This window comes from Bos taurus, chromosome 2, assembly GCF_002263795.3.
Source record: "Bos taurus isolate L1 Dominette 01449 registration number 42190680 breed Hereford chromosome 2, ARS-UCD2.0, whole genome shotgun sequence".
Classification (NCBI taxonomy): Eukaryota; Metazoa; Chordata; class Mammalia; order Artiodactyla; family Bovidae; genus Bos; species Bos taurus.
This window is the reverse complement of record NC_037329.1, coordinates 25602174-25659176: the sequence shown is the minus strand read 5'-3', so window position 1 is coordinate 25659176 and position 57003 is coordinate 25602174. Positions and strand designations below refer to the sequence as shown.

Below are 57003 nucleotides of genomic sequence, written 5' to 3'. Positions count from 1 at the left end.
AGTTTGAACTTTATCGTTAAAGTAGTGGGAGGCCATTGAGGGATTTTAAAGAAAATAATGACTGTATTTTGGAAAGAGCATTCTAGTAGCCAGATAGAAAAACATGTTCTCAAACTACAGGTGATGATTCATCGGTCAGTTATGAAATCACTATAATGAGTAAAAAATAGCTGGGTTTCTTAAATACATAAAATAGCACACATTGCAAAAGAGTATATGGGAATTACAGTTTTGTGAGATTTTTCATTCAGAGTTTTTGTGTATATGTCCTCAATCTTGATGTGAAATGTGTTTCTTCTTCCTAAGGATCTCCATTTTAAAAAAAGAAAAGAATTATGAAGCATAGAGAACAGACTGGAGTGGGTTGGAAAGGAAGGGCATCAAGTATTCCAAATCCCGACCATTTTACTCTAATGCCCTACCCTCCACTGTACTTTGCTCCCTAAGATTCCAGTAGAGAGGGACAGATTGAAGAAAGGGGAATAACTAATGAAGTAAAGACCATCTAATGCTGTGGAGAATGCATATGACATAACGTTAGTGTGTGGCAGTAGCTTCCATCTGGACAACTGCCCCAGCATCCAAATGTGGAGTCAGAATGGCCTCTCCTTTCTTCATATAGCCTTCAATTCTTCTGCATCTCCTTATACAACTGACCCTCGAACAACATGGATTGGGACTGTGTGGGGTCTACTATATGTGAACTTTTTCAGTAATAAATACTACAGTACTACACGATCTGCAGTTGGTTGAATTTGTGGATGCCAAACCACAGATCCAGAGGGCCAATTATTAGTTATACTCGGATTTTTGACTGCATAGTCAGTCAGCACCCTATTCCCCCATGATGTTCAAGGATCAACCATATATTATACAAGGTGATAACCTACATTCCCTTTAACTGAAGTGTGTTTTTTCCCTTGGTTAATGTAAGGTATATGTGATTTTGATTATTTGCCTGGAATATTGATCTTGGACAGGTGGGGGTGGGCAGTGGGGAGCATGTGACCAGGGCTCATGGTGCCAGATGTGAAGGAAAGCCTGGATCCACTTGAAATGTTTTGGGGTTCTGGGCAAATGTCCTATATTGGGAGGTATTGAGAACTCATAAGAGGCAGGTGAGATGTAGCCTCCAAGACCAGTCTGAGGAGGACAGAGGTCTCTCTGATTGGGTTTCCTAATAAACTACCCAGCTAACATGGGATGTAAGTTATAATGCTGGGCTGGGGTGGGGTGGGTGTGCCAAAGTTGGAGAGGCTTGTGAAGTGAAACACTGGGACATGAGATGGGCTTGGGTAGCTGTTGTGCCAAAAGTTTTCACTTTCATCTCAGGTTCAAAGGATTTGTTAAAAGAATAAGCCACTTGTTCTATACAAATGAATAATGCCAATATTTATTAGAGAATTATCTAGCTTACTTTCAATATACTAACATTAAAAGAAAAGAGAACTAGAAACAGCAGAGGATATATCACCAAACTGGGTTTTGACCAACATCCAGACTCAAACAGCGCTGGGAAGTCCCGTGTCACAGCACATCCAGAGTCCCAGTTGGCAGAAGTTCCCAGGCAGTGCATCTGCTCTGTGGGTAAGACTTCAAAGATTGCAGTTCAGGGTTCCCACTTATAATTTCAGGAGGCAAACTGATACCATCATCAGTCTGTGAAGCAAATTTCAGCTCTTTTCATATTAATGCCGTTTGTCTTATAAAACTTGGAATGTTAAGCCTGGGGCTTGGTTGGCCAGAGCTCCTGCAAGGGCTCAAGATTGTCCCCTATCTTATATATGGTGCTGTAAATCTTATACTCACAGCAGGCAGGCAGGTCACTCAGGGCAGTGTCCAGGCAGGTTAGAAGCACGGTCAGAGGCCTGTCCTACTTTGTCTCTGAAGCCTAAACAAGACTATTTAATTTCCCTAACAGTAGCCTTGTTCAAATGTACCCTTTTGCACCAGGAGACAGCCTAGAGCAGGCACTGGTTGATTTCCCCTCCATCCTTTTCAACCTAGGTGATACATCTAAGCTAATTATGGTACTTCCATCCCACTTGCTACTAGTTTGTTTGCAACAGCTTTGAAAGGTCACATAAAAATTATATGTATTTAACAGGTACAACTTGATATACATTGTGAAATGACCACCACAATCAAGTGAATTAACATATCTATCACCTCTACGTAGTTACTTTGTGTGTGTGTGTGTGTGTGTGTTGAGGAGATTCAAGATCTATCCTCTTAGCAAATTTCGAGTATGGGCATACCTCAGAGATATTTTGAGTTCAGTTCCAGACAACCGCAATAAAGCTAATATCACATTAATGTGATTGAGGCATGTGAAGTTTTTTATTCCCAGTGCGTATAAAAGTTATATTTACCACTATACTGTAGTCTATCAAGTGTGCAGTAACACTATGTATAAAAAATAATATGCATACCTTAATTTAAAATATTGCTAAAAAATGCTAACCATCATCTGAGCCTTCAGCAAGTCATAATCCTTCTTGCTGGTGGAGTTTGAAATATTGCAAAAATTATCAAACTGTGACACAGAGACACAAAGTGAGTAAATGCTGTTGGAAAGATGGCCCTGAAAGACTTACTTGCTACAGGATTGCCACAAAGCTTCAGTTTGTAAAAATGCAATATCTGTGAAGCACAATAAAATAAGGTAGGCCTGTGTATAATAAGTAATGTTAACTATTGTCACCATGATGTACTTTAGATGTCTAGAACTTATTCATCTTGCATAATTGAAACTTTGTACCCTTTGACCAATATCCCTTTACTGCTGGTTATTACTAGACATGGACAGAACTCAGCCAGTCTCAGCTAATAAAACATGAGACCAGAAAGCATAGAGCCTTCACAGATACTTGCAGCAACTTAGAACCATGGGAGGCTTTATGCTGAAGCCAATGCTAAGGATAGTGGAGGAGAGAAAAGAAGAAACTAGTCCTTGATGACATTTTTAGTGACAGTCAACTCTGGTTTAGTCCTTTCCCTACCTCTGAATATCCTGTGTAAAACAATAAATTGTCTTACTGTAGTTTGTTTCTTACTTTCTATTACTTTGCAGCCAAGAGCACCCTACTGTATGTATCTGCGACGCATAGCAAGTATAATGACAACAATGACATCCTCTAGGATTGTAAGCCTAACTGGACTCTCTAGGTTACCATCAGGTCCCCAGTGGGTCATGGCCACCCAAAGCAGGAAGAGGAACTGGCAGATCCTTGTTCCAGTTACAGGTGCAGGTAAGTGAAAAGCAGAAATACGAAAGCAGCTAGAATTGTTATCTCTGCGTTGTGTAAGTGAGGAGGGGAGGTAAGTAAGAAGAATTTTACTTTTCAATGTATGCATTTTAATTTTTTTTCATGGGCATGTGTCACTTATAACTGAAGTCTTTCTTATTGGTAAGATATACAATTTACCAGTTTAACCATTTTAAAGTATATAATTCAGTAACATTAGTATTTTGATACTGTAAAATCATTACCAGCATCCATCTCAAGGATTTTTACATCTTCTCAGAATGAAACTTTGTACCCACTAGACAGTAACTCTCCATCCCCCTCTACCCTCAGCCCCTGGCAACCACTGTTCTCCTTTCTATTAATTTGACTACTCTACTTAGCAGCAGGTACCACAAGTAAGTGGAATCCTACAGTATCTGTCCCTTTGTGACTGACTTGTCTCACTGAGCATAATGTCTTCAAGGTTCTTCCATGCCCTAGCATCTTTCAATACCTGATCCCTCCTTATGGCTAAATACTATTCCATTGTGTGTACATATCACATTTCATTTATTCACTCATCCATTGATGGACAGTTAGATTGCTTCCACCTTTTGGCTATTGTGAATAATGCTGCTGTGAACGTGTATGTACAAATAAATATTCTATACTAAAAGTTTTTTTATATGTGCAGAATCTAAAAAGATGATGCAAATGGACTTATTCGTAAAACAAACAGACTCACAGACTTAGAGAACAAACTTTTGGTTGCCAGGGGAAAGGAAGAGAGGAAGGGATAGCTAGGAAGTTTGGGACCTACATTACACACTGTTGTATTTAAAATGGATAGCCACCAAGGTCCTACTGTATAGCATAGGGAACTCGGCTCAATGTCATGTGGCAGCCCGGATGGAAGGGGAGTTTGGGGGAGAATGGATACATATATATGTATGGCTGAGTTCCTTTGCTGTCCACCTGAAACTATCACAACATTGTTAATTGGCTATACTCCATTATAAAATTAGGACTTCCCTGTAGCTCAAATGGTAAATAACCTGCCTGTGATTCAGGACACCAGGGTTTAATCCCTGGGTTGCGAAGTTCCTCTGGAGAAGGGAATGGCAATCCACTCCAGTGTTCTTGCCTGGAGAATTCCATGGACAGAGAAGCCTGGTGGGCTACAGTCCGTGGGGTCGCAAAGAGTTGGACACGACTGAGCGACTAACACACACACACACACCCCAATATAAAATTAAAAGTTTAAAAAAAACTTTTAAATTAAGCCTATACATGAGGTAGGACAAAACCTGGGGGGAAAAAGTTAATGAAAATGTTAACCATGATTGCATTTGTGTCATGAGATTTTTTTCATTTTTGTCTGCTATAAAGTCATATACTTTTTTTAAACAAGCATATATTACTTTAAGGGAAAAAATATAGCTTATTTACAATGTTTTGCTTTTCTTTAAAAAGAAACTTAAAAAGGAAGTTAGAATAAACAACAAGTTGCCACTATATAGCATACCAAACTATATCCAATCTCTTGGGATAAACCATAATGGAGAGGAATATTAAGGAAAGAATGAATATATATGTATAACAGTCACTGCGCTATACAGCAGAGACTAGCAAAACATTGTAAATGAACTATACTTCAAACAAATAAAAAAGACCAAGAAAAAGTAAAACTGACCTTAGGAACAGAAAAGTTTACACAAGGAAGAGAAGAAACAAAGCAATATTCATGAATTGCCTATTGTATGTGAGGCATTTTAGCAGGCCTTAGTACACGTCTTGGTGTGCTAGAAGCTTCCCATTAGGATCAGTGTGTGTGTGTGTGTGTGTGTGCTCAGTCGCTCAGTCATGTCTGACTCTATGCGACCCCATGGACTGTTGCCTGCCAGAGTCCTCTTTCCATGGAGTTTTCCAGGCAAGAATACTGGAGCCGGTTGCCATTTTATACTCCAGGGGATCTCCCTGACCCAGGGGTCAAACCCACATCTCCATTGATAGGTGGATTCTTTATCACCGCATCACCTGGGAAGCCCAATAAGGATCAACACTAACAAGTAAATCAGTAGGTCTTTAAGTTCAGAAAAGATGTCAACTGAGACAGAAATGCTGATCTTCATAGAACATTAACCACTTAGAACACTCACAAACTGGCTTATTCTTATGCTGTTGGATAATTTAAAGAGATCATTGCAAATAATCATCAGTAGATATGCAGATGACATCACCCTTATGGCAGAAAGTGAAGGAGAACTAAAGAGCCTCTTGATGAAAGTGAAAGAAGAGAGTGAAAAAGTTGGCTTAAAGCTCAACATTCAGAAAACTAAGATCATGGCATCCGGTCCCATCACTTCATGGCAAATAGATGGGGAAACCGTGGCAGACTTTATTTTTCTGGGCTCCAAGATTGCTGCAGATGGTGACTGCAGCCATGAAATTAAAAGATGCTTACTCCTTAGAAGGAAAGTTATGACCAGCCTAGACAGTATATTTAAAAGCAGAGACATTACTTTGCCAACAAAGGTCCATCTAGTCAAGGCTATGGTTTTTCCAGTGGTCATGTATGGATGTGAGAGTTGGACTATAAAGAAAGCTGAGCGCTGAAGAATTGATGCTTTTGAACTGTGGTGTTGGAGAAGACTCCTGAGAGTCCCTTGGACTGCAAGGAGATCCAACCAGTCCATCCTAAAGGAGATCAGTCCTGGGTGTTCATTGGAAGAACTGATGTTGAAGCTGAAACTCCAATATTTTGGCCACCTGATGCAAAGAGCTGACTCATTGGAAAAGACTGTGATGCTGGGAAAGATTGAGGGCAGGAGGAGAAGGGGACGACAGAGGATGAGATGGTTGGATGGCATCACCGACTCGATGGACATGGGTTTGGGTAGACTCTGGGAGTTGGTGATGGACAGGGAGGCCTGGCGTGCTATGGTTTATGGGGTCACAAGGAGTCGGACACAACTGAGTGACTGAACTTAACTGAGCCTCCAACATCCATTAGATCATCGAAATGATCCGTGGGATCATTGAAAAAGCGAGAGTGTTTCAGAAAAACATCTGCTTTATTGACTATGCCAAAGCCTTTGACTGTGTGGACCACAACAAACTCTGGAAAATTCTTCAAGACATGGGAATACCAGACCACCTGACCTGCCTCCTGAGAAATCTGTATGCAGGTCAGGAAGCAACAGTTAGAACTGGACATGGAACTACAGACTGGTTCCAAATTGGGAAAGGAGTACGTCAAGGCTGTATATTGTCACCCTGATTATTTAACTTATGTGCAGAGTACATCATGAGAAATGCCAGGCTGGATGAAGCATAGGCTGGAATCAAAACTGCCAGGAGAAATATCAATAACCTCAGATATGCAGATGATACCACTCTTATGGCAGAAAATGAAGAAGAACTAAAGAGCCTCTTGATGAAAGTGGAGAGTGAAAAAGTTGGCTTAAAGCTCAACATTCAGAAAACTAAGATCATGGCATCCAGTCCCATCACTTCATTGCAAATAGATGGGGAAACAGTGAGAGACTTTATTTTGGGGGGGCTCCAAAATCACCAAAAGATGGTGACTGCAGCCATGAAATTAAAAGACGCTTGCTCCTTGGAAGAAAAGCTATGACCAACCTAGACAGCATATTAAAATGCAGACACATCACTTTGCCAACAAAGGTCCATCTAGTCAAGGCTGTGGTTTTTCCAGTGGTCATGTATGGATGTGAGAGTTGGACTATAAAGAAAGCTGAGCGCTGAAGAATTGATGCTTTTGAACTGTGGTATGGGAGAAGACTCCTGAGAGTCCCTTGGACTGCAAGGAGATCCAACCAGTCCATCCTAAAGGAAAACAGACCTGAATATTCATTGGAAGGACTGATGTTGAAGCTGAAACTCCAATACTTTGGCCACCTGATGTGAAGAGCTGACTCATTTGAAAAGACCCTGATGCTGGGAAAGATTGAGGGCAGGAGGAGAAGGGGACGACAGAGGATGAGATGGTTGGATGGCATCACTGACTCAATGGACATGAGTTTGGGTGGACTCCAGGAGTTGGTGATGGACAGGGAGGCTTGGCATGCTGCAGTCCACGGGGTCACAAAGAGTCAGACACAACTGAGCGACTGAACTGAACTGAGCCTAAAAAAGCCCTTGTTTTCTTTGAATTGATTGTGTAGTTCCTATTGTTGTGTAACTACAAAAAAAAAGTTTTAATAGTTGGTTAACTTTCCTGAGCCCTTTCCTGCCTTTTTTGAACACTTGGCTTGCCTTCTACTCTGTAACAAGGCTTTTGGTATTTCATGCCCCTTGGTCCCTAAATGTATCTTCCCCTCAAAGAAAAATTATTCTGAATGTCTTGCCATGAAAAGGATTACTTGAAAACAATCATTCTGTAAAGAAGGTAAATTTCACAGTTCCTGTCTACCACTGGACAGTGTGATAGGAGAAAAGATTCTTCCCCATCATAACAGGCACCAAATTCAGTTTATTCCTGATGGCAATTGAAGAACTGAGCCAAACGTAGAGCAGAATACTTAAATCAGCAGACAACATCATCAGCCTATAGCCACCTTCCCTTAGCTCACATCCCACCAGTGCAAGAAAATAAAAGGAAAAATGTTAAAAATCCTATGTACTAAATGAACTTACAATTATACTTTTGAGAAACTTGACTCAAAACTGAAACTTGCTAAATTGAGTCATCTTTTGTCACCTGTTAAAACAGTGGTTCGTATACTGGCTGCTCCTTCATAGGCTAGATGAAGTCTCCTAAGTGGTTCTGACTTTGAGGGACTTATTTTCATCCTTGTCTACTTTTTCTTCTCACCTCCTTATGTAAATCCAGATGAAGAAAATGATGCAAAACAACTGCCTATATTCATTCTGTAGGCGCTAGCTGCCTTCCAGATGGCCACCTGAAGATCGTAGGAATATATTGTCTATTCAGCTGCACAAAATATAAAAACCAGCCAAATATGCATGGGGTGGTTATAGTGTCCAGGAACCATTCTGTTCTGGGGATACATTGGTGTAAAAAGAAGTCCCTGCTCTCACAAAGCTTTTGTTTTAGTGAGAAGAAAGAAGCAATACATAAGTAAAATATACACTATGTGAAGTAGTTTAAAAAAAAAAAGTGCTATAGGAAAAAAATAAGAATAGGGAGTGCCAAGACTAGGGGAGATCTGTAATTTTAAAATAGAAGGATAAAGGAAGGGCATCAAGAAAATTTTTGAACATTTGAGCAAAGACCAGAATGAGAAGGAAAATCCTATGGAACATGGGGAAAGAGTTTTCCAAGCAGAGGAATATTCATTGCAAAGTCCCTGAGGCGGGAACATGCCGGAAGTGTTCAAGAAATAACAAGAAAGCCAGAATCCCCAGGGCAGAGTGAAGACTTCAGCACAAAACTGGCTCCCTTTCACCCCTTCTCTGCTGAGTCTGAATGTTCCATCAGAAAGTTTTCTCCTCTAAGAATCAAAACTGTGTAGATTATCTAAACTACTAAAGAGGAAGGCCTCAAGTCCATGTTAAGGGATGGTGAAGCTCTACTGAACTGGGCAACGAAATAAAACACATATTAGGCTTAGCCTCCAAGGAGAAAATATTTAAATGGATCAAAATCACTGCTGAACTAAGGGGAAGGAATAGGAGCAAGAATTGACATACACTGAAAGCCATAAACTTGGGCACCACTGAACTTGTGAACATGGGTTTTATGGACATCAAACAGGACAGCCCAAAAGCTAAGATTAGCTCCCATTTTACTGATGAGAAAATTTAGACTGAGAGCATTTAAATAATAGCTAATAGAATTCAGATTTGAATTCAAGTCTGAATATCTTTAAAGTTTTTGCTTTTCTTCCTGTAACACTGCCTTGGCTCAAAAGTTCCTCGAGTTCATAGCATTCACAACAGAAAATTCCCCCATGAGAGGAATCATGAAACAAACACTACTAATTAATTATTTCAGATGAATGAAGTCTTATCTGGTCTCATCTGATACCCCACCCATCCCATTATGGGAATCCAAAGAGATTAAGTGATTTTCCAAGGTCAAACAGTTGTTAGGTGGGAGAGCCAGAAGGTCTTGCTGAGCCGTGTGCAGGGAACTGAGACTGAAGAAAGAACAGTTTCCAGTCTGGTTCTCAGTTAAGTGTGTGCTCTGGGAAACCCTGAAACTTATCTGGACTTCAGTTTCCTCGTCTACAAAGTAGAGGATCTTGGGTGATGATTAAATGAGAGTTCAGACAATGAACATATCACATAATTGCCATGAGATAGATTTTTCATCTCTAACTATTTCTATAGTCATGATTCTAAAGTGAGAGAAAGACACTGAGAGGGAGACAGATAGAGGTCTCTAACATGCCCCTACCCTCTTCCACCACCACCACTAGAAGTAGGTCAGACTGGGACCCCACCCCCTTCCAGCACCACCACTAAGTAGGCCACACTGGACCCAGCCTGGGCTTTCCACTAGTAAAGAATTCATCAGTGCAGGAGATGTAAGAGTTGTAGGTTCGATCCCTGGGTCAGGGAGATCCCCTGGAATAGGAATTGGCAATCCACTCTGGTATTCTTGCCTGGAAAATTCCATGGACAGAGAAGCCTGTCGGGTTACAGTCCATAGAGTCTCAAAGAGTTCAACACGACCGAACATGCACATGCACAGGGCCCACACACAATAAGTAAGCCTAGGCAGCCAATACCAAGGCCATTCTCTGTGTCCAACCTTGGTTCTCCCTGGTCAATGCTGTATTTGTCAGTTACTTCCACAGAAATGATGCATCACACATTAACTCATGGATCTGCAGTTCAGCTCCATTCCTGTGTCCAAAGCAACTTACATGGCCAAGTCCTTATCAAAGTTGGTGGGGATGGGCAGGAAGGAGTGGGGGTGAAGAGTATACAGTTCAAATTTAGAGAAGAAGAAACGTTTTACCAGTTAAAGTCTTCCCATGCTCCAATGCATGTATGTGGTTTATCCCTAGCTATGTAGTTGAGACAATGTGCTTATAGCCCCAGTGAAAAGATACTGATTATCATTTAATCTGCATATTTAGGGGCTTCTTGAGATTTTACCTTCTTGTAGATCTAAAGGATCCCTGACTTACCCAGAGGCAGAGAAAACAAGACATCAGCTGTGCACCCAAGAGAAAGATAGAAAGAAGGAGTTCCCAAGGCATTGATTTGCAGCTGACACAGCTGAGAACCTTAGGTGTGAGCTCTTGTTAACAAGAAAGAAACTGAGCTAGAACAGCAATGATGAACCCCATCTGTTAAGGTTCTGTTTTCTTCCCTGAGTAACTGACTCAGGATTAGGCCAGATAGGGAAGGAATCTGATCAAGAATAGAGCTTTAAGTTATCAGATTCTCCACAAGTAAGTCAGAACCTTCCGGAAAGAACCTCTCATAAGCAGTGGTCCTAGGCACCTAATTCTGAAAACAAGGGCTAAATACCTGTTATTCTAAATAGTTTAAGAGGTTTTACGTTGAAAAATATATATATATATGGTTGACCTGGTCGTATGACACAGATTTGAACTGTGAGTGTCCACTTAGATGAGAATCTTTTCAATAATAAATACTATGCTGCTGCTAAGTCGCTTCAGTCGTGTCCGACTCTGTGCGACCCCAGAGACGGCAGCCCACCAGGCTCCCCTGTCCCTGGGATTCTCCAGGCAAGAACACTGGAGTGGGTTGCCATTTCCTTCTCCAATGCATGAAAGTGAAAAGTGAAAGTCAAGTCGCTCAGTCATGTCTGACTCTTCGCAACCCCATGGACTGCAGCCTACCAGGCTCCTCCGCCCATGGGCTTTTCCAGGCAAGAGTAGTGGAGTGGGGTGCCATTGCCTTCTCCTAATAAATACTATAGTACTACACAATTCCAGGTTGGTTGAAAGTGTGAATGCAATCTAGGATACAAAGGAACCATGGATGTTGAGAAATTCTGTATATGGGGACTGTAAGTTACATGTGGATTTCCACTGTGAGGAGGGCCACCCCAGCCCCCAGTGGTCCTTCAAGCCTCAGCTGTATTGCTATTACATACTGTTTCACTAAAAAAAACATACAGGAAATCATCTTCCTTGCATCCCATTCATTTGCTGCTGCTGCTGCTAAGTCACTTCAGTCGTGTCAGACTCTGCGACCCCATAGACGGCAGCCCACTAGGCTCCTCCATCCATGGGATTTTCCAAGCAAGAGTACTGGAGTGGGTTGCCATTGCCTTCTCCAAGTTTCTGTTAAGAGAATTGAAAACAGATACATTTTCCAAGCTCTGTCAGAATTGCAGTTGAGGACTGTTACTTCCTTGGTGTCCTGTTTCACAGTGAAACACCTTGCCTAATACCAGAGTTTCTGTCCTGAGGCTACCTTTACAGAGCAGTTTTGTGGGAAAGAATCAGATACTTTACATCCCCTTCTCTTTCACCAAAGGGACTCTCTTTCACCAAAGGGACAAAGATTTTGAATGTTTCTGGCCACTTCCGGCAGCCTCTCTAAGCATTAAAAAGAAAAAGAAAAAAAAGACCCTGCTTTGTGAAATATGGCAGAGTGTGAGTGTGAACTGGAAAAGGCCTGCCAGCAGCAGTTTTCCCTCAAGTACTGCTCTCTTGTGGAATCCGTTTTCCCCTGTCAGAAATAGTAGTCTGTCGCCATCTGGTGGTCCCTCCGTCGTCGTCGTGTTGGAAATAGCGAGAATAGGGCGTCTTAAAATGTGCACAAGATTTGCCCAAATACAAATTACTCTATCCTCTTTGATTAATTTCTTTATTATTAGAATATTTTCACCTTCAGAAAGGGACCATGTGATCGAAAGGGAAGGGACCATGTGACCATTATTTGAGGAACTCACCACTGTTCTTCAGAAGAAAAGGTTGTAATTTCCGGAGTCCTCTTGGCTGCGTTCAATTCCGGCTGGAATTCTCTCTCGCTTGCCACAATTTTTAACCCCTTCCTGTCTTTCAGGGGTGAGTGTGAGTGTCTTCCAGGGGTGCCTGTTGTGGGTAGGGGTGTCGATTTAGCTATGGTTCCCAAGGAAAGTCCAGAATGAACTATCTTTAAAGAACACAATCACAATTCGCTCCCACTTAAGAAAAGCTGAGTGTACGGTTAACAACGCCTTCCACAGCCCTCGTCTCGGGAGACAGACGTTTAAACGGTGAGCACTGCTATTTTCCCCCCTCTTTTTTGGTCATAAATTAGATGCTTAAAATAGACCTTAACGAGCAAAAATGAATTCACAATGGGGCTCCAAAATTACCTTTTCTGAAGGCTAAAAAAGCTAAATGCGTCAAAAAGAGAGATTGACGTTTCATATTTACTCACCTTGACGTGGACCGTATTTTACGCATAAAAATCTCCCCCGCAGCCCATTCGGGTGCCCCTTCCACTCCTTACTTCACCCACTCCTTTTTTTCCTTTGCCCAAAGGTTTGGCTCCAAATCCACTTGGAGTATCTTTAAACCTCCCAGAGAAGGGGCACTGTGGGCGGAGGGTCATGTTCCCAAGCCCCAGGCATCCTTGACCCAAAGGAAAGTTGACTTCTGAAGACACAATTGAGTAGCCGGAGCTGCAGCCCGGCTACTCCTCCACGCCCGGAAGAGAGAGAACAGAGGGGTCGCACTCGCCGCCTCTTTTTTTCTGCCTCTGGGCATCTTGTTCCCTTTTCTTCAAAGTGCTAAACCTTAGATCAAAAGCAAACGAAACAGCTGGGCGGATACCACTCCCTTCCCGGCCACCCCTCACCACCGGTTCGAGTCCCTAGAGAGGATATCTTTTTACCACCCCCATCATCCAAAGCATCTTCCCCCGGGAGTAATAAAAGATAAAAAGAAGAGTGGAAAAATATAAACAAAAATATAGATCCCAAATATTCTGAAGAGCCAAAAGACAACCACAATCACCCTCCTTGCATATTCTTACTGGGGAGGCAAGTAGGGGGCGAGGTACTCCACCACCACCACCACCACCCCGCCCCAAAAGGGGAAAACAAACCCTGCATTTACTGCCTGGAGGCGGATGGTGCGAGGGAGGCGGGTTTGCTAGATACTGGCGACCTAAGCCGACGAACTGGAGGCTTCAGCTTCCAAACCGTGGGCTCTGTCCTTGGTGCTGAAAGAGCCGTGCCCTACGTCCGAACTCGCTGTGCTGAAACTGTGGGATTCTGGACCCTCAGTTCTTTACCATCTCCGCTGAGCCCAAGAGCCTGGGTTGGAATGGAAGATAATTGGAAACCAAACTAAACCCATGAAGTCCCCAAGACTGTTTCTCTCCCCATCCTAACTGGAATGTTCATGAATGCAGGGATAATATAAGTTGCCAAGACAGTGTAAGTTCCCTGAAAACAGAGCCTGACACCAAGCATGTGATTAATAAACATTTAACATATTACTAATATCATATTAAACATTTTAAAATTAAGGACAAGCAGGACCCTTCATTCCTCCCTTCCCTCTATATAAAGGAGAAAGGGAGGGATATCCGTGCAGCTGGACGGACTCAGCTTTAATTTGCTATACACAGTCCTGTAGATTTCTTTCTCTGGCGAGAATATTTTATTGGCTAAAAACCTTAGAGGTGAGAGTTTTGAACACAGAAATCAGAAGAGGGAGTGGTTGGAAGTGTCTGATGCCACAGGTGAAGGTAAACAAATCTTCCTTTCTGGGGAATCTCGGGTCTTGGGAGAAGGTGGAAGGGACAGAAGGTGAGCAGGCGTCTTCCTGGTACAGCACACCCTGAGAAGAGCCTCCTCCTGCTGGCCTCCTAGCCCCAGCCCATCTCGAATGATTTATCACTAGCACCTGGGTCCTTGATTGGCACAACCATTTCTCTTAGGGAGAGCTGAGGAGCGGGCATGGGTGGAATTCCGAGCCTTTTTTCTTAGTAAACTGCGTTTTTCAAGCGTGGCAGAGATGCTGCGCGGTGCACGGTTTGGAGGGTTTTTTTCTGCGCGGAGTGGGCACGCCCACCTGCCCAGTCCTGAGCTCTGGGACCCAGAGTTGCAGTGACCTACGCCTGCCTTTCTGCATGCTCTTCCGTTTTTAAAAAGTGCCCGAGGTCTTACTGTAAGATTGAGAGAGGGCGACAGTATTTTCTTTAGTATCAAGGGCAACGCGGTTATTTCAAACCTCACAACGAGAACCCTCTTACTAAATCGGACTGTATCTTCCCAGGCGGAAGGGCAGAATCTTCCGTCTCCCTTATGGAATTTTCAGTGCTTTGTAAGATTTTCAGCATTCCCACTGTGTAATGGTGAAAGGCAATAAGACATTCAGAGAAGAATCAGGATTCCGGTGGACTAGCAAGGTCGAAGAAGTGTCCATAAATAACCCCTGCCTGCAGCATCGCAACAACAAAATCACTGTGAAAACGAGGAAAGAAATCACTGGTTACACTGTGTCACCCAGACACAATGATCAACTCAGTTTTGCCCTAAAGAAAAAGAAACTGGGGTGGAGGAAAGAGGACACCATAAATTAGAGAGGAGGGTGCCTGAGGGTTGGCTTGAAAAGGCGGAAGAAAAACAGCCACGCCAGCCCCTCCAGGTGTTGACCCTGGGGCGCAAGGAAAGACCCGGCCAGCACAGGGCCTCTCGGTCTCTGGCCGCCTGGCGCCATCTGGTGGAAATTTTTCCGTGAACGCCTTATACCGCGAGGGGCTTTCGGAACGCGGCAGTTTGTTCAATCCGTCTAAATACTGCAAAAAGAGAATCCTTAAACAGCGTGAGACGAAGGGAGAGTGGAGGGGTGCGGGCCTGGGCAGAGATGGCCGGTCCGCTTCCCCCAGCCCAGCCCCGGGCCACCTCTATGCTCGGGTTCCCCTTGTGTGTGGAGCGGCGCTCGTGCGTGTTATTAACCTTCAGATGTGATCAATCAGGAGGACTCCTTTCCCCATCACCAAGGGAACAGAAGCTAGGGGGGGGGAGCGTATAGTGGGTTGGAAATCGGACCCTTTTCTCTACGGAGGCACTCGGTAGTGTGCGCCGGTGGAGTACTTGGGGAAGCTCCGAGCAGGATGAGAAAACTGAAGTGAAAAAGAGATGGAGTCCTCTACGGGTCTGCGAGTTCTCTTCTCATCTCTGCGTCCTTTGCTTTTACAACGAACCTGGCTCAGTAGAGAGCCAGCAAGGACATGACCCAGGGAGAGGTTTCCGCTCTCGGAGGCATCAGAAAGCTGGGGGAGCCGCGGGGCAAGTAACAGACGCAAAGCTACAGCTCCTGTCTTCTCGAGGATATGGTAATGGGGGAGAGGAAAGGGAGGGAGAAGCACTCAGCGAGGCAGAATTCTTCACAGAATTTCTCTTTTCCTTCTCCTTACCCGACCCTCTGCCTAGCTCAAAAAACAGAGCGTGTTGAGTACGTTCTGGATTACTCATAGGGCTTTTTCTTTTCTTTTTTTCCGGGTGCAAACCCGTGATCTGGGTTTATAATCGCCCTATAAAGCTCCAGAGGCAGTCAGGCACCTGCAAGGAGCCCCGCCGCTCTGCCCACGAGCTGCCCCCGCGAGCAGCGGCCTCGTGATTCCCCTGCTGAGCCGGTCCCCGCCTCCCCACTCCGCCTCCGCCTCCCCCAAAGCCAAGCAGCCGTCTCTTCGGATCGCTCTCCTCTCTTCCAGGAGCTCGCGTGCGGGACGGTGCTAGCAAAAGAGAGGCTGCATCTGGAGGTGACGCCGGGCAGATTACGCCTGAGGCAGAGCCGGGCCGAGCCGGGCAGATCGCTGGGCGCTACGCAGAAGAGCGGCAGGAGCGCGCGGCTTGCTGTCTCCCAGCCTAGGTGGGTAAGCGCGCAACCGCCGGGACCTTCCCAGTGCCCAGTTGTGATTGTTCAGCTGGGTCCTGTTCAGCCGCGGTTTCATGGCCAACCCCCACCCCCAGAGTCTGTCGTCTATACCCTCCTGAACCGAGAGCTTCCCGCCCGCCCCAGTCTTAGCTCCCGGTTCCTGCGCGATGCAGAGACCTCAGCCTTCACAATCATCCTATCCCCATCAGCGAGATTCATGCCCCGAGGACGCACAGAGGCTGAGGCTCACGCAGGAGTGGAGAGAGAGCGATTTTCTCCTCCGCTTCCCGGCTGCGAGCACCGGTCTCACCAACGGGCTCCTGGCCAGCAGCAGCCGAAGGCGCGACTCAGAGCGGTAACCTGTTACTTCCCCAGAAACCGCTGTCTCCCAGCTGCCTACGTTGCTGTGCGAGTGCGCGCGCGGGGCTAGGTATGGTGGTCCTATGGAGAGTGTGGAGGCGGTGGCCTGCGGGCGCTACTCTGCAGGCTCTTGTATCTACCCAGCTTTGCCCGCACTCTCTCTGTTCCCTGGCCTTCGGAAGCCATCGCACCAATGCTGAGCGCGGAGAAGGGACGCCGCGCACCTATCCTTATCTGCCGCCTCCCACCCGCTGGGCACAAGTTGGTTTCCCCGGTGATATTCCCCTTTCTTGCCTCCCTCACCCTCCCCAGGTCTGTACAGCGAGAAATCCGGGGTGGAGGGGAAATACAGAAACAAGAATGGAGCCCGGTTCTTGGCTTCGAAATGGCTTAAAGCGGGTGGGGCAAGAGGGAGACGAGCGAGGTTCCGACTCGCTGCTTTCTGGCTGTCTGGAGTACAAGGTGACTGTATATCTTCCCCAGCCAAATCCGAGGGAGACCGTGAAAAGACAAACCCCTTTTTCTCCTCTCACCTTGTCTCACCAAAGTCCCCGTTCCCTGGAGCAGTTAGCCTCCTTCTTTTTAGGGAATTAGCCAGACACAACAACGGGAACCAGACACCGAACCAGACGTGCCCGCCCTGTGCGCCCTCCTCCTGCTCACCAGCCCCCCCACCCGCCCCGCGCCCCTCCCGCCTGCCCGCCAGCCGGCTGCTGAGACCCAATAGGGCTTGTCACGGCTGGGCTGGAAAATCGCGCACTGAGTCTCCCTAGCCCTCCTAGCCCAGCCGCCCGAACCCGCGCGACCTGCACTGGCCTTGGGTTCCCCTAGTCTCAGCGCTGCGCTCCAGGTCGCGCCACCGCGCCGCCAGACTGGAGAGGAGCCCGGGGCTACGTTGCGAGCGCCCGAATCCCAGAGCTCGCGTGCACGTCTCCTCCTCCCCCAGTCCCCAACCTGGCGCTCCCCCAACCCAGCCCGCCAGCTGCCCTTCCTTTCGCCTCTCCCTAGCCCAGACTTAAGCGGGAGCGTCCGCGCCCCCGCCCGCTCAATCGCCTCTCGCGCTCCTGGACCCCGGAAGCCCTCCCCATACAGCTCTCGAATCTCTTTGCAGCCTTTTCTAGTGCCCGACCGGCCGAGGACCCCGGACAGCAGAGGCCTCGGGACGACCGAGCTGATGGCGTCTTCGACCCCTTCTTCGTCCGCAACCTCCTCGAACGCGGGAGCGGACCCCAATACTACCAACCTGCGCCCCACAAGTAGGTCCTGCTCTAGTTTCCTATCAAATGATGGGGGCGCTGGACCTGAGGAGTCTGCGCTGGCGTAAAGGGAAGGGGGAGCGCGGAGATGATGGAGGCTAGAAAGAAATGGGGCCCTGACCCAGGTCTCAACCAGAGGTCGTTCGACTGCCAGGGATGCTAGGTGATTCCAGGGCGCTAAGAGAGTGGGAACCACACAGGGTCGGAGCGGCGGCGATCTTTCGCTACGGGTGAAGGACGCGCGGTGAGTGTTGTGTTGTGTTGTGTTGTGTGTGGTTTCTTTGCTAGGTGAGACGACCGGGGTCGGTGCACGGGGAGATGTGAGGAGCTGGGAGACTCAGCGGGAATAGAGTTTTCTATCTCCAGATTTCGTTGAGCCGAGATCTGACCCCTCCCCCTCCGTCTTTCCCCCTGGAAGTCTATAATCAGCGGAAATTTCGACGTTAATTGCAGCTTTTAGAAAACTCGGGGTCCCTAATTGCTCCAAATTTGCGTCGAGCTATTGACGAGTGAGGGAGAAGCCAGTGGCGAAAAAGGAGCATAAAACGTTCTGAGATTAAGCCTCTACATTTTAGACAATTAATTACATTTCAAAGACCAAAAAAAAAAAAAAAAGTGGGCCACATTCTGAGTGGCAAGAAGTGGGGAACAAGGAGGAGCCCAGAAGGTTTGCCAGGGAAGAAGGACAGAGCAGCCCTCTCTTTTTTCCGGGCCAGGAGACCTGTCAGCAGTGGACACCTCCCAAAGAGTGAAAGGGGGAACGAGATAAAAGGTGGTGGGAAGATTTATGTTTCCCCATCCCTAGCTCGGCGTGGCTCTTCAACCCATTTGTAGAATCTGGGCATAATTCGGATTGATTTCCTACCTCTTTGTAGAGGTGGGAAGATGGAGAAATTGTTTTCCGTTTTCCACTTTAGATTGAAATGGTCTCCCTCCAAATCTATCAGCTCCAGAGAGTAAGGGCCCCAAAATTTTTGTATAAAAAGGGGGCTTAAGGGTAGTACTGTGATTGGAAAGAGGGCTCATTGCTTCGCTTTTATGGCACTTTCTATAAGCTTGAGAAAACATCAATTGTTCTCAACAAGGAAGGTTGGCAGGGGGCGGAGGAGGGAGTGGTCAGGTAAGCCCTTTATCCTACCCATAGGTGCTGCCCTTGGCTTCTTGGCAGAAGACCTCCTCTTAAATTTTTAGACTGCTTTCCAGTTCCCTTTGCAGCTCCGATGCCCCACCCCTAGGGAAGCTACAATTACCCACACAATAAAGAGAGACTCAAGAGAGCCGCCAGCCTTGGTGGCTCATGAGCTGCACACTGGCCACCAGAGCTGCTCGGAGGCCTGAGTGCCTTTGTCTGTTGCTGAGGCACAGATGGATTTCTTTTCCAGTTCTCTCCACATTTCCCGCCCCTTTTCTGCTGCCTTGGCAAGGGTGGGTATCCATAGTGTTCATCCACCCTCGAGTCCTGCACCCCCATCACGCCCCTACTTCCCAGAGGCAGCCCCCAGTGGAGCCCATGTGCCCAAACCTAGGTCCAGACCCAGTAGAGGCACTGACCTGAATTCATTTGTGGCCTGGAGGTCGCGCCCGGAATTCGCCAAGGCAGAGGGAAGATCCTGAAACACAGGTTCTGAGAAGCACCTGTCTTGTTTCCCGCCCCAACAGCCCAGCTGCGGTGAGCATCCCAGGCTGCACTCACTCACCTGGCTCTCTACCCACTCTTGCCTGCCCAGCTGGCTCCGCTTCTCTGCCCCTCCAAGGTCTCCTGGGAAGTGGCTTTGCTTAATTCACACAATTTTACACAACCTCTTACTGCAGCGACCCCGCCTCTTTGCCCTAGACCACTCAGTCTTCCCTACATCAAAGGGGCTCTCTCACTTCCTCTTCCCATCTCACTCCCTTTCTTTCACTGTAATCCCCAACTCTAAAAGGCAGTGCAATGGGTCTGAACTCCAAGCCATAGCTGAGTGACCTTGGAAAACTCTCCTCACCTCTCTGAGCCTCACTGTTATTATTTGTGAAAATGAGTCTTAGATTAACACTCCTCTTGCTTTATAAGATTATGAGGATTAGGTGGGATGAAGCAGTTTACAGTGAAAGCACTGCACCGGGTGGAAATAGCACTTTACCTTAAAGGTGCTGTTACTGGGGTTTAGCTTTCGCACTGATTTACTGTCTGTTGCAGGAACTCCATCTGTGACACGCTGTCTCTCTGACACGCTGTCTCTCTGACGTTGGGCTAGTTCCTCTCCCCGCTGAGGCTCTGTTGTGCCTCGGGTTTAATGGATGTCATTCTCCTTATCGCAGCCAACATTCGTGCGGGGCTGAAGGCACCGGCCAGGATGGGGTGGGGGATGGGAGGGACTAGAGACGCCTTGCTATGAGGAATCTGAGAATTTCTCGCTAGGCCCACCACACCAGGTCGCACGCGGGCTCCTCAGGCACCCCTGTACTCCTAGATGGAAGTTGAATCCTGAAGGCAGGCTAGACACTGAGGAGTCTGAGAATACGGCAGCTCCTGAGTCCCCGATTTAGACCTCGAGAAAAAGTGTCTGATTCCCTTTACTTCTAGAGATGCCGGAGGGAAGGGTTAATGAGGGGCAGGTTAGGAAGAGGGGGCAGGGATGAAGACCCCAGGCGCACTATTGTCTTACTGACTCCCCAGTCCCACTGAAGAGCAGCCAAGCGAGCCCGATCATCTAGTCAAATACTATTTTTCACCCAATTAATTCCTGAACTCTTCCGCGACCCCATTTCATGCCAGTTTATTTTAAGCTGCCACTCGGCTGGAGACCCGCCAAGAAATTATGAGACGCGTTGGTCCCAGATGTCTCTTGTGTTCCCTTTCCTGGCTGCTGTGGTCGCCCTTCGGGCAGAGACCAAGGGACAGGGCCTGCGGGTGGGTGCTGGCCAACTGAGGAGCCAGCCCTGTCCCACTCCGCGACCCCTCGGCGGCCACCCGACTTGAATGGCTGGGGTCGCTTGGAGGCGCAGCAGAGCGCGGGGCGCGCGGCCTCTCAGAGACACTGTTCCCTATCTGAAGTAGAATCGGAAAGGGACTGTGGTGGGTTCTCTGAGGGCACGAGTCTCCCTGTCAGCCCAAAGGTCAGACTCAGCTCGTTGGGGAAAGAGCTATTTAATGAGGCGCACTGGCAAAGACTTGCCCCCACCCTCCCCAGAACACCTTTGCCTTCGACCGGGTCCCAGACTGTCCGAGCCTCACTGAACGCACGTCTCTTGCTTTCTAGCGTATGACACCTGGTGCGGCGTGGCCCATGGATGCACCAGAAAACTGGGGCTGAAGATCTGCGGTGAGTGAAAGGGCCCGCTGGGCCCCAAAGGGCTTCGAGGCGAGCTGGCTTGGCGGGTTTGGGAGAGTGGGATGTAAGCGGAAGGGAATCCTGGCTTCTGAATGTTTTCGTAAGTGTCTACAGCCCCGACGCCAGGCGGAGACGCTCCTCTGCGGCTCTTGACCTTCATCTGCCCTCTTCTGACCTGTTCCCAAGGGATCTTTTCCGATAGGGTCCAGGGGTCGGGGCTCCCCTGGCTGGGGACGAGCACAGCGCCCCAGCACTACAGCCTCGCTCGCTCTTCGTGCCCCGCGCTGGGGCAGTTCTGACCGGAGCGCTCGGCCTGTGTGTCGCGAAGGTGGAGTAAAAAGGTCTGGCTTTCCTGGAGAGCAGGCCTAAGACGAGATACACGGCTAAGACGGTGGCTAACGCGTCGTACCTGTTCCGCCTCCACCATTGCGGGTTGAAAGTGGGCTTCTCGGCTCGACATTTTTGCCCCGAGATGTCAAAACGGATTCAGATTGCGTTCTTTGAGGCCTTGGAGACCAAAAGAAAGGATTGCCAGCAGCCCTAGGTGGCCTGCCTGGAGGAAGTGCGGGCAGTGCAAGCTAGAGGTTTTGCGGAGCTTGCCGTTGAAGGGAGAGGGAAGGGAAAGGGGGCCAAGGGGGCGTGGGGCCGCAAGAGGGAAAGAGGGGGTGTCGGGCACGATTCGTCAGAAAGGAAGGAACAATAGATCTGGGAGCTGGAGGGGAGGAAAGAACAGCTCTCCAGAGACGTGAGGATCCGAAATGAAAACGCCCAATGGGGTGTGATTTTTTTTTTTTTTTTAAGGAAAAAAAGATTTGTTCGAAGGGACACAGCTGAGTGGCTCCGGCTGAACAATGAGGACTTGCTTTCCTTGCTACATTTCACCGTCTAAAATCTCTAGGCTTATCGGGCCCAGAAAATACGGACGTCCCCGGGCAGGGGCTGGAGAGGCGGGGGAAGATTAACGAGGGGCTTATTCAAAGGCAGTCGCTCAGCTGCTGCGCTCGGGAGATAGCAGCGGCGCAGGCGTGGGCGCGTGCGCCCACCCAGCCCCGCGAGCAAGCCGGCGAGCCCGTGGCCTCTGGGACAGATCTTCCTGGGGCCCTGCATCCTGGGGCCCCAGGGCGGCGGCAGTTGGTGGCCTGAGCAAGAAGACTTATTTAGCAGTTTCTGGGAGAAACCCACTTTCCCCTGCCTGACTGCGCGGCGCCCTCCCTGCGATTCTGGGGCTTCGTCCCCTTGATCCTAGGAGCAGCAATTACGGCGAGGAAGGGTTGCTCAACTCCAGGACCTAGGCGTTCTGCGGGAAAGCCCAGCCTTGGCTTTGGCCCTCTCCCCTGCACGCGAGTCCTGGGGCCGCGTCCCCGCGCGGGGGCACCAGGCGGCGGCCGAGCTTTGTTCTATAAATAACCCCCTCCCCCCGCCGCCATTCCCGACTTAATAGCCCGTTTCGCGCCAGATCCCTTCGGCGGCCGCGGCGCTTGGCTTCGTCAGCCGTCATTGTCATGCAGCTGGGCAAGCAGAACTGAGCGGGCCCTGGGCGCCCGCCACGGTCGAGGGCGGGGTGCGGGCGGCTGGGGCCGAGAGCTGCTTTCCCCGCGATGCAAGCTTTGCCTGGAGGGCGGCCCTCGTCCATCCTGGTCCTAGCTTCCTGGCCTCGGTCCCGGGCGGTGCCCCCTGTTGCCCCGACTACAGCCCTTCGGAGTCTGGGAGAAAAAAAAAATCTAAACGCCGCTTCGGGAGACACACCCGAAGTGCCCCGAAAGGGTAGAGGGGCAGGAGCATCCCTGGATCCGGGATTAGGTGTCCCGGAACTGGGGTCCGCGAACTGGGAAGTAGAGGCTTGCATTAACTTCCTCGGAAGAGGAGCTCTGGCGGAATTTGGGGGCTAGCATCCTCTGGGAGTTTCTTCTGTTTTTACCCTCCTCCCCAACACTAATTTCAAGAAAGTTGCAACCCCTGTAACAGGAGAGGGCTGGCAGTTTGCCCACGGGAAACTGGCTTCTGCTAGTATGCAAGCTTTGGGGGCCACAGGCTAGAAGGCTTTACAATAAGTTGGATTCTGAAAGGCAACACCGAGAGGATTTGTTTTTCCGTACTTTGAGCCAGCTTGGGCTTTCCATTTTAGTCTAGCTCCCGGAGGCAAAGTGCAGTCTTTGGTTTTGACCTGAATCCACAGCCGGTCCCCTCCTCCTCACACAGATACCCACCCCGCTTTCATCCCAGGCCTTTGTGGGCTTGTAAGGTGCCCTCTTGGCCTGACACTATCCAGGTTGGTTTGACCTTTCACCTTAAGATGGTTGAGGGGACTAATGGTCATTTTCTCATTTCCAAATCCATTGCCCTGGGTAACCCCTATTAAACGTTTCAGTGCCTTGCCAAGATTCAACCTCTTTCACTCTCCTATCCCCATCCCCAACCAGAAAAACAAAGCTGCTAGGAAGGCCCTTGGTCTCACTGGTGGGACCCTTAGTTCTGGAGGCAGAATCACCTGGGAGAGCAGTCAGCCAGGAGAAACCCCAGGACTTGCCAAGAGGTGGAAAGCAGGGTGGTTGTAGGTACGATGGTGTGACCTAAATAGAAGGAGATACAGGGAGCCCTGAGTTCTGTTACTGTGCTCTGCTGACTTACTGGTGAGTCCTTGGGGCTCAACCACTTCTTTATGCAGAGCTCCCAAACTGGCTCCCAGTTACAGCCCCTGAGCTGTTTCATTTAGCCCCGTGCAGTGTGTTTACGTGTGTGTCTTATTTTGTGTCAGTCACCAGCTTTTAAACATAGATTTCGAATTCTCTATGCTTACGTTTCTTGAAACTAAAAAAAAAGTGTTTGAGGTGGGGGAGAGATCTGGCAGGGTACTCATATCCCAGAAAAGTCAGGAAAAGAACCCCGTTCTCTGATTTACTGCTGCTAAGTCACTTCAGTCGTGTCCGACTCTGTGTGACCCCATAGACGGCAGCCCACCAGGCTCCCCCGTCCCTGGGATTCTCCAGGCAAGAACACTGGAGTGGGTTGCCATTCCCTTCTCCAATGCATGGAAGTGAAAAGTGAAAGTGAAGTCGCTCAGTCATGTCCTACTCTTAGCGACCCCATGGACTGCAGCCTACCAGGCTCCTCCATCCATGGGATTTTCCAGGCAGGAGTACTGGAGTGGGGTGCCATTGCCTTCTCTGACCCCTTCCTCTAGGGAGATGCAATTCCATGCTATAGCTTGATGGGTGACAGCATGGGCTTGGGCTTCAGGCCTCACTTGCTCCCTTGGCCAGGTAAGCCTTATGCCAGGCTCAGTTCAAAGCCCCACTTGGAAACAACCAGCTTGAACCCAGTGCTTTCTAATTCCTCACACTTCCCCCAACTCATGGGGCTGATTAGGCCTTTGAGTGTGGGGTCGGCTGTGAGGAACCAGCAGCAGAGCCCAGAGAGGCCCCACTGAGGCAAGTGGAAGAGAGCCGAAGCTGCGGTCAGCTTTGATCAGGTTGTAGCACCTCTTTGCCTCCTAAGACTGTTAAGTGACCAGTTGTTCACAGGCTTAAAGTGAGTGAAAATCGTTCAGTTGTGTCTGACTCTTTGTAACCCTGTAGACTATACAGTCCATGGAATTCTCCAGGCCACAATACTGGAGTGGGTATTCCCTTCTCCAGGGATCTTCCCAACCCAGGGATCAAACCCAGGTCTCCTGCATTGCAGGCAGATTCTTTACCTACAGTCTGAGCCACCAGGGAAACCAGGTCCTTATAGCTGAGATATAGAGCAAAAGGGAGTACAGTCTGCATCAGTCTCAGGGGCCTCTGCTTCTAAGACCACTTGCTAGCCAGGGAGGTTGTCAAAGCACTAACCTCAGTGTCCTTGAGGACATTGTCCACCACCTCATCATCCTTGGAGAAGCATACAGTTCCTTCCAGAACCTCTCAGAGCCCAGAGAGGCTGGGGCTATTGACCTTTTTTTGAGGCTCCCAATACTTTAGAAAACATATACCTTCCCAAAGAAGTGTTATTGTGCAAATCATATCCATTAAATGTTTACATTAGCAAATTAATGGCTTTTATCATGGATTATAATGTAGTATTGGCTCAGATGGTAAAGAATCCGCCTGCAATGCAGGAGACCTGGGTTCAGTCCGTGAGTTGGGAGGATCCCCTGGAGAAGGGAATGTCTACCCACTTCAGTATTCTGGCCTGGAGCATTGCATGGACAGAGGAGCCTGGCAGGCTACAATCCATGGGGTCACAAAGAGCCGGACACGACTGAGTGACTTTCACCTTCATAATGTAGTATAAGTTGTGCTATGCATGAGATAATTACAAGATGTATAGAACACACTAGTTCCTAGTGCACTCCAGGAAGTGTGGTTCAGGAATGGGATGCAGGTTTAAAGTTGCGTTGTAATTGTCATCTTCCATTCCTATTAAGACACCTCTGGGAATGCCTGTGTCAAGAAATCCTTGGGAGATAATCCCCAAAGCCCAAATGCAGGTCCTGGTCCTTTCCCAGAGGAAAGGAGATGCTCAGGGGTTTCAAGGCAGAGACTTTTCCAGGGAGTGAGTCAGAGCCAACCAGAAGTTAGAGACCTGGAGAGCGGGAGTTCAGCAAGGCGGGACCTCATCTCCATTAGGGCACCTGGACATGGTCTTTTCAGCCTGAGAGATTCCACAGCTGCCAGTTCTGGGCATAGGGGAGCAGTCTTACCCAGGAGCCAGGTGATCCTGCACCCCTCTGGTAAGTGAATGAGGGCTTCTGGTTTAGGACTCTAAGGGTTCGAAGGAGGAACTCAAAGTAGGAGAAGAGGTGAAGGAGAAGATGCAACCCCCATCTTCATATCTAAGTGTGGAGCTCTATTATAGGGTATCCCCAGCCTTCTGATGTCCTATGGAGCTTTAGTGATACTTTTAAAAAGTGCTGGGAACAGTTGAAGTCCTGGTACCTCTGCCTTTCTAGTCTTCCCTCCAAAAATAGACCCTGCTCCTGCATGTGGGAGGATTCTAATCACCCGGCCTTCCCCCTGCATTCCTCCTTCCTCCACCCCTCACCACTGAATTGCAGTCCTGGGGAAGTAAAGCTGAATTTCCCAGAATAACTTGCCTCTCTTCCAACCTCTTGGGACTTTCCTCCAAGCCTGCCTTGTGACATTTGTGACTCCCCAAGGATCTTGGAATCTACAAATACAGCTTTGGGGTCACCAAGAAACTTAGAACTTTCTTCCTCTTTTCAGGGTGTTGTATTTCTGACTAAGATTGAGACTGAGTTGAAGGAGATGAGGGAAGGAACAGAAGCAGGGATGGGTGGAGGTACTGAGGGAGGAAATAGTGCTCTTGGCTGGCAGAGTCTCCAGCCCTTTCAGTTCAGCCTGCTTCTGGGTTTGCCGCTGCTAATGTTTGCACTGCTCTCCTCAAACAGGAGAGACTTCCATCCCTTCTGAGAGGCAGAGGGGAGGGCTTTGACTCCCCCCTGGACTCAGAGTTTATCTCCATGGAGTTCTTCTCAATGTATTACATTGTTGGTCACCAGCTGCCAAACTGTAAGCTCCTGGAGAAGAGGGGATCTCTCTCATTTATCTTTATTTGTCCACCATCCTAAATGCTTAGCTTAAGTCCTTTTCCACAATAGGTGCTCAATATGTATTTATAGAATTAAATGTCACCAGACATAAAATTTTAGGCTTTCTTGTCTCTTTATCCAATACCTTTATTTAAGAGGGGAGGGAACAGGGAAAGCTGTACTTCAGGTTTGGGTCAAAAAATTAAACTTATATTCAACCCTGGTAGCATTTACCTGGTGTACCCAAGGAAAGCACCTTCCCCAGTGCTCAGTGCTGGTCCTCACCTCCTCCTCCCTCTGGCTGCACAGCCCGTAAACCCAGTACTGGCAGCATCCTCTCTGTTTGCATCCCTTCCCTTAAAACCCCATCCTGGGGCTGGTTACTGGAGTGGAAGCTGTCCAATTGACTTAATTCTGCATTCACTGTCATGTTCAGAGAGGAGAATGGGCTTCACTTACTGTTTTTCTCTCTTGCATGACTGGGTCTGTACCACTGATGACACTTGACACTGCCCCCTCCCCGCCTGAAGGCGAGCAGTGCCAGGGCCCTTACACTGAAAACACAGACACGTGGCTTCTTCTCAGGGGATGCGAGGATCCTGCTTGGAGAGTCAACCTGGGCCGGCAGCTAATCCTGTGAGGCTGGGAGTTCGCTGCCCTTCCTCTGACCCAGCTTCTTGTGCTACAGGCTTTTTGCAGAGGACCAACAGCCTGGAAGAGAAGAGCAGGCTTGTGAGTGCCTTCAAGGAGAGGCAGTCCTCCAAGAACCTGCTTTCCTGTGAAAACAGTGACAAGGATGGCCGCTTCCGCCGCACAGAGACAGACTTCTCCAACCTGTTCGCCCGAGGTACTCCCCACCCCCACCCCAGCCCCAGCGCTAGCCAGTAGGCTCCTTATTGGAGTTTCTTTACTTTCTCCTGAAATTTTGCTGATCTTACCAAAAGAAGTTGTTATTCCCTCTGAAGCATCATGAAACTGCTTTCCCAACATCTGATTAGAATATTCTCCCTCCTTCCATACTGTCCAGGTCACCATCCTTTGAAAGCTGGATGAGGATAATCAGTAAAACAATCAACTCTAAAGATACTTGCAGGGACAAATGTAGATTCATAGAATCTGAAAATCCAGAACAAGCTTACATATAAGAAAATCCAGTGATTCTCTTAATAGCGTTTATGCTCCAAGAGTAGTGGCCACTACAACAACAAAATCGCCCTGTGGAGAGCTGTGTAACTGGGCCTCATGACCAAATTGCTGTCCTAAAGCTCGTTTTTCTTTTGAAGATCTTTCAGTCACTATTGCTGCCCCTACAACAGTCTCAGCAGGTGCTTTCCCAGTCTTTCTCGATGAGCTCAAAGGTAAACCCATCACCACACCCTTCCATGAGCTCCCCACAAGCCGTGGAGGCCAAACAGGAAGAGTAAACAAGACTAACAAAATATGAGAGGGGTAATCTGAAGAACGGACAAAGAACATCATTACAGCCAGTCTGTTCTTGAGCTGTGACTGACAACTTCAGCTTTTCTCCGTGGCTGCCTTGCCTGTCTGACTCTGCCTAACAAAAGTTGGAACGCAGAATCATGTCCTGGCATCCCAAAGGCCGAGCTGCAAAGGATAAGGTCAAGAGACAGGCAGGAGTTCCCTCTCCCACCCTCCTAAGCTTCATCTTCCAGTTCTAGTTTTCAGTCCAAGGACATAAAGAACCACCGTCTTCAGGGAGTCCTCAGCCTCTACCCACAGAAGCCTCACCTTCCATCAGCAATAGATCAAGCACATCATAATAACACCAAACCAAAAGCCCAGTGTCTGAGCCAGATGTACAGAGACATACCTGGTTCTAGGGCAGCAAGACAGAAGCCCTGTACATCACATGCCTGACAGGTGCCCAAATGAATAACAGTGGTATTGAGCAGTGGTAGGCTGCTCATGGCTTCTCAAAGCTTTCTATTTATGAGCATATTAACTGTCAGAAAGTCTGTGAACTCCCAGGGAGTATAAGCAACACTTCTGTGTATGCGATTATGTACATTTTTCTGCAAAGATGGTACAACAGATAATGCACATATGTATCCTGGAAGGAAATTAGGCCTATAAAGATACCATGGATATTAGGGATTTCTAAGCTGAGGGAATCCAGATAGTAGTCAGGTAATAACCACTCATTGACTTTTCCCCCTCAGATCTGCTTCCGGCTAAGAACGGGGAGGAGCAAACTGTGCAATTCCTGTTGGAGGTGGTAGACATACTCCTCAACTATGTCCGGAAGACGTTCGATCGCTCCACCAAAGTGCTGGACTTCCACCACCCCCACCAGCTGCTGGAAGGCATGGAGGGCTTCAACTTGGAACTCTCTGACCACCCCGAGTCCCTGGAGCAGATCCTGGTTGACTGCAGAGACACCCTGAAATATGGGGTCCGCACAGGTAATGTTGGGGGCCAAGTGGACCTGCAGAAGCACCTTTGCCCTGCGGCAGACCTTTGCCAGTGGTCAGGATGTCAAAGTCATGTTGAAAGAGAAACACAGACCCTGGTGAAGGAAGCAGCAAAGTACTCCCTGACCACAGAACCTCCAGAGGCACCAGCAGTTGGGGGAAGGCCCAACCCTGGCCTTATTATTATTTATTGTTGTAAAAGCCCATCATTATTTATTGTTGTAAAAATAGACTTAAAGGATACAGATACATGGTGTTGTGTCAAGTTCTATATAGAGTTTCATTGTTGATTTTAGGTTCTTCACAACCTAAAGAGAGCAGAATGGTCCATCCCTCAGTTCTTTTCTCTCTTCTGTTTTCATCCCTGCCTCATTTCTGATGAATCTTACGCTTGCCTGTCCCTGAAACTGGGGAGTATTGGGCCCACTTCCTTTTCTTTCTATACTAGTTTCCTATGGCTGCTACAAACTGGGTAACTTAAGACAACAGAAATTTATGTTTTCTCACAGTTCTGAAGGTTCACATTCTGAAGGCTAGAAGTTCAAGATCCAGGTGTCTGCAGGGCCATGCTATCCCTGAAGACTCTTGAGTGGGATCCATCCTTACCTCTTCCAGCATCCAGTTGTTGTGGGAATTCCCTGGCATTCCTTGTCTTGTAGATGCATCACTCAGTCTTTGCTTTCACCTTCACATGACATTTTCCATGTGTGTGTCCAGATTTCTGTCTTCTTTGGATTAGGGGCTTCCCCAATCCAGTGTGGCCCCATCTTAACTTGTTTACATCCACAAAGACCCTATTTCCAAATGGAGTCACAGGAATCAGGGGTTAACACTTGAACATGTCTTTTACGGGACACAGTTCAACTCACCGCACCTTCTATTTTCCAGGCCCCATGGTCACACACTTAGACACTCTTCTCATTCTGTTCCATCCTGTGGAGTTTAGAGGTTCTGAGGCACCAAATGCTGTCTCCAGTGGGGAGCCCTGGAGGATACCCTCTTTCCTCCTTTCTGTGTTATAGGAGCTCTCTCTACTTGGTAATCCTGGCCAAAGTACCTCAGGTTCAAAGACTTTGAGGATCTCTGTCTGGCTCTTTCTAAGCCTAGGAATCAAGCAGTGGTTTCTTCTTCCTACCGTCTTTCCCCACTGCATCCTGGCTTTCCTGAGCTCTTGGGCAAACAGATGGACAGGAATTGGCAGTCGGTGGCATAGTTGTCACCACAGGGAAGTCCCCGGGGCCATGACTGATAGCATCTTGTTCTCTCTCTCTCTCCCCTTTATTATCTTGCTCACTCTTCCTAGTCATTTGAAGATATGACTGGGGAGGGTGTGATAATAGAGCTGAGTAAGACTACTGGATGTTAAAAACAAGGGTTATAATGAAATAACGAGGCTTGCCAAAGAATTCCCAAACAGCTTTTGAAGTCTGCCAACACCACTGGTTATAAGGGTAGCTTCCTTGAATAACTGCAAAATGGCCAAGACTCAATTATATTACAAAGTCTGCGTTTGATTTTTAAAGAAAAGTGTGTTTGTCAGTTCAGTTATATCTCGCCTTGGTCTGATGGCTAATCTGTTCCTGGATATTGTTTCTCTTTTGTCTGAAGGCATTTGTTAGTCTGTGTCCATCTTTTGTCTTTGCTATGCAACATGATTTGGATATATTGTCAACTGGTGTGATTGCATTTATTTATGATTCAAACCTGTATTAAAATGAAATATTTATTTTCAAGTGAGTATTAAATATATACATATGTACACACACACACTTATTTAAATGGACTTCAACAAAATTAGTTATGTTGTAGGAGATACAGATTTTGTTGGCACTGACATAAGTAGAACAAAATGAACTAGTTTAAGCTATTTAGAGTAATCTACATGAATGTCTGGAATCTGGCCTTGAACTTACACTAAGCTTACTATTTATGCTTCTTTTATTTTCTCTAAAGATCAGTATTATTTTTCAAGGACTCTTGGAGTGCAGGGATTGGTATATTCTGCTATAAGAAGTCCTAGTCCAGATGTTCTGAATGAGTCCTCGTCACATGGAGGGAAGGGCAGACTTTCAAAGAGAAGGACTCAGATCAGGAACATTCCAACATTAGCTCTCTGACAGTTATTTCAGAAGCACAAGCAATTTCCGCTGGAAACACAGCAGTCAGCACATCTTTCTAACACCAGTTCTCTGTCAGACACCCCTAGGTAATCTATTGCAATGGCTCCTTCATGACAGCCAAACCTGCTGTGTGGGGTTGAGTTTTCCCATGAACACCAAATTGGCCAAAATTTGGCAATAATCCTGAATTTGCCGTTGGCGAGAACAAAGCCTGATAAAGCATGTGGTGGGTTGAAAATGGCTTTTAAGTTATATAATAATATAAATTATTCTACCAACAAGTCAGTGAATGAATGAGGCTGTGTCTGCCCCTGTTTCACAGAGCAGATGCCAGGTCACCTCAGCAACATATGTAGTTTAACAGTCATCCAACTATATATGGGCAAAATACACCAGTGCCTGACATCATTTTGGACTGACACAGAGGCCCAGAGAGTGATGGCATGCCTTGGCACCAGCCACAGAGCTGGCATCAGCTCTGCACAGGCACAGGCCCCCTCTGAGGCCTGCAGCCTCTTCTTCTCCATGAGTATACCTTGACTTGGGGATTAAAAGCTTGAGATGTTAAATTAAAAATTGAAATATTTATGGAGGAAAATTTGACCACCACATCCAGATTTGTATTTTTTTTTTTTTTTTAAAAACACAGCAGCAGAGTTCATCTGGAAATCAACAAATAAGATACTGGACAGATTTTTCTTTTTATGACATTGGATTTTTAATTTAAAAGCATTATGCTTTAGAAACATGAGTTTGAGAGCCATCTTCAGTGCTAAATGTTGATAAAGTGTGGGTCAACCTCCCCTTCCTTCAGTATTCTTGGGCAACCCTATTAGGCCATTGGGATGGAGGTCCCATCACTGTGGCATAGTGGAGTGGAACTTTTGAATTGAAGACAGAGTGAAAAATCTGAGTATGCCTTGATACTTGTCTGTTACTCACCTCTTTAGGTCATCCACGATTTTTCAACCAGCTCTCCACAGGATTGGATATCATTGGTTTAGCTGGCGAGTGGCTGACATCAACTGCCAATACCAATATGTAAGTCCCACATATTATTTTCATGTAAGCAACCATGTTGTCTGAATATGGCTTGTTGGGGTAAAAGTCCAATTCCAATGGTTCTATAAAAATTTTTATGACACTTGCCTTCGTCATCTTTTCTCTTAAAATCTTAGGTTTATCACAGTTCTGAATTAATGATGGATGGTTGATAAACTATATTTTAATTGAATAATGCAGTTTAATAAGAACATGGTCATAAGAAGTAATAACTCTAACTTTTAAAGTTTAGTGTGAAACTTCATGTTAAAAGACTTAGCATTTCTTAGTGATATGTTTAAAGAAGTCATGTTTTGGGGTACAATCTTGGTCCATTTTCCCACCCAAGGATATTGCTCCTTATCATTTAAGTCATATTTTCTTCAAAATTAAAGGGGACTGTAAAGCCACAAACCAATTTGATCAGCCTATGCTGAACCAGAAATTCTAAAACAATTCATGTAGTGATAGTCCTTTGAAAGGAATTATATATGCATTTGAAAGGAATTGTATATTGCTTTGAAAGGAATTATATCTTCCTTTCAAAATAATTGATTGTTTTTCTGAATGTGAAATTTTTTTCATATTTATTTAAGTAGGCAAAGCCAAAGTCTTCCAAAGCCTTTGCTTCTAAGTTCTTGTAAATGTATTTGAAACTGATCTAAAGTCCTGGTGGGTATGAGGGGTGTGTGTGCAAGTAATATTTGGGTACTCTTCTGGTAATCACCCTACAGTTTATTCTTACATGCACATGCCCTCTCTGAAGACAAGGACAGATTACTAGTTGATGGAAAGTCATCATAACCTACTGAGTACTGTCTTTTCTTTAACTTTATGATAATGTTTACCACTCTCTGTATATCCAGACAATGGTACTACATTCTATGAAAGTATCCAGAGGGAAATAATATGGTTATTTCAACAATTTTTAAGTGACTTTATAAGAGTTATATGGATTTTAATCACTAGAAATATTTGGAAAATAACTATCTACTTTTTAAGTTTGTGGTAAAGTAGGCTTGAAAATTAAATTTAGCTTAAAGAGTGGTATTATTTAAAAAGATAAATTTCATTTGACATCAAGATAGAATGTAAGTTATTAAAGTTCTAGGTATTCTATTTTTCTTAAATAAACTACTACCAGCCACAAAGCCTGAAAGGGCATTTTAAACTTATATTGATTTGTGTGTGTTCCAAAGCTGTTTAATGATGTGACTCAAAATACTTAACTACATTCAGAAAAATTTCTATTAATTAAGGATTCCTTCTTTGTTTATTCATTTAAAACAATGACAAAATTTAAAAAGCAAATGTGATAACCAAGGCCATTAGTGCTAAAAGGCATAAAAGATTAAATTGATTGAAAAGCAAAATGGTTTTCCTGCTCCCTGCTTGTAAATCAAGTTTAACTTCATGGATTGTCCGTGTTGGATCACTGAGGCTCTGGAGAACTGGGAGGAATTCGGGTCAAAGATACAATCACCTGTATGATCTCCTCAACAAAACCTCCTCTTCCAGTCTTTATAATCTTTGTGGTTTGTGAGATAAAAAAACATATCAGCAAACATAGACATCATAATATATTAATTATAACTTGAAAAAGATGCTAATGCTTAATTGAACATCTCACAGTAAGGAATTATTTTAATTAGAAAGTTTAGCTTTTTAAAAGAAACTTAAGTATTTAGAAAATAAATGAGAAAAATAGAGTAAAAGGTATATACACATTAAGGCCCAAGGACCCTTAATTATATATAAGCACCGAATTTTCTCAGTGTCTTTAAATGTGTGTTCTGTAGGCCTCTTGGCTGTGATCTCCTAATATATATATATATATAGCTCAATCTCAAGGTAAATAAAAGAAATTCACCCTGTTGAACCATTTAGGACCACATATTCTCCTAAAAGGCTTTCCTTTAACCAAGGCGATCTCACAAATTCTTTTTTTTTTTTTTTTGGTATGTGTTCATAAAATCAAAGCCCCTTACTCTTTCCTTAGCTCAGCCATGAAATGCTAAAATATTGCCCAGCCATCTGAGGTCAAGGCCAGTCCAACTAAATGGCACATAGTAATTGCAGCTGTACTGAACAGTGGATATTTATAAAATATGATCCGATTCCAACAGATCGATCGCAAAGGTTATTTACAATTGTGAAATCGTTTCTGTCAGTTCTCAAGACAAGGCATTGTCTGAAGAAGTAATAACTATTATCTAGAAATTGTTCTAAGCCAGTTCCCCTGGAAGACCATGAAATGTGGCAGCACTGTCAGGAGCTTGTGTAGAAATTGGCTCCCTTGTGACAGTACCTTCTCCAACTGGGAACAGTGTTCAAAATAAGTTTAGGAAAGAATGGCAAAAAGGTCTTTTCTGACTGAGTAGGATTTAATTAGGGATATACTCATTTTTTGATCTGCAATATTCATTGAGTTTGGGTGGCACTGGAAATACAGAATAATAACTACATTCCTCAGTATAGTCTCTTTAAAAGAACCATCCAATGTTTCCATCCCGGTGACAAAGTATAAGGCACCTGATGGTTAGAACAGAAGGAACATTCATGTTTATGCTTTCACACCTTCCTGTGCATTCAGCTTGGAGATATATTCTTCCAAGCAAAGGACTCAGTGAAGATTCAGAGAAAACATCACCAGTGTGTAGTTGGCCACAGCATATACAGCTCTTTTCTTCCAAAACATGGCCACTGATCACAACTGTGCAGGTAGAGCAGTGCCCGGGTATAAACAACAGCCTGCCTTCAAGGACCTGATGACAATACATAATCCCAGTGGCAAGATCTATCACAGCCCTTTGTTATGAGGTTATGATTTCAAGTCTCTAGCACTTTATTTTCATAAAAATTACACAGATGGAATTTTCTGTGCGGGTTATCCGTCACTTTATACTAGTAGGCAGGTTGTTACAAAGGAGCCTGTAGTGAGTAGTTCCTCGTTTGTCATAGAAAAGCAGCTCTGATGTAAAGGACTTGGAATCCAGGCTGGAAAACACCCTAAACATGAGATCTTGGAACAACTCACTGAATTTCTCTGAACCTCAGTTTCTTCTTCAGAAAAAAAAAGAAGAAGAATTATATCCATCTTACAGAGTAGTTCTGAAGACTAACCAGGATGCCAGGGTTAAGTGCCCAGTGCGTACAAGGTACAATGCACACACCCAGGAAAGGCAGCCACCCCCCAGGTCACTGTTCGACATCTGCAACCCCTCCTCCCTTCCACCTTCCAGCTCTTTTCTTTCTGTCTCTCATCATCTCTGGACATCAGAGGAGCTCACTAAGCTCCCCCTCAGGTGTGTAACCACTTTTAAGGTAACCACTCTATCCAAAAGGAGGATAAAATCTAAGAGGAGTGTCAAGTTAGTGAGTCAACATAGAAAATTATTTCTTCCTCTCATTAAAATAGTTCCTGTCTTAGCAGTCACCAAGATGCAGCGTCCTTGTGCCTTTCTGATCCATACTGAGGCATGTGGCTCTCATCTTCAGTATCCGCACCTTCATGGTGCAAGCTAGCTAGTGGAGTTCTAGCCATCACTTATATGCTCTAGATCTCATAAAGGAGTGCAGGCAGAGGAAGGAAGGACAAAGGAAGGAAAGAAAGAAAAGAGGGAGGAAGGGCAAAAGGGAAACACACTCTTTCCTTCCAAGAACCTTCTCAGAAGCTCCATATGACATTTCTCATAGCATCTCTTTAGCCAGAACTTAATCCCATGGTCACACCTAGAGAAGATAGAAAATAGTCTTTGATCTGAATGAATTGCAACCCCAGATAAAATTGAATGAAGTAAGGGAAATTTTTATATTGGTTAGCAACTGGCAGATTCTGCCACCAGAGAAAATCAGCTTAACAATCAGTTTGCCTTGGTTCAGAGTTAAACCCACTGGGAAGGTGAGTTGAACTACTAAAACAGGCTGACTCACTCCCCTACTCAGAATATAGAAACTCTCCTTTAGTGTCACTCCTGAATGTCAAAATCATACTGTTTTTAAATCCTTACTTTGAATCCTGTGTCCTGTGTTCTTATGCTTCAACCTAGAGCTTTTGGCAGGTTTAGCTTCTTATCCCCTGATTCTGAAATATCATCCTGTACTATGACTTTGGCACCTGACCAGCTTCTTCTGAATCCATATTTGACCTTTGATCTCTTGACTTTATCCACTTTCATCTGTCATTTACGGAAAGGGTTACCAAACCTGGAGTCCTGGCTGCAAGAGCAGAGTCTCTTCCAAGTGTATACACAGTGATGTGTGTATCCTCGTTGCCTTCCTGGAGAGAGGGACTGTAGCTTTCCTGGAAGTCCTAAGAGTATCCATGATCTCAGTTAAGAACCACTGCTCTAGGCTGAACTTCACAGTCTTCTCTGAGGCTTTGGGTGGAAGCAAACTCCCAGTTGTAAACATGGCCCGGATGAGAAAGCAAGTTCAGAGGGAGTGTCAAGAATGGGGACGCCATGTCAGCCCATGTGACAGGCCTGGCTGAGGATCGACAACCATGGGGCAAGCTACCAGCTTCCAGGAGGGGATGTCAGGACTAAGATCATGAATCAGAGTAAGTTTCGGTGTTAGCTGTGGGGTTAAACTAGTCCTTCAGACCCAGGCAAGGGCTGTCAAATAGGATGAAGCTAAGGCCAAGATGCTGGATTCATCCTAGTAAACTTCTTCCTCAAGACTGGGAATGGTGTCTTGTGACAACTTTGTCTCCTCAGTATATAAAAAGCCACTTGGCAGAGAATAGTCATTCATTCATTAACTAGTTATTGAACAGAACTAAGGCTTTTGGAATAAAAAAGGAACCTGGCATAAATAAGGAACCTGAGGTTGATGAGATCAGATGGTCTCATGATCGAACTCTCTAGATTCTTCCTCCTGATCCTGAGAGTAATGGTCATATTCCTGGTAAGACTAGTTCATGCAAATCTGGGGCCTAAATTGATTCAAATCATGAAGTGGACCAACCCTCTGGTCTTCCACACCATCCTTTCTCCCTTCCCCCTGTGGTTCCTGCACTGACTTGGTTCTGGTCCAGCTTTCATCCAGTCCTTGACAAGGTTCTGATATTATGGTATATGATTCCACTGATTCCTTGCCTTACCCTAGAGAGCCTTCTCATTTGGTACTCTGAGACTCCAGCACACAGCTGGCCACCAGTACCTCTTTACCATGCATACATTTTTGCCAACAATTGGTGGCACTGTTTATAACGCATTTGTTCAAGAATGGATAGAACCACATCATGAGTTTGCCCCTTGGTACACTCAGCAGCACAGGCTAAATCAGGAATCCTTCTCTTCTTCTTCCTTTATCAGGCCATCAGACATGAGGGAGTGTTGGTTGCTACGGTGATGGGGCTCAGAGCAGAACCAAAGCATGATTGTGACCTCCAGAGGTGATGGTAACTGAACACATGATTTCCAAGGGTCTTCCTCCTAAATTTCAAGGGTCCTCCCAAGGAAAACAGACATATTCTTTTTGAAAACAGAATTCTTCCTCCAAGAGATATACCCTGAGAATCCTGCAGGATCTTTTTGTCCTCTTTTACCACCATGTGATTAATTGGATTGTTTAATTTTTCTCCATGTTTAAAACTTAGTGTCTTCACCTGTGTCTTTGTACAACCATTGCTATCTCATTCTTGCAAACAGCTTTTCTAAATCATTAAGCTAGCAAAAATTCTCATTAGTCCTCAGCATTGGCATTCAGCCTGAATACCCTAACCAGGGATAAAATATCCCCTTATCATTTGGCTGAGTCAATCTAGGAATCTCTCTTCAGGGAGCATGGCCTGAGCCGAGCCCACAAACTCCAATGCTTAAGAAGGCCAAGCAAAAAGAAGAAAGACAAAAAGCCTCACAGTAAATATCTTTTTTTTTTCTGGCTTAATTTTCTACAGACTGACCTTCTTTGATTTCTTTTAAGCCCTGTGCCTTGGTACCATGATCTTGTTTCAATGACTACTCACTACACTGTGCTTGTGTTTGAATTGCTTTGAGAAGAGCATGGCTTTCTACCTTTAAATAAGAAGTCAAAGCTAACCTACCAGTGTATCTGATGCCCTCAGTCAGCTGTGTGCCAGTTGACATTCTTCTTGGTGTTTTGGTAATTGGTCATTAGAAATCATCACTTGTAATTATTCTTGACAGGTATTGACTTCAGAGAGTTATAGAAACCTAACTGTCCTTAGGGATCATCAGTAAAAAACTATGTAGATAATTATATTGAGATCTTTAAAATATGGTCCATATTTCCAATTAGCTTCATGGTTAGCTTTCGGATGTTTACATTGTTCTTAAAAGATAAACTTTGGTTCTGGGTTTTATAGATTCTACAAGTATGAAATTGGCAGTCTCTTTTTTAAAAATGTTGCAAGCAGATTTTATATAGAACTTAGAATATTTTTTCAATTAGCATTTCCATCATCCTATGCTCTTAGAAGTGAAAGGAACCCAGAAAAGTCATTTTATTTCCTTCTATTTCTCTGGGTGGACCACACCTAAGACATTCCTTTCAGATGAAAGTCTATTTTGTTGCTGAAGTATCACAGAGCAGGTATTTCCACCACCTCTCTCAGTAACCCAGGCTGGTTTCTGATATTTTGTGATTAGTGAGTCAATACCCTACTAGGAAATGAATTGTTTTAGTGGTTTTGAACATCTGTTTTTCAAACCTAAGTACAAAACTAAACCAGTGATCTGTGTTCTCCAAATAAGATTTGACTTCTTTCTTTTCTTTTTTTTTTCACCACCTTTCCAGGTTTACATATGAAATTGCACCAGTGTTTGTCCTCATGGAGCAAATAACACTTAAGAAGATGAGAGAGATAGTTGGATGGTCAAGTAAAGATGGTGATGGGATATTTTCTCCTGGTAGGTTTCTGTTCTCTTTTCCAGACTCTCCTCAAGGTTTGCAGTATGGATCCTTAGGATCTTTGAGAACACTAAACACAAAGTGAGTTTGTAGGAGAACAATGACCTGAAAAATATGATTTTTCAATAGTTCTGCCTTCTTTGTCAGAGCAAAGGCTAGCAAGAACACTACATTCTTTGTGTTCTAACCAACCAAAGGCTGTTCTAAACCTGTACAAACTGACAAAGGCTGTGTCTAAACCGTGCTAAACAACTCTGGTCTGATGACAGCAGTTTGATTAAGCTGGGGATTAGGGAATCAAGATTATCAGTGGCTTGATCAATTTTGGCCAAAATAGTATATTTACTTTAAATCTGTAGTTCAGTATAGATACAATAAGAATCTTTAAAACAAGGACAGATAATTTTATAAGTAGGAGGGAGTTTGGAGCGGTGTCAGAGACAGCGTGATTGTATATGCTGTGCTTGTGCTTAGTCACTCAGTCGTGTCCGACTGTTTGCGACCCCATGGACTGTAGCCTGCCAGGCTCCTCTGTCCATGGAATTTTCCAGGCAAGAGTACTGGAGTGGATTGCCATTCCCTTCTCCAGGGAAATCTTCCTGACTCAGGAACTGAACCTGGGTCTCCTGCATTGCAGGCAGATTCTCTACCATCTGAGCCACTATGAGGAAAAGAAGAGAAATAAAAATTGCAATTGTCCAGGCAATTCATCCACAGAATTTGCCATTTAATAATAGGTAACTAATGCAAACATGGCTCATCGTTTGTTGTCCAGACATACCTGATGAGCTCAGTTCTCCTTGCATCTTGACTTAAGTAAATTTGAGTTTGGTCTTATTTTAATACACTTGGAGTTCTCCTAAATGACTCAATAACTCAGTTGGCCTGTTCTTTCAGGACGGTACCCAGGCAGTGTCACTGCTTCCATAGGCTCTGTTACTCTCTCTTTCTCTGTCTTTCTGGCTCAGAGAAAAGATTCATCTTTGCCCAGTAAATAGTCTGAGCAGAATGTAGGAGCAGGAAGGTTGTAACTCACCTATCTCTGCAGCCGCTGCTGCTGCCATCTCTTACATTGCTGTCTAGGCTTCAGGTGGGACGGGCACCAGAGTAAATGAATCATCTCCAGCCAAATTGCCTTCATGGCTTTGTTAATGAGTGTGATTATTTGTATTTCCAGGCAAAGGGACCAGAGGGAAGCTCTGGCAATAAGGAAGCCAGCAAAACCTATCAGGATATTTTCCTTCCCCTTTCTGACTTCCCTTGTCTCTTAAGATACCACATCAGCCTTTGTTGTTAAGAACAGTAACGAGGGCGTCCCAACAGCTCCTACTGTGTCTTCTTGACGATAGGGGGAGCCATATCCAACATGTACAGCATCATGGCTGCTCGCTTCAAGTACTTCCCGGAAGTTAAGACCAAGGGTATGGCGGCTGTGCCCAAGCTTGTCCTCTTCACCTCAGAACACGTGAGTTGGGTGCACTTGCTCATGGACTGTGGTGTTTTCCAAGGAACTCTCTAACATCTAATGTCCGGCTTCTGTTTGTTGCAGAGTCACTATTCCATAAAGAAAGCTGGGGCTGCACTTGGCTTTGGAACCGACAACGTGATTTTGATAAAGTGCAATGAAAGGTAGGCAGGGGAGAGTGAATATTAGCTTCTTGATGTATTAAATGTGCTCATCTGTTAAATTTGTTTTATTGTGCTTAAGAACTGACTCAGTACAGTGTGCCAAGCTGCTAATGGTCTGTTGAAAATATCCGATTAAATTACTTTTTGCTGCTGCTGAAGTTTTTTTCCATGTGCAATCTCATTGATTCTTCATTTTAATTTCTCTCCTTTTATTATAATTACAGGGGGAAGATAATTCCAGCTGATTTAGAGACAAAAATTCTTGAAGCCAAGCAAAAGGTATGTACTCTATGATGTATCTAAATACTGGTGAATACAGATTTTTAAAAATAATCTTTCTGCCTCTGACAATAAAAGTCTTTGATGATATGAGATAATTTTATTGTGTTTCTAAAATTCTTTTCTCAGATGTTTGCTTATTTTTAGCCTGTGTGGTGACTTGGCTTTAAAGCTGTGTCTACAAAGTATCAATTTTTTAATTTTGAAAAATGAGAAATTCAGTCATTAATCCACTGGTTCTATATTCATTGTGCAAAATGATTAGTTTGATGTACTTCAATAAATCCATTATCCAAGTCTCACAAAGATACAGCCTAATTGAGGTTTTTTTACATGCTATTTGTTAGGTGTAATCTCATTTTAACAAATATTATTTAAGGTTAGGATTCTATTTAGCAAATTGCTTCCATGCTCTGGCAGATGGCCCATGATAATTGGTGAATTCAGCCTCAATAAGTTCTATTAAACAGAAAAATCACACAGAACAGATATATCACTAGGCACTGCCAGGCAGCTGTCAGGCCATTTACCAACTCTTAGTTGTTTTGGTTACATTCTTGTACCTCTTTCTCTAACTGTGGTTGTTTGCCTGGGTCTCAGCAGAGGCATTCGGAGAAGGTGATGGCACCCCACTCCAGTACTCTTGTCTGGAAAATCCCATGGATGGAGGAGCCTGGCAGGCTCCAGTCCATGGGGTATCGAAGAGTCGGACACGACTGAGCGACTTCACTTTCACTTTTCACTTTCATGCACTGGAGAAGGAAATGGCAATCCACTCCAGTGTTCTTGCCTGGAGAATCCCAGGGATGGGGGAGCCTGGTGGGCTGCCATCTATGGGGTCACACAGAGTCGGACACGACTGAAGTGACTTAGCAGCAGCAGCAGCAGCAGAGGAAATAGAAATGTCGCGAGGACTGAGCAAAGGGAGAGGAGGATCTCCTAGGATTCACAGACTTTCCCAAGCCTGTCTGAGCTCTATTACTCTGCTTTCTCATTTATTTCTTGTTCACACCAAAATTTTACTGTATCTATCCTTAAGGAAATAGTGCATAGATCTGTTTTCAATAACCAAACAATGCTTCCATACTATTATTACATCAATACACTTAGAACAGCACAGGTTCTAAAATGTAGTATTGTCCAGATGGCATTCAGATACCCGCCATCACTCCAGACATTTATTGTGACTTTTTCTTGCTTTATTGTTTGCCATAGAACTTGTCACTCTTAAACATACTATTTATTTTTCTTATTTAAATTTGTTGATTGTCAGTCACTCACCATTAAAGTGCAGACTCCACGAAGACAGAAGTCTTTGTCTTTTGTGCTCACTACTGTGTTCCCAGCATCCTCAGCAGGGCCTGGCACATGAATGTCACTAAAAATATTGGTTGAATAAATGAAGGAATGAGTGAATGCACCAACGGAGAGTAGTCCCACATATAGTATCAGATACACACCAGCTTAGCTGATCTCTGTTGGAAATGAATGCTACTGCAGTTCGTTGTGTGGAAAGGAGGGAGGTTAGAAAGACTAATCAGCCTGTCCTTCTTATAGGGTTACGTCCCTCTCTACGTCAATGCAACTGCTGGCACCACTGTTTATGGCGCTTTTGATCCGATACAGGAGATTGCAGATATATGTGAGAAATACAACCTTTGGCTGCATGTCGATGTAAGTGCTGTAACTCAGAGTGGCCTGGGCCCTTCAAGGGGTGGAAGCATCTCTGCTTTATGATTTTCCTCCAGCTTCTCCCATAGCCTCTCTCCCCACCACATTTCTTTTGTCCCCAGCAGGCTGTTCATGACAGGCGTACACCCAGGCCTGTCTGTGCCCTGGGCTTATTCAGTCCTTCCTGGCCAATTTCTGTCTTCTATGGTTCAACCTACAAGTTCAACTCTATCACTTTCCCAGAAAGCTTCTGAACAAATGGCTGTAGAGTAAAATACAACTGATTTCAAAGGGGAAAAAAATGTAAGATACAATGTGTAGAAATTGGCCATGAATCTGAATATGGACACTCAGCTGTCTGCCTTCAGTCCAACCATCTATGACACTTTTCTTAAAAAGAAAGGAAGGAATGAAAAGAAAAGACAGGCATATCTGGTACATGTAGGAAAAATAAGGCTGTATATGGAAGGTGGTATCAATTAAGAGATTTTGTTCCATTTCCTAGGAGCATAAGAGGTAGATTTTCACATGTGTGACTGTGTTTTTTTTTTTTTCTCTCTCTCTCCATTCTCTCATGGGTTTAACTTCTTACAAGTGGACAATGGGATTATCTGCCCTGATATTGGACAAGTGATTACAAAGTCTGTTCTTATGTCACATGGTGTCCCAGGCTATTTGATCAACATGCATCAGGGAACCTGCAAAAATGTCCTGCTCTTGAAGGAGCAGTTGCGGAAAATCCAAGCCCACCAGGGCTGCTGCCTTCCAAGGTTTTCAGAAGCCCTTAGAGTTCTACTCTGGGTAGACTCAGATGGCAACCTCTAGTCCTGTGTGTTCCTGCTCCCAGAGCCCCCCAGGGGGTCATCTCAAGTGTCCCTGGCTTTCTAGAGCACTTTAGGCCTTGGATCTCAGCTCCACAGGTTCAGCCCCATTTATCTGTATTACTTGCATGGCGACCCTGACATTAATCTGGAGGAACTTTTGAAGAAGATGTGATAAATGATGAATAAGTACAATTGCCCTTGGTGGAACAGTCTGTGTGGGTTCTGTTTGTCAGAGGAGCTCATGTTTTTCACCATTTACATTCTCATCATGTTTTGCTAGAGGTGTGGTGTGACCGGGCTCAGACTCATCAGTGTTGCTCAGTGTCCCTTTCCCTCTCTTTTCTCTGTCCTCACAGGCTGCCTGGGGTGGCGGGCTGCTCATGTCCCAGAAGCACCGCCATAAGCTCAGTGGCATCGAGAGGTAAGGGCTGAGCACAGGGCCTCCTCCATCCAGGCCATGCAGCACATGGTGTGCTGGGTCCACTGATGTGTCTGCCCTGATTCCCAACATCTTATTCTGTTGAAGCTCACTTTTGTTCAGCAGGCACTGATTGAGCACTTACTGTATGCCAGGCACTGGGGAATCAAAGATGATGGATTTCCTAGTCAAATGAGTTTTCGCCTCAGTGAGCTCACAGTTTAGTAAAAGAGAAAGACAAACAAAGAGTTACCACACCCTGTGATAAGCTCAACAGCAGACTGATTGCAAGGTGCCTGAGCAGGAGAGACGAGAGACTTACCAGGGTGGGCATTTGGAGGCTAAATGAGAGTTCGTTGAGGGCACATGAAGAGGTGCTGATTTAGTTCATTCTTCTTTCTCACTAAGCTTACATTTCCCACTAAACTGAGGATAGGGCAGGACACTCAGCATGCCTTACTTACTTATTTTCTTGTTTAACATTCACATTCAGTGGGTGTTCTAAGCCAAATATGATTTTGACCTAACTCCTAAATATTGACCTGAAATGAACTCACATAGATTCAATGATTCGTTCAGCAACTATTTACCGAGCACCTGTCATGAACCAGGTACCTGTCTTCAGCCCAACCACCAGGCATTCTTCTAAAAATGTGTACCTGGCACATTAAAAAAAAATAAGGCAATATATGGAAGGTGGTGTCAATGAAAAGATTTCCCCTCCTGAATCTTACTGCCCAGTGGCCTGGACATAAACAAGGAGATGTTTCATCTGCCGAGGTGTGGTATTTTATACAGGATAGTCAGAGGCCCTTCTAGGGTGGTAGCGTTTCAGCAGATTCTGGGATAAATGGAGATAGAAAGACAATACAGGAAGAATGTTCCAGGTGGTGGGAAGGGCAAATACAAAGGCCCTGAAGAAGGATGTTCATGGCAAGCTGGAGGAAGGACCATCATCGAGGCCACTGTGGCTGGAGCAATGAGAGAGCAGCAAGAGCAGATGAGGGTGGAGAGGCGGACCGGCAGCAGACGTCAGAGAGGCGCTCCAGGGGGCCAAGTGTTCTTACCTCTCCTGTGCCTCACCCCCTGCCTTTCAGCTTGGAGGGGCCAATATCTGAGTGAGTGGATGAAGCGTAACTTGCTGAAGCATAGTTATATGAGCCTTAACTTGGAGGACAAGATCTTATATGTAGATGGGCTGGTCCAACTGTACTTTAAATTTCTCAGGCAATTTCCATTTTCCATCTGTGAGTCAAGCGAAAACTTGAAACATTTTGCACTAGACTTTTCCTTTTCTAACATTTTAAAGCAGGTATGTCTTCTGAAAGAAACTGAATCTACATCATATGTTACTACTTTCCACTTGTAGCACCGAAGAATGATTTACGTCGGTCCCTTAGGACATTCAAAAAAAATGTCAGATATTTTGTGAGATCTGTGTATAATTGTTTAATGGTTCAGTGCATGATAACTGTGAGAAACTGGATTAAATTCACTACCTTGTAAAATATGGCTTCATGCTGATGCTTTTTAATGAGATAACATTGAGTCACCTTACAACTTTTCATAAGTCTCTTTCATAAAGATTTTCTTTATTCATGTGGTGGAAGGTACTTCAAGCCTTTCCCCTCTTTGAACAACAGTATATACGCCATAGTCAAGTATACACTACATTGTTTTCCCTCTATTGGATCTAAGCAAGATGAAGAGGTTAAAAATTCTCAGCAGGAATTTAGCTCCAGGGAGAGCAGAGGCAGTGTAATTCCAAGCCAATTGCTATGTCTGGGGAAAACATTCTTCACAGGTATTAAAGCACAGAGCCCAGCTGTGGGCTAGGCCATTGGGAAGGAGTTACCCAAGTTTTAATCGTCATACATTACACTTGTTTGTTTCTATAATGTCCTAGCTAGTGCGCTCCTTAACCATTTAATTGTGTCTGACGGAGTGATGCGGTTGCTAGGAGACCATGCTTGTTAAACTACCACTGCAGACTAAACAGGCAAGATTATGTTTATTTAGCATTTAAACAATGCTACTAAGTAGTCCAAGTCCAGAATTGTCCAGCTGATCCTTGCTTTTGTGTGTCAGCCTTCATACTACCTTATAAGCAAGTAGGTCAGCATCACCAGTCCGATTTATAAGAAAAGGAAGGCAGAAAGAACCTGAATCTGTTGCCTAGAGGCAGGCAGTCTAGTAGAGAGGTTATGAACAGTAGACTGACAGTTAGACTCCCTGAATTTGAATCTTGACTCCAACACTTCCCAGCTGTGTGACTTTGGGTGATATATTGAACCCTCTTGTGCCTCACTCTCTGCATCTAAAATAGAGGTGGCAGTAGTCGTTATATGATAGGGTTGTTGTAAGAATTAAGTATTTCAGGCATGGTTATTAGCACTGTATCTACTAACTCATTTTACTAACTTTATTCAATTCGTTGCGGTAGATGTTATTCTCCCCACTTTACAGTCAGGAAAACTGAGGCACAAAGGAGTTGTGTAACTTCCCCAAACCAGCAAATGTCAGAGCCAGGTTTCAGACCTGGGTAATCTGGCTTCAAAGCTTGAGTTTATAACCATGACACCACACTGTTAAAATGCCTGTAATGCTCTTGGTATACTAGGAAACATAATAAATGCTCTTCATAAATGTTAGCTAGTATTAATAGCAGTTTTTTAGAAGAGGCAGTCTGCTACTTAGTACTCTGAGTCTGCCCACAAAGTATTTATTTACCACTTATTGATCAGTTTAGGGGGCTTCCCTTGTGGCTCAGTTGGTAAAGAATCTGCCTGCAATGCAGAAGACCTGGGTTTGATCCCTGGGTTGGGAAGATCCCCTAGAGAAGGGAAAGGCTATGCACTCCAGTATGAGGTCAGTTTAGGGGACTGGGCATTGAAAACGTGCATTGACTTGAGTTGTGGGGGGTGATGGTTTCCTCAAGCGGACAGTTGCCGCTTGTTGACCCCTGCACCTTCTCCTCAGAGTGTCATATGCTTCTTTCAGGGCCAACTCTGTCACCTGGAACCCTCACAAGATGATGGGTGTGCTGCTGCAGTGCTCTGCCATTCTTGTAAAAGAAAAGGTCTGTCCTTCCCCTAGAGATGAGCTAGTGGCCTGCACACCTTTTAGAAGGCATGAGAAGGGGAACGCTTGGAGGTCTTCTTACAGTACCTGTTGAGGAACTCACAAGGCTGACAGCCTGGCTAGGCCTGCCACAGCTATTGTTTCCCTCCTGTGTCTGTTAGGCTTCAGCTAACCCAGCACCTTCACTTAGCTCTTGCTCTGCACTATTCCTTCTTCCTTGTTCAGTGCTCAAGGCCCTGCCAGTGGAGGAAACCACAAGGGCATTATTTCATCCCACATTCCTTCTCTCAAAAGTGAGAGTGATTGGCTGAGCTGCCGCCTCTCACCTTAGGATGAAAAGAGGTGGTGGGGACATACTTCAGGTTCTGAGCGTGAGTCTGTGGCCCCAAGAGCTGAAACAAATTACTCAGAACCACAACTACAAATGTCAACTCAGGGCAACAAGGAACGTTGACCAAAAAGCTGTGAGTTAGTAGCCTGTTCTCTTCTTTAAGAATCTAATAATGGAACCCTGCCCTGGAGAGTTTTGTTCCTTCAGGAAAACTTTTGCACACTGAAGCATTCACAAAGCCTGTCTCTGTCCTGTGGCAGCCACAAATGCAGATGCTCCTTACTCCACTCCTAAGTAGAGTGCCTGTTAACTTCATAGATGATCTGGGAATGGACTGGAACACCTTTTAGGGGGCACTTTGGGAAGGAAGATTCTTCTACACATGAGACCGTCCCACCCTCTATAGGAAGTTTATATCCCCAACTCCTGCCAACTGAATGTCATAGCACTTCCCAGTCTGTGAAATAACCTGAAACAGTCACACACATTTCCACATGCCCCTTAGAGGGACAATAGGGTGGGCCCTCATGGTTGGCATCTGAGACAAAAGATAGTTTTCCAAGTAGAGTGACAGAGGAGAAGGGGCAAAGGTTCTTCCAATGGTGGTTTTAGAGAAGGACATCAGGACAAGTGCAAGTCCTCATGAGATATTAGAAGAAAGGTCGTATGTGACCCCACGTCCAGCATGCCTTGTTTCCAAGCCATCCACACTTCTGTCCTGAGAATACAGATTTCCATGTGTTGATTTTCATGGCAGGGTATCCTCCAAGGATGCAACCAGATGTGTGCGGGATACCTCTTCCAGCCGGACAAGCAGTATGATGTCTCCTATGACACTGGGGACAAGGCCATTCAGTGTGGCCGCCACGTAGACATCTTCAAGTTCTGGCTGATGTGGAAAGCAAAGGTACGAAGAGTGGCCTTCAGCAAATAGAGCAGAAGTGTAATGTGCACGGGCTGGCTGGCAAAAGAGAGGCAAAACTGTATCACAGATAATTCATTATGTGTGTAATCAATATCTAGATAATTGAGTTAACTGTATTTTCTTTGCTGGTGAATGAAATAACTTTATCCCTTATGTCAAATTCTCTCTCTTTCCATTCAGTTTCAATTTGAATTAGCATGACATTTTCTTTAACTTTCTCTTATAAGCACTAAAAATTTTGCCAAGGGCTTCCACAGCAGTTCTTAGGGATACTGAAATTATTTAGTGCAGATGTTGAGAAAGAGATAAAGATAAAATTATTGCATTTTTCTGTGCAGAACCCTGAGTTGTTTTATGAGGTCTCGAATGATGGGATGTATATGCCAGTTTTAAGTTCTATATAAATAACAACCTATTTCATACCCTCTTCTAGAAAATGCATACTTGATTCTAAGAAATCCTAAACTGAAGCATGCTGTGTCTGTATTCATCAGTCTTTACGGCTGCTTTTCTATGTCTAGAAGAAAAAAAGCAAGCATTTGGAATTTCCCTCAAATTTTGGATGAGGAAAAGGAATACTATGTGACTATTTGTTTCAAAAGTATTTTTATGTAGTCAAGTAAAGGCAATTTTGATTTCACAGCTTTAGATCACCACCATCATTTTTCTTTATCTACTGTAAATTAATTTTAGTAAGTTTCAAGATTAGGTCTACTGATACCAAAACAACAAAGTTTTCCAGCCAAACATCTAGTTAAATGTTCTTCTGTAGGAAGAATTTGATGGATTATTAGTGTTTTTCCTCACTAAGTCATTTTGTCTTGATATAGAAATAGTCTGAATTTGATTTCTACCACAAAGTAATCACAGGTATTTTAAGCATATAAATAGCCATGAATTGTAGGAAAAGAAAGAGCCCTATGATTCAGAAATATAATAACCACATGGCCTGTCTCAGTAATTTGTGCCTTGGTTTTGCCTAACAATAACCCCTTGAACCATCTGCCGGAAGTTTGGCTCACAGTGACTCGGTTACCAAGGTGGGATCCTGGTGTGGGCTTCATTCCCAAGAGGAAGGCAGACTGGCCCAGGCACGCGCTCCGCGATGACTGCTGCTTTGCCAGTGTTGGCTTGGCCCGGGTGCATTAGCAACCCACAGGCCTTGTGCATCTGCTCTCCTTGTTGACGCCGACCCACTCAACACCCCCCGCGCTGCTGTCACTAATCAGCCACGCTAGCTCTGGAAACTCAAGCTCAGTCAGTCTGTCAATACTTGGAGCTACTGCCGTCTCAGGGCATGTCCTAAGACCACTGCTTCCCCTTCTGCCTGCCTGCCTTCACCACAAAGGGGTAATACGATGTTATGTGGAGGGGAGCCTGTCTGGGAGTGAGGGGCATGTGTTTGGTTGGGACTTCCTTCTGGGGAAGGTAGGTTCCAAAGTACTATTTCTCCAACTCTCTGAAGAACCAGTTGGGTTTTTCTTTAACCTGTCATAGACCAATACAATAAAGATGAATTGCTAGAAAAATGAAATAGAAAGCCATATGAAATATAAACATCAATTTTATTTTATTTTTTTTGTGAACAAGTTATGAAAATTTTATTGAGTGGTGTGTTGATCATTTTTTAACCTTTTAGTGTCTATGTTTTCATGAAATAATTTTTATTTTATTTTATTTTTTAACTTTACAATATTGTATTGGTTTTGCCATATATCAAAATGAATCCGCACAGGTATACATGTGTTCCCGGAAGTTTGGCTCACAGTGAATTGGTTACCAAGGTGGGATCCTGGTGAGGGAGGTGGGAGGAGGGTTCAGGAGGAGGAACACATGTAAACATCAATTTTAAAAATGAGATTCAGTAAACGTAAAATTACTCTGTCAAACGGCCATAGAAGTTTCTTATTGCTTAATCTCAGTTTCTCAACTCATCTCATCGTGGACTGGTTACAGTGTATGTCTGTAGACGACAGTTTGGGTGGCAGCAGCCTAAGGCAAACCAAAAATGGGCTTCAGGCTCAGGCTGTGAATTACTAGCAAGAATCTAAAAGCCCTGTTGAGGATAACTGCCCAGAGACTAGAATGCCTTCAAAAGAGATTTGGCACATGTTATCACATACAGAGCTGTGAGAAAGCCACACACATTCAATGAGATGGTTCTTGCTAACCATCTCCAAGAATACTCTTCTGTATATTTCTGATAGATAAAGACAGCAAAGCCCTCTCAATGCCATCACAGGGAAATGCAAATTCTCACCAACAAATATGACTTTCTTTCTTTCTTTTTTTTTTTAAAAAAACAGGGTACAGTGGGCTTTGAAAATCAGATCAACAAATGCTTGGAACTGGCTGAATACCTCTATGCCAAGATTAAAAACAGAGAAGAATTTGAGATGGTTTTTGATGGTGAGGTAAGCTGTCTGGACTAGCTATATCAAATATCTATTGAGGGAAGTTTACAGAGGGAAGCTTCTGAAGCTGTAGTGTCCCACATTACCAGAAGCTGCTTCTGAATTTTCATTCTATGCACTCTCGTTTACTTCCCTCTGTGTTCACAAATGTTTCTTCCAGTAGCATTGGGACAACTTTTCCCCTTCGCCTCTTCCAGAAAGGTGTAGTTCTCAGCCAGTCCTTCATAGACCAGAGGGCTTTCCTTGGCAGGTCTGAATCCTGTATCATTCTTGGAACTTATTGTGGTGTTGTACCTCCGTGAGAAAGTGTTCTTCAGTTCCAAGAAGCTTGTGGGATGGGTATACCGATCCCAGACCCTTGTCTCCCAAGACTGGTCCTAAAATGAAGTTGTACTTTACATAGATTCGTTATGAGCAGAGCAAGATAAAATGGTCTCTGCCCTGAGTTCAGATCCACACTGCACGCAGTCAGGTGCTTGTTATTCTGCTGTTGGCTGAGTGCCTGTTGTGTGTCTTGCCCCAGACTGGGACCTTGGTTGTAGAGTAGTGACCAAAACAGGTACCATCTCTTCCCTATTGGAGCTCACAGCTGAATAAAGAAAGCTGGAATAGGAGCCAGTGCTGAATAGAAGGAATTACACTCATAATCCAGTGTAATAAAACACTGCCTGCATTCAACTCAGTCTATTTATCAGGCACCTAAACTACTTGTAACACTCTGGAGAGTCGCCAAGTGAACAAGAAAGAGCCCTAAGCTGTTCAAATCCATCATACAGTGCTTGTGCGTTTCACCTCTGGGGCCTCACACTCATCACTTACACTATTTTAAATGTTCCACTAGCAGGTTAAGACGAATGTGATGTCTCCAACCCATGAAAGGTAGGCACAGTGATGGCAGACAGCAATTAGGAAGGAAACTGGAAAACTGTAGCAAGAATGCAGAAGGACTCAAAAAGCATGAGGGTCCTTAGAGAAGGACCACTAAACAATCCAGTACATCTCAGTAAGCCCTGTCTTACAGTTTAGAACCAGTATCAATGTTCATTATGATAATCCTGAGTAATCAGGAGAAGGTTTAGTATTGATAGAATAAAGTCAAAACATTCAGGACCAAAAAAATTAACAATGCTGTGAGCATCTTCTATATATGAGGCACTACAAGATGGCAAGATGGATAATAGCCTTTATTGAAATGATCCAAATGTAGTTTTTTTTAATATTTCGGTGTTCAAAGGTGGGTAACTTCAATCATCGAGAAAATTGGTTATGGGAAATAGCTCTCTTCCCAGATATGATGGGATAAACCGGGCTTTGTTCTCCCAAGTATAGAAGTAACATGAAGCCTTTTTGAGGGATGGGGTGGGGAGTTAGAACAGCTTTCTCTCAAGTTCTCTTAATTTTCTGTTTTGTTTTTTGCATGCTTGTTTGTGAAAATCGCTACAGCCTGAGCATACGAACGTCTGTTTCTGGTATATTCCACAAAGCCTCAGGGGTGTTCCAGATAGCCCCGAACGACGGGAAAAGCTACACAGGGTATGGAATCTCTCCTTGTCTCTTCTAACCCTCTGCAGTTTCTCTGGCTGGTCAGAACATCCTCATTCTAGGGGTCTGTCTGAACAGAAAGAAATGAAAGCTAAAGGTTTGGGGTGATACAGAGACATCTTGTTATATTCTTCTCCTTGGGTCTGAATTGTCCCCACTGTGGTTCAGATGCAGTGGGAATTTCTAGGGAATGCATCCCTGCATTAGGTTGGTGTTTGTCATCAGAGGGGTTATGTGCTGTGCAGTTGAATAATATACATATTCCTTGAAACTTCCGTACCAAACCATGTCTATTAAAATATCTTTTACTAAGTTTGAGTCAACTCTAATGCTGATTCATTCTAGTTACTGGTTTCTATATCTAGTTTATATGTTACTTATAGTTGTTTGTATTTAACTTATATACTATTTCACTCATCTAATCATTCAACAGATATTTGGTGAGCAGAGTTCATGTGCCAGACAATATCCCAGGTGCTGGATTACTGTATGGAAGTCTTAATTTGTATTGTTGCCCCTGTGAATTTTTCATTTTTGTTTTTTTGACTTTATTATCATTGTCCTGTGTCTGACTTTTGAAATTCAGTTGCACAATGCTTTCTGTAGGAATGTATGATTGGGTAGACTTAAATAGTCATTAGTGGCCATCATCAAAAAACCTACAAATAATAAGTGCTGGAGAGGGTGTGAACAAAAGGGAATCTTCCTATACTGTTTGTGGAAATGTAAATTGGTGCAGCCGCTATGGAGAACGGTATGAAAGTTAGCTATGAAAAGAATAAAATAATGCCATTTGCAGCAGCATGGATGAACCTAGAGATTATCATACTAAGTGAGGTAAGTCAAACAGAGAAAGGCAAATATCCCATGATATCACTTATATGTAGAATCTAAAAAATTATATAAATGAACTTACAAAATAGAAGCAGACTCACAAGCATAAAAAACAAACTTATGGTTACCAGAGAGGAAAGAGGATAGGCGGAAAAGACAAACGAGGAGTTTAGGATTAGCAGATACACACTACTATATATAAAATAAACACAAGATCCTGCTGTATAGCACAGGGAGCTATATTCAATAGCTTGTAATAATCTATAATGAAGAAGAGTCTGAAAAATAACGTGTGTGTGTGTATACCTGAATCACTTTTCTGTCCACCTGAAACTATCACAGTTTTATAAATCAACTGTTTATGTCAATTTAAAAATTAGTCATTAGATACTAGCCATTGAAGAAACTTGGGTGTAAAATACTTCTTTGCCTTTGTGTGAGTGTAAATACATGATGAAAAGCAGGTTGCTCTTTTTTTGCAACTAAGAAATGGGTTGTATTATGAAAAAGAGCATGGTGTTCGTATCGACCTTGAGTTTTGTCTTGTGTTTTCCCTTACAAGGTGGCCCCAAAGATCAAAGCCCTGATGATGGAATCTGGCACAACCATGGTTGGCTACCAGCCTCAGGGGGACAAGGCCAACTTCTTCCGGATGGTCATCTCCAACCCAGCCGCTACCCAATCTGATATTGACTTCCTCATTGAGGAGATAGAGAGGCTGGGCCAGGATCTGTAACTGCCACCCACAGTACATCAGTTTCTGGGACTTCCCTTTCCCCTCCGCACTCTAGAACAAACCCCTATACGTTGCTGAAACACATAGGCCATTTCATTGAGGGAAAACAGAATATCTTGAAGAATACTGTTAAAACCTTCCTTAAGCTTATTAGAGTTAGCCGGAAATAATGTTCTTTTTCAAAAGTTGCACATTAGGAACACAGTATATATGTACAGTTATATATACCTCTCTCTATAAATACACGTCTGTCTAGTGAGTGTGGTAATAGATCACAGCATGTCTCCCGCTCCAAGAGAATCCATTTTACCTTCTTCCTCAGTAACTGAGGGGCCAAACATGCTGCAAACCAGCTTGCCCAGCCGCCCCAGAAAAGATGTTTTTTCAAAATGCTGTGTGTTGGGGACCAAGGAAAATGCTGTTGGCAGGTGTTGACCTCACCGTCAGTATTTCTCCCGTCTGAAGTCATGATGGATGAGAAAAAGAGCCACTGGGTGACAAGCGTCCCGCCCTCCCCGTTAGGATCCTGTTAGGGGGAAACAGTAGCAGAGTCGTTGTTCCAGGTGTGCTATTGCTGTATATTTCTAGTTTAATTTGTGTAGGTTGTGCATATTTCTGTTGTTTGTCCTTAGGAGGGGGAGGGGAAGAATATATGTAATGATCTCAATGACTGTTTGTAGGTAAATGAAATATTTGCTTATTTATATTCAGAGATTTACCATGTTAAAGAGGTGTCTTGTATTTTCTTCTCATTTGTAATGTATCTTATTTATATATTAATGCAGTAAGTTCTGAAAATTGTTTATGGTATTTTCGTGCACTTGTGAGCCAAAGAGAAAAGACTGAAATTAGTAAGACTTGTATTATATAGAGTGCCCTTAAAATAATGATTTAAGCATAACTTTACCATCTATAAAAGAATTCTGATACTGTACATAACATCCTATATATGGAAATCCCGAGACTTACATAGCATCTGCTCTTCTATTACTCTGTCTGGCTGTATGTTGGGTGTTCTCTATGCTTTTCTAGTAACTGTTGGATAATAACTAGGTCTTCTGTAATTTTGTAGTAGTTCATGACCAATCTCTGTGACTCCCTTAGCACAAACCTAAGGCAATGTTTCCGAAGACTCTGAAGATCTCAAACTGACCAGGCTCACAACTGTTTTTGAAGAAAGGAAATTCACACTGTGCATTTTAGAGTATGCAAGAAGACTATAAATAAATAAAAATATTCTCTGTGGAGAATTTGAACAGATTTTTCTTTCAGTATGTGTTTCATGCAGAAGAGAGAGGTTTCCAGTTATGGTTGCTGGGATCACCGTAGCCCATTAATGCTCACCAGCTGACTTCAGGTGATGGTCAATACCTTTATTAGGTTGGGACTCAATCCACAGTCTTAAGATTCCCAAGCCCCTTATCTAAAAATCATTGGGATTCTAATTAAATAAAATCTGTGGTTCACACTCGGAAAAAGAAAAATCATTCCTATTTTTCATTTTCCTATCTGTATCTTGGAGTTCCATTCATTCATTCAACAAATTTTTATTTTTCTGTTACAGGCACTGTTCTAGAACTAGGATTGCAGAAGTGTGCATGGCTGAAAAATTTTGCTTCTCATGGGCATCTTCCACCACTTGGTATCTACAGTATCTGAATACCTCTAAGAGCACAGAATTGTGCCTTCCAGCTGCGTATGCTTGTACAGTGGGCCCAGTTCACTTCCTCAAGAAATATATTTTGGTGCTGGGTCATTATGAAATAGAGACCATTCTCTATGAATATTCTGTTAAGCCATGATAATACCATCTCACTCATTTGGAATATAAGGAGTTCCCTATCTGGCGCTTGTAGGGATTAAATGTCATTTTTAATAGCATGTCAACTGCACAAGTAACCATTGTATTAAACAAACTAGACTCCATAGGAAAGTGATCTTAAAGTCACTTTTTTCCTCTAACTGTTCCTTCATATCCCCTCCGAAGGAGGGGTTGATTGTTTCCATGCCTCTATTTGAGTTCAGGCTAATCACATAGCTTTCCTGGCCTCTCAGGCACAGAACAGCCTCATTTTAGAAACTGAATGTCCAACTCTGTGTAATAAGCAGGACCTCAAATTGGTATCCAGTATAGAGTTCCTCCCTTGATCCTGCTGGTACTGTTTCAGGCTGCAATCCACTGGGGGTGGTGGGTACGTTGTGTGTCCAGTGTGGCAAGGCTGATGGTCAAGATACAGTCAACTTCTTTTTTTACTCTTTTCAGCTACTGTATTTTCCCATCTACAGTCAGATCTAGGGAGAGAAGGGGTCAGAGTAACAAAGGCACAATTTTAGATAATTGTTAAATTGTCAGTTGGCCTCCAGGCCCCTGGTCTATGACATTTTTTTTCTCATGGGACAATATTTTGAGAAGAAATTTTTAAATTAAGATATAATTAAGATACTGTAAGATTCACTCTTTATAGTGTAATATGAATTTTGACAAACCCATTCAATAATGTAACTATCACAATACCTAGAACAGTTCCATCACACCCATACATTGTCCCACATCCTTTTGTGAGCAGCACCTTCTCCAACCCCTAATTCTTGGCAACCTCTGATTTGTCTGTGTCTAGAGTTTTGTTTCAGAGACGGCCATGGCACCCCACTCCAGCACTCTTGCCTGGAAAATCCCATGGACGGAGGAGCCTGGTAGGCTGCAGTCCATGGCGTCGCTAAGAGTCGGACATGACTGAGCGACTTCACTTTCACTTCATTTTCATGCATTGGAGAAGGAAATGGCAACCCACTCCAGTGTTCTTGCCTGGAGAACCCCAGGGACGGAGGAGCCTGGTGGGCTGCCATCTATGGGGTCTCACAGAGTCGGACACGACTGAAGTGACTTAGCAGCAGCAGCAGCAGCAGAATTTTGTTTCTCCCATTTTGTAAATAGAATCATATAATATGTAACCTTTGGGTCTGGCTTCTTTCTCTTAACGTCATGCATTTGGAATTCATCCATGTTGTTGTCGGTATCATTTGTTCATTCCTTTTAGTACTGCGTAGTATTCCATTTGTATGAATGTACAGTTTATCTGTTCTCTCATATAAGGAAATTTGGGTTGTTTGCAGCCTGGGGCAGTTAAAGCCACTATAAACAGTAGGGTACAGATTTTTGTGTGAACATAGGTTATCATTTAACTTGGGTAAATAACTAGGTGTAGGATTGCTTAATCCTATGGCAAGAGTATGTTTATGAGGTAACTAGTTCCAAAGTGGCTGTACCATTTTGTATTCTCACTAGCATTGTAGAAATTTTCTAGTTGCTCTATATTTTGCTGACATCTGGTGGTTGTTGATTTTTAAAAATTTTAACCATTCTTTTGT

General features: G+C 44.5%; 1 protein-coding gene across 2 annotated transcripts; it reads left to right on the top strand.

The window, feature by feature from the left end:
• The first annotated feature begins 15165 nt into the window (after positions 1 to 15165).
• Positions 15166 to 54894, top strand: GAD1 (glutamate decarboxylase 1). 2 transcript variants are annotated; one of them, XM_005202330.5, is made up of 18 exons: positions 15166 to 15479; positions 15858 to 16015; positions 17493 to 17637; positions 20880 to 20942; positions 27170 to 27328; positions 28662 to 28904; positions 31984 to 32074; positions 38837 to 38949; positions 40300 to 40415; positions 40500 to 40579; positions 40804 to 40858; positions 42416 to 42532; positions 43710 to 43774; positions 46772 to 46850; positions 47941 to 48090; positions 50415 to 50522; positions 51966 to 52055; positions 53461 to 54894. In XM_005202330.5, the coding sequence occupies exons 3-18, from the start codon at positions 17556 to 17558 to the stop codon at positions 53632 to 53634; spliced, it is 1785 nt and encodes a 594-aa protein (XP_005202387.1). In that variant the 5' UTR covers positions 15166 to 15479; positions 15858 to 16015; positions 17493 to 17555; the 3' UTR covers positions 53635 to 54894.
• The last annotated feature ends 2109 nt before the right edge of the window (positions 54895 to 57003 follow it).

Bases quoted from the DNA above. Each gene is read 5' to 3' on its own strand.
- GAD1 (XM_005202330.5), top strand. From the start codon at position 17,556: ATGGCGTCTTCGACCCCTTCTTCGTCCGCAACCTCCTCGAACGCGGGA. The intron at 32,075-38,836 runs GTAAGTCCCACA...CCACCTTTCCAG, and splicing joins TCAACTGCCAATACCAATAT to GTTTACATATGAAATTGCAC. The intron at 43,775-46,771 runs GTAAGGGCTGAG...TGCTTCTTTCAG, and splicing joins AAGCTCAGTGGCATCGAGAG to GGCCAACTCTGTCACCTGGA.